Below are 71,433 nucleotides of genomic sequence, written 5' to 3' on the forward strand. Positions count from 1 at the left end.
TCGTGGTGTGCGCACGTTGGTTGTTTTCGCTCGCATAATATTTGTTGCGTGCTGTTCGATCGCGGTTCACCGAGCTACAATTTTGCGCTTTGCGCGTCCCGCTGTGACCGCTGTTTACCGGAAGTTAGTATTTCCGGGGTTTTTCTTGTTTATCGCGTGTGAGGCTGCGTTTTCACTTGACGCTTGACGCTGGATGACGCTAGCGTCAACAGACGCTAGCGTCAAAACGGCTAAAGGAGCGTTAAACAGTGCACTGGAATTGCGCAGTTCAAAAATGTCATTCAATCAAAGATATTACGAATGGCAAAGGAAGTGTTTTAAAATAATAAGAAGAGAGAAGAATAAAAAACGTTTAATGGTTTGTGTGGCAATAATAAATGAGTTGGAAAAAATACAGAGAAGAAAATATACCAAAAAACGTTATTGGGTTGCACCATTATTTGAAAATAGAAAATTGCATGGTTTTTATCATGCAATATTTTCCAATATTATCTTGGAAGACAGCACGTTTAAAAATTATTTTCGAATGACTGCTACACAGTTCGAAGATTTGCTACAAATAGTAGGGCCTTCGTTGAGTAGACAGAACACTTCCTTTCGTGAGTCAATATCTGCTCCTGAACGACTGTGTTTGACATTAAGGTTTGTTTTTATTCTTTGTACTATTACTATATATATTACAACACATTGAATGTGTTAATCTGTTTAATATTACTTGCCTTTTAAACATATTACACTTTATAGATATTTAGCTGCTGGTGATTCTATGAGATCAATTTCATATCAGTATCTAATTGGAGTAACAACAGTTTGTAACATCATTACCGATACATGTAACGCTATTTGGTCTTGCATTCATGAGGAAGTCCTTCCAAGTACCTTGAATGAAGGAGATTGGTCGCGCATAGCGGAAGAATTTTATGAGAAATGGAATTTTCCGCATTGCGTAGGTGCTATTGACGGAAAGCACATACGAATACAAGTAAAATCAGTAAACACCTTACTTTTTAACATTTTTAATTGATGACATAATAATTATTTACGATGGTTCTTTCAGTGTCCTAATAATGCAGGTTCTTCATATTACAATTACAAGAATTCTCACAGCATAGTATTTCTGGCAATATGTGATGCAAATTACAAATTTACTTTTGTGGACATTGGAGCATATGGTCGACGTAGTGATGGTGGCATTTTTCGATCTTCTCTAATGGGACAAAAGTTTCATAATAAGGAAATGAATTTACCAGAACCACAACCTATCACAGCTGATGGAGTATCTCTACCATACGTGCTTGTAGGTGACGAAGCTTTTCCACTAACAGAATATTTACTTCGACCGTATCCTGGAAGAGGAGGTTTAAGTAACGAACGAATTATATACAACTATCGGCTGAGTAGAGCAAGAAGAATGATTGAAAGTTGCTTTGGAATTTTATGTAGCCAATGGCGGATATTAAGGCGTCCCATTGATACTACAGTTGACACGTGTATGAAAATTGTTCAAGCCATTATCTGTTTACACAATTGGCTTCGAGTTGCAGATATTGGCCATGATGAATATATACCATCCAATCTAGTTGATACAGATAATTCACACGATTTCATACCTGGCACTTGGCTGGAGATCAGATGTAACTGATGAAGGTGCTTTGCGGGATATAAGTCAATGTGGTTCTAACTTAGGTTCACGTAAATCCATGATGATACGAGATCAATTTTGCCACTATTTTAATAGCGAAGGAGCAGTTCCCTGGCAATTTGAGCACTGTTAACGGTAGATATCCTTCACAGTGAGTAAAATTTCTTCAAATATATTAAAATTATGACGTCGGTTTATTACTACAAGCATGTACGCTAAAAATTTTATATTGGTTTAATGAGATTTTATATTCTTTGATAAATTGATATTCTTCAACAGATTTGGCAGTGCGGTGGTACGCAAGGTGGTACGCTATATTATAATAAAGAAGGAAACGGGTAAAGATTGCTATTCAAGAATTAGTTGATGCCCAATAGAAATCTTTAACAAAATAATTTTGTTAATTGATAAGATTTGTTGGAATGTAAATAAGAATAACTTGAAATTACATTTTGTCGGGATAATATTTGCATAAATGATATCATAATTTTGTTGTAGAATTGTTCGTATATGCATTTCTATGTTATGTTTCTATGTTAAGTAACTGAGCACTATTTTACATTTGTATTGTACAGCAGTCTTTCTCTATTTATTATAACTTAATATATTTAAGGTAGCCGAAGCATTGTATCGCCGAATATTTTTATATATTGCGAGAGTATTTTTTTACACGACGAATGTAGTTATAATTAGCATTACTATGTATTTATAGCGTAATTTTAACGCATTTATTATAAACCGCCTGATAGGGAATGGACTAACGCGAACATACAGCATTTGTGAAATTTCGAAACAATCGTTCTTAAGAAAAGTATCGTGCGCGATTACTTTTTTTCCAACAACTTATCAAATTCGGACATTCGATATCTTAAAAACTAAGTCTTAAATTGAAATTTTGTACAGGTACAAAAACGAAAGTAAAATACACTTTACATTAAACGAGTAATATTCCATAATTTTTTTGCGTATCTAAAACTTAACTTACTACGGGGCAGGAAGCCCTTGTTAACAAAAATTATCTCGAAATTTCACAAGGATTAAAGCTATGCCAAGCTTTTGCCAATCCCAGAAAACAATCAAATAAAATTAATTTTTCAAAATAAATCACACAATATCCGAATAATGCACGTTGAAATCATGTCACTATAAAAACAATTTGATGGTTTACGAGTGAATAAGAGACATTATTACTACAAGCAGTGCGGTGGTACGCTAGAAATCATTCCTTGACCTACCAGAACCACAACCTATCACAGCTGATGGAGTATCTCTACCATACGTGCTTAATAAAAAATATATATTATTAATATGTTTAAAATGCAAGTACTACCAAACAAATTAACACGTTGAATGCCGAGTGGCTCACGTAAATCCATGATGACACGAGATCAATTTTGCCACTATTTTAATAGCGAAGGAGCAGTTTCCTGGCAATTTGAGCACTGTTAAGAAACAAGCCAACATATAACTTGGTATTTGCTAGGATTATTTTTTGTAATATTACTAGAGCCACCCGGCATTCGACGTGTTAATTTGTTACGTGTTAGTAGTACTTGCATTATATATATATATATATATATATATATATATATATATATATTTTTTTTTTTTTTTTTGAAATTGAACGATGCTGTTTGCGCGACCAGCGAATAATTTCGGACGAGCTTTAAACTAACTAAAAACCGATACGTTAAATGAGAGAAATATATGAATATATAAATAAACATTGAAAGAAGAAAATATAATTAGCATGAAATTTGCTTGCAAATGCAACGTATGATTCCTATGTCCAGTGTTTTATATATTTTCTTTCAGCATATCATACGATAGTTGCAAAAGTTTTTGAAATGCTTCTTGCTTTTGCGCTTCGGATAAACGACGAATTCGGGATCCCAGCAAATTTAAAAACAAGTCGACGTCGTCAGGCTGAGGTGGCGGCGGTAAAACAATGTCATCATTGTTGGAAGCATCGCAGAAAGCATTAGCAATTCTTTCAATGGCACTTTTTTCGTTGAGATTGCCTGATTTTTTGCTGAAATATAATAAAGAATAATAATTATAACATATCTATATGTAAGAAAAATGTATATAATGTTATATATAATGTAATTAATGTTATATACCTGATCGAATATTCGCAGTTACTTCTAATGACTGGTCCGATTCTTCTAATGTATCTGCACTTCTGGAAATATTTGATGCTGTGCTGAAATGTAATTATAAATAATTATAAACATATGTGTAACCTATAATAAAAAAACATCTGTAAACCCTGTTTTTAATTTCATGATTCTTTAATTATCTAACATTTAAAACATTTAACATTTATCAAACTTACGTTTTGACCAAGCACGAGTCACGTAAAAATTCCATATTGTTATAATGGTGCCACAATCGAGTGGTACGTGCCCTTGCAGATCCACTCGCCTTTTGTTCGGATTGAATAATTTTCCTGTAGGTATCGTGCAAAGATTTAAATTTGCTCTTGGCCGTTTCTGGACTAATTATACCTTTAAAAAATGTCATTATAAAAAAATAATGTTGCTGGAAGAAAGGAGCAACAGTTTCTTAAAAAAATTCTTATTTTTACCATCCAATGCATCGGAAACTTCCTGCCACAGTTTTCTAGTCGCTTTCGCACTTCTTTGCCTGACATCTGATTGGAAATTCCATAGTGGTTCCCGTTTTTGCACTTCCAGAATCAAAAGTTCCTCTTCGTCGAATGACATACATGTTTTCAATTTTTTTTTCTTGTAGAATATTCGATCTTGTTGGGAGGTTCCTTTTTAAATGTTGATTCTCTGCAAAAAATAATTATATATTTATTACATCATATTATGTAACGAATGTATTTGCATTCTTAAGCGGGGAACACAGACTTTTGCATAACGCATAATACGTAAGCACAAGAAAACTAATTGGTCTATTTCTTTATGCACATGTGTATAGACCAATCAATTTTCTTATGCTTATGCATTATGCGTTGTGCAGAAATGTGTGCTCCCCGCTTTAGGTGGGACGCGATTGACCACGTTGCGATTCACCACAGCCAAAACTCACAGAGCTGATTCAGTGGAAAAACTCTAGACACCGAGGGCTGTGAGTGGCTGTGGTAAATTGCAACGTGGTCAAACAAGACATTCTCTGTATTTTTTTTACCAGCCAAATTTTCCTTATTAATGGGATTCAGTGTTAACTCGTTGTTTCCAGTCATGTTTTTCGTAATGATATTTTGCTCGTCATCTGTAATAAAGTATTATACATAGGCATTATATACAGTTTGTATAATTCTTAGGCATTTTATAAAATGTCTGTTTAGTGTTTTCACTCTTGTCATGCTACCTTACGTCTGGAATATAATTATCAGAGTTATACTGTGTGTTGTACATACCTGTCATTGGATAAAAATATAATGTGGCATCATCAACATAATATTTGGTATAGCCTTTCAAACAGGCATGATTGACTATGTCTATCTCATTCCTGGAAATTATCATTTCACAGAGTCCACATGTCTGGACCATATCTAATTCCTATAAAATATTAAAATAACGTATATATGTTATTTTATACACTTTTATTATATAAATCACAATATACATGTTGTGTGCACGTGTATGTGCACGTGTATGTATGTGCACGTGATGTGCACGTGTATGTGCACGTGTATGTGCACGTGTATGTATGTATGTATGTGCACGTGTATATGCACGTTGCGTAATGTGAACAATTAAATTAATAAATTAATTTTTCTACATAATTTACACGACTAGATTAAGTCAAACATCTTCACAAAAATATCTGTGGCTTAAATTAAACCATTATAAATAATTATTATTATTTAATTTTTATGATTCACATAAAAGTACTTCACATCAGAGACAATTACATATTTCTTACATGAAAAACAGTAAAAAATAAGGATGCATTTTCCGTTGCTGTTTACTCATTTTCGTTAACATGGTTATGTCGAGAAGCCACAGATACTTTCATGCAAGTTTAATTATTATTATTAAAGTACAACTGTGTAATTATTATAATAACAATATATTACTTACTTCCCTGTCTTCTTCAAACATTTTTTCCTTTCCAATGTTTCAATATGTCGCTCGATTTCTTCGCGCCCACGGATGACGACAACGAACTCTTGACGCGCCTTGAAGCAGTTGAAGCTGAACAAATCCAGCTTTCTTTTCTTGACGCTAGCGTCGAAAAAGAGGTCACGTGACTGACTAGACGCTAGCGTCAGATTAGTAGTGAAATTGCAGCCTGAGGCATCTTTTCTCGCGAGTAAGCCGGTTAACCTTATTCTAAGCCGACATGTCGACGGGGGACGATCTCCCTCCCCTTTCTCCCAACTCGCCTCGTTATGAAGAAATAGGAGACGATCTCAAATTATTTCTCTCTCAAACAAAGGGAAATACTCAGGCTAAGGAAGCGGCCCCTCCCTTCGTCTACTGAAGATGAGGAGATCGACGGCTCTACCCCTGCTAATAAACATTGCAATAAAAAAAGACAACCCTCCACTTCTACGTCTGCCTCGTCCCCGAAGAAAGCCGGAAGCCATGCTCAGGCCACCTCGGTACAACCAAAAACTAAGGCAAGTAACAAAGGAGAAGCTAACCTGCAAAACAGCAATCAAAGCGAGAAGCCTGTTAAAAAAGAGAGAGATTCCGACTATATATGGTACCTACACGAAAGCTCCTTATATCGTGCTTTTTTGCATACCTACGGCAAAAAACCAGCCTAGGAGACGGATCCCTGTTCTCACGGTGGCAAAAAAAACTTAAATCGGCAAATGTAAAGTTCGTGAATGTTACAACATTTTTTTTAACACGTGGAAAGTTACATTCCCGTCAAAGTCTGCTGCCAACGCAGTGTTTACAAATAAATATGTCAAAAAAGCCGGTTTTACAATTTTCATTTCCAGATACTTAAGTTAACTCGTCACTTCGTGATAAGAGACATTCCGCTTGATATCTCTTTAGTTGAATTAAAAAGTATAATTAAAGATGAGAATCAGGACATTATGATTGCGAATCTCTTTAGATTGCAGAGGAGAGATCGCAAAACCGGTACATGGTCGGATTCGCAAGCTGTCTGTATTCAAAAGATGGGAAAGGATTTACCGAAACAGGTTAACATTCTCAACTCAGCAAACGAAAAAAGATTGAAAATAATTAAAACGGGATTGTCAGGAATTCAATTAAGGACTTTCCGAATTCCATTCTGTCCAAAAAAGGGATTGAAATAGTTTCAATATCATGGAATTTCTTATTTTGGAAAGAATTTGTCTTTTTTGAATCCCATCCAATTCCGACACAAAAATATTATATCACTGAATACCAGGTTAGGGATTGGAAAGTTTCGTGATGAATTCCATTGAATACCATTGATTCCGTTAACGAAATGAATACCATTGAATGCCAAACTAGAAATTAAAAATTTCCGTATTGAATTCCATTAAATTTCGTCTATTCCGACAATAAAATGAATACCATTGAATGCCAGGATAGGGATTGAAAAGTGTCCGTGTTGAACTCCATTGAATTCCGACTATTCCGACAATGAAATAAATACCATTGAATCCCAAATTTGGAAATCAATATGTATATATCGAATTCCATTGAATTCCTGCGATATTTACAACAGAACAAATTCCATTTTATTCCAAATTAAGATTGAAAAACAAGTACAATACGTTAAATTCCTAGTTTTATCCCATCGTTATTTGAGTCTATAATATATATTGAATATGTCATTCCCTATCACTTACAAAATTGAAAGTCATTCTTATGAATTAATTGTAATTTTAAAAGTTCCGTATTAGTTTAATTTTTGGTAACTTTGGGATAAACAGACTAATGTAAAACATTAAATTAAAACATTAAACATTTTTTAAATATGCAACAGTCGGTATTGTTACATTAAAATAAAACGTTTTATTTACAAAAATCATATTAGACAATTTTTATTGCAAATATATATACAATTAAGTTGACAATAAAAAAAATTATATTATTTTTCGTTTTTTAGCGTACAGCGTGAGCTCAATGAGGAGAATTGTATTCTTATCTACCCTCTCCAGATAGTACAAAGATTCGAAAAAGAATTATTTTTTATGTATATGTTACTGATTTTGAAATCTTTTTTAGATGCAAAAAGAATTCTTTTTCTAAGAATTCTTTTTGCATCTAAAAAAGAATTCAGAATTGGTGACATATATATATACAAAAGAATTCTTTTTCGATTCTCTGTGCTATCTGGATACTCCGAGTAACAAGCACACTGAGAGAAAAAATGTTTTAAACAAAGTAAATACATTTACTTAAAATTATTGTTTTTGATTGAAGCAAATATTCATTTTATTTAAATAAAAATATCTAATTCCAAGTAAATATGTGTATTGTATTAAATAAATTATTTTAAGTCATTATACATTTTCTACATTTAAGTAAAGATTTCATGAAATACAGAATATTATTTATTAAACAAAGTAAACTGTTATTTCAAGATAAGAAATATAACTTTCTTCACTTTAAAAATTACATCTTAGAAAATGTTTTCTAGAATTAAAATGACAATTTTTTTAGTTGAAATTTATTTGCTCTTTGACACTTAATATCTTGTTATAAGTAAACATTTATTCTTAAACAAGAAAATAATTTTTTTCTATGTAATAACATTTTTTTAAGAAAGAGTGTAATATTTAAAATCTATACGCCAAAAAAATTAATATTTATATCCAATAAAATAATTTCTTGAGCCATGTAATAAATCATTTTCTTAAATAAAGTATGACTTTTGTGGGTTATAACGTTTCCTCATCTTAATGACAAAATTTTACTTTTTTGAAGAAAATTACTTTTTAGGCGGCTCCTACCAAGGGAATATTTTTTTAAACCAAATAAATATGTTTTTAAATTATGTTTTTCATTTAAGTAAATATTTATTTAATTTAAATAAAAATGTACGATATCAGAATCAAAATAACAATTTTTTTAGTTGACATTTATATGCTCTTTGACACTTAATATCTTGTTATAAGTAAACATTTATTCTTTAACAAGAAAATAATTTTTTTCTATGTAGTAACATTTTTTTAAAAAAGAGTGTAATATTTAAAATCTATACGCCAAGAAAATAAATATTTAAATCCAATGAAATAATTTCTTAAGAGCCACGTAATAAATCATTTTCTTGAATAAAATATGACTTTTGTGGGTTATAACGTTTCCTTTTCTTAATGATAAAATACTTTCTTGAAGAAAATTACTTCTTAGATGGATTCTATCAAGGAAATATTCTTTTAAACCAATGTGGCGGTACGCGCCACCAGTGATACACGCCCGCGCAGAAAATGGGTAGTTTGCATCAACGCCGCTTGGCGTCGCATCGCTCGCACAATCTCTCGAGTTCAAAATTCCGCACCGACCGGTATATAGGGAAACTCCCTACGGGATCGAATAAGATATTTTTGGATATTTTCAGGCGCTAGTCGCCTAGGGCAAGAGTTCCGAGCTCTAAGCCCACACGGCGCCAGTCGTCCGACCACAAAAATAAACGTTTATCTAAAAGCATTGAAATTTATTATCTTTTCCTATTTTCATAAAATTGTGTGTGTGTGGTCATTACGGGAAGAGTTTAAAACAATTTCCTAAATCATCTAATGCCATGCAATTCCTTTACGGATTCCATAGGATTGGATGGAATTGAAATTTCTTTTTTGGATTCCATGGGATTGGACCATCTCATTTCGAATCCCATCTAATTTCATCTAATTCCGCCAAAAAAGGGTTTCAAAGGTATTATTAATATCTTTTAATCCTTTTTCGTTTGCTTGGAAGACAATAATTCACACGGCACCGTTTCAGAGATCTGTACGATTGTGCTTCAACTGCGGACTTTTGGGCCCGTTATCAAAATACTGCGAGAAGAGTCCTAGATGTCTATGTTACGAGGTTTACTGTTTTGAAGGTCTGGAAAATGGAATAAAGCTTGTCTTTTATATTGCACACACGAACGTTACTTTATTGCTAAACGGCGATATACCGACATCTTGTCTTGCCGGGACTCGTGGGACTAATGTGTAGAGTCCCTTTATAAGAGTCTGGACAAACTTTGGGAGTGCAACAACATGGCGTGAATGTCACGTATATAGGGACTCTATTCTAGACGCCCTAGATGGAAGAAAAACACTATGGCGTCGATGACTACACGTAATCGTTGTATTGTTGTGATATCGTGAGATAATTCTACAGAGGCTGTGAGAAAGTGTGAGTTTGTCTATATTTTTATTTTGACTTGATAGAGATAAGATAACCAAAACTTTAAAATACCTGAAAAGAATATTTTAATAAAATAAATTATAATATTATAGTATACAACAATTTATTGATAGAGAAAATTACGAGATGTATATATAGATAAATGCATGACATTGTCATTTTCATTTTTTATTAATTTTGTAATTCTTTATTTTAAATTCTAAGACACTTATTTTGTAAATGTTAACGACATCATTTCGTGCTTTGCGCAGGTATGTAACACTACAGTGCTACAGCAAAGCACGTAACAATATCGTTAATGTGTACTGGCACGTATTATGCACGTAACTTTGCGGAATGGATTCCTGTCAAAATTATACTGTTTTCTTTAAAAATACAATAGAAATGTAGGAAATAACAATTCCGATCGGAATCCATTTCGAAAAGTTCCATAATACGCACCCTGAGAGAGGCTCCTAAGGCTCGTTATTTTACCGCTCGTGATTGGTTCCGCCATGGTGTTGCACGTCCAATGAAAATAAGGACCAGCCTGTCCAGACTCTTATAAAGGGACTCTAGACTAATGTGTGTTACAGCGCCCTCTAATAGGGGAAAGTGTACATAAGTGTATAATGTGCAAGTGCTCTTCAACTCAACTTAACTAACTAGAAAAGTGTACATAAGTGTATTTCAACTCAACTTAACTAATTAGAATATAAGAGCGCGAGATATATAAAACTAATAAACGAAATAATATAGAAAAATTAAAAATAAAACTTATATTCGTAACAGTCTACAATGCGCAAGTGAGGATCATCATTGTTCAAAGGAGGCTCCCTGCACTAATCCAAAAAAAACATGCATAAATTGCGGGGAAGATCATGCTATCAACGACAGAAAATACCCTAAATACTTGTAAAATCTCGAGATATCCAAGGTGATGGCCGTTGATAATTTGCCCTTCTTTGAAGCTAGGGCTTTGGTGCAAAAGAGGGAAAAAAACAGCTCCTCATCCAAAGATCGGGTCGCACCGGCTCTCTCCTTGAAGAATTTTCCACAATTTCCATCGAAGATGGGCGTCTCAATGGCAAACATTCCGGCTATTTTGCAATCTCATCCGAAAGGAAGATCGTTTGCCGCATACCTCAGGGATTGTGCTCCGGAATTCTCATCCAAGCTGCTGGAAATTCTGGAAAAGGTGACCTTCATGAAAGATCTGGATGTACTGCTGATGAGACTTGAAAACACCATGAAGCTTCACGAAGGAACTACCAAAAGAAATAGTGCTAAGTTTTTTTTTAATTTTTTTCTTGCGTTTTGAGTTCTATTTCTTGTTAATTTACAAGTATTTTTTTTCTCTTTTATTTATTTTCTTTTATTTGGTAGTTAATTCCGAGCGTATCTCAATATTTTATAGCGTTCTTCTACGTACATTCTTGGTATAATTTATCTATACTTCTTTTTTTAAGGGTTTAATCCCCCTATCTATTATAATTAAATTATTAATTATGCATAACAAACCGATAGACAAATTTAGACTCGTGCACTGGAATGCACATTCTATTTTACAGCGCTTTCAAGATTTGGAAAAACAGAGCACACATTTCGACTGTGCCGCGATCTCAGAGACGTGTCTTAAACCGCAATTTAAATTTCTTATCAAGGGTTTTGATACGGTGAGACGGGATAGGATTAACGGCAGAGGCGGAGGAGTAGCTATCTTAGTTAGCCATTCTCTTAATTATAGGGAGGTCTCTGTTGTGCGGAGGACTGTGCGGGTAAAATTGAAGCCTGTGCGATTGAAGTTTTCTTTTCGGGTGAGAATCTCCTTTATTATTTCTTGCTATAGGCCCCCGCAAGGCGGCCAAATTTCAGAAATCGAATGGCTCAGATTTTTTACTCAATTTGATGATCTTAACGGTAATAGCAATAATACTAATAAATGCATATTTGTAGGTGATTTTAACTCTCATAGTCCTGCATGGGGATCCTCTTTCCTCTGCCAATCGGGTAGATCATTGTCGTCCACAATTGAGGATACAGAGCTTGTTCTTATAATTGACGGTGCTCCGTCCTATCTGGGCAATGCTTTGTGCGGCCCATCGGTCATAGATCTGGCGTTTTGCCATACTTCCATTGCTACTAGATTTAGAAGTCAAACCTTGAATGATACCTGGGGTTCGGATCTTTTCCCGATTTTGATTGCGTTTTCAGTGATTAGAGGTTCCTTTCTTTCTCCTCGGAGGCGGATTAGATTATATAACAAGTACACGCGGATTGGAAATTGTTTAGTTCGGTTATGGACAGGGATCTGAGATTATTAATCCCATCCTGGCTACCCTGTTCCTACAGAATTATATTTGACTTTTCTAGCGATCGTCGAAAAGGCTTTGGTGGAGGCTTCCCCGGGGAATCCACGGAACCATCCTCCCTCTCCTCTTCATCCTCCTTGTATTTGGTGGTCTCAGGAGTGTGATGCTCTTATATCTGCAAGAAGAGAAACTACAAACCTTCTTAAGAACAGGAGAGGCTTCGGACTATGAATCTTATAGTCGCCAGTGTAGTGTGACAAGAAGGGAACTTAAGAGGATAAAACTTGAAAAATTTAAAAAATTTGCGGAATCTCTTAAAAGAGATACAAGTCCCAAAATAGTTTGGGACACAATGAAGAGGTTCGATTCTAGGTGGAACCGAACTGAAACGGGTAGAGCTATTCCAATGGAAAAAATTGAGAGCGTTCGCAATCAAATTGATGACCTCTTCCCTCCTTGGGCTCCCCCGCCCATTCCTTCCTCTTTTCTTTCTTCCCTGGGTACCGATCCCTTCCTTGACTTACCTTTTCTTCCTGAGGAGCTTGAGTGGGCTCTGGATTCAGTAAATATCGGTTCCAGCCCTGGGTTGGATGGCATTGATTACAGGGTTATTAAGAAGTTCTCCCCTCTGGGTAGATCTTTCCTTCTTAAAATTTACAACCTCTTATTTGAGGAAAGTATTTATCCTGATGAATGGAGAGATTACCTGGTCTTTTTTATTCCAAAACAAGGTTCTTATAATAAATTTAGACCCATATCACTTTCCTCGTGCCTTTGTAAGGTCATAGAGAGGCTGATTACTAATAGGCTTCTTTGGTGGCTTGAGATTAATAGGCTTGTCTCGGATTTGCAATACGGGTTCAGAAAACAAAGAAATTGTCTTGATAACTTGACAATTTTATATATAGATATTTTTATTGGATTTGAAGAGAGGCGCTCTACTCCTGCTGCATTTCTGGACGTAAAATCGGCGTATGACTCCGTTCTTTCGGATGTCCTCGTTGATAAATTGGCTTCTCTTTGCCTCCTTTCCCTTATTAAAACATTTATATTTAACTTTATTTCTTTTAGAAAGGTTTCATGTAGTTACCATGGGGTGGATGAGAAGAGATTCGCTTACCGGGGTCTCCCGCAGGGTAGTGTTATGAGCCTTATATTGTATAATATATACGTGAGTCATATAGATAATCTTGTTCAGAATGATGTGCATATCCTTCAATATGCGGACGATATTTGTCTTTATTCATCCTCCCCGTCGGAGGCAGAGGGTATCAGGAGTCTTGAGCGCTCCATCCTGCGGATTGACCATGGATTAAAGAAAATTGGGTTAGTATTATCTCCATTAAAAACTCAGTTTTGTATTTTCAATAAGATTAAAATAAAAAACAAAACTACCCTGGTAGTTTCTGGTATAACAATTCACCCCTTTGACGTGATCTCTTTTTTAGGAATCACGTTTCATAAGAATTTAAATTGGAAATTTCATATGCTTAAGTTAGAAAAAGGTGGTTCTAACTCAATTAAGACTCTCAAATGTCTTGGTAGGAAATGGTGGGGATCTAACCCTTATGTGTTAAGAAGAGTATACAGGGCTTTGGTCAGCTCTAGGCTGGAATACGCGGGATTTCTTGTGGACTCTGTTTCTAGGGATTTGTCCGCAAAGTTGGATAAGATACAGATAAGGGCGATCAGACTTGTTATGGGTTACAGGAGCTCCACTCCCCTTAATGTTATGCTTGTGGAGCTTCGGAAACCTTCACTCTTTTGTAGGTTTAAATATTTGGCTCTGGGCTTCCTTTTTAGAGCTTGGTCCAATACATCGCACCCTCTTATCAACAAACTAATACACCTTAACTCTATCCATCCCATCCTTCAGGGGAAACGCATGATTAATCCCTTTTTTGAAGCATTTACCACCTTTCAAGAATATATTGCTTTTGTTCCTTAAAGGGAGTATCCGATTTGCTTTCCTAGTAATTATGAAGCTCTTTTCTCTCATGTGGAGGTGGACGTGTGTTCTGATCATGTAATTAAGAGAGACCCTTCTCCTCCTAACAAATTTAACGAGATTTTTGCCCATGCCTTGCTTTTGAGCAGGGCTATTTTCACAGATGGGTCAATTAAAAGGGAGGGCGTGACCTCCGCGGGTTTCTCCGTGGTTCTAGAATCCGGAGATATACTTTTTAGTTCGTCTACTTTTGGTTTCTTATCTTCTTTTACTGTGGAGTCAATGGCTATCTTGAAAGCTCTTCGGATCTGCGAGGAGCAGGAATGGACCGAAGCCTTTATTTTCTCTGACTCCTTGTCCAATATGCTTGCGATTTCCTCTAATTTCAATCCCTCCCGTGACTCTTTCTTAGTTTTAAAAATGAGAAATTTGAATTTAGGAGAAAGGGTTGGAATATAAATTTAGTTTGGATTCCTTTGCACCGAGGTATTCATGGAAATGAGTTTGCGGACAGGGCTGCTAAGTCAGCCTGTGATCACCTCCGTGTCGGCTTCAGCGAAGTCCCTCATAGGGAATTGAAGCGGTTATAGAAGGACATCTCTTTTAGGGACTCAGTCGAATAGGGATATGATGAAAGGATCTTCAGAGGTTCTACATTTTTTCTTTTTTTTATGATTAGGATAATTTTGATCTTAGGAGATTATGGTTCGATGGACTGATTATGAGTAGAAGAGCATTTTCAACGATTAATCGTTTGAGAAGTGGTCATTCATCCCTTAGGGATAGTTTGTTCAGGTTCCTCATTGTGGACTCCCCGGAGTGTCCATATTGTGGGGAACTGGAGACTCCAGAACATGTTTTTTGGTCTTGTTTTCGATACGACGAGCAGTGTTTGACATTGATCAAAACGCTGACCAAGCTGTTTGGATGCGGCCCTTTCTATTTGGAATTTTTACTCTAAATCCCCTCTCCAGAAGTGGCTTTCATTCTCGAAAAGTTTGTATGCTCTATACCGACTTTCATTTGACTCGGGTCCTCGCTCCCGGTCTCCTGCTAATTAACTTATTTATTTATTTTTGTCTAGCTAATAATTTTATTGGTATGATATAATGGTGTGTGCTCTGCTTTAGTGGAGTTATTATATACTTACTCTTTTTTATATTTTAGTTTTAAGATGTGGAGCGTTTTGTATTCCTAACTCTAAGTTATTTCAGTTCTTTTGTCGTTGTTAGAATTAATTTATTTTTTAGTTTTATATAGAGACATTGCTTCACATGCTAGGGTATAATGTAATCTAACTTTCAGTTACTAGTCGCGGGTTGCGATAGTCTATAATGGTCTAGTTTACACCGTTAAATCGGTTGGTACGCGCATCAAGTTGGTGCGGACTAAATATTTGATACCTTGTTTACACCGTTCCATCTCACAACAGGTTAGGTTGTAACCGGATGGTACTTGGGGAGACACGAATCAACGCGGGGTGTCCTTGAATTCAACGGTCGCCACTCGGTTTGACCTTTGGTATACCGAGAAGGTAAGTATCTTTCGAATTTTCAATCAGACTAATTATTCTTCTTTTCAGGTTCCTGCCACGTGAGGATCATCGCCATCGCCGTCCAGGATCGCCGCTGCCACCGTCTTCCAGGATCAACGAGGGACTTCGAGTGATCGACGCCAGTAAATCAGGTATGGTACAGAAGGTAAGTCTAATCGAATAATTTTCAAGAATTTTTTGACAAAAGATTGTATAATTTATTTAATTTGACTGATTTTCATTCACAGTTGTTCATAAATATCGAAGTTACACAATCTGTCGGACGATCGTACGTTCGGGCTGACACGCCCCTTTTCGTTACGACGCACAATATTTTTCGGCACTAATTCGCCGTTCGCTTATGTAAAAACGATACTTAACGCGTTCCGCGGGCGTTCCCGGTTGTTATGGAAGTTACAAGATTACGATTTGCACACTCGGATTACGATCGCGGGACTTAGCGCGACAACGAGAGTATATGCGAAATTACGTGTTGCTCCGTGAACTATCCCCGAGAGACTGCCTCGGATGGCCCGTCTCGCTCAGCCTCCCTACCATCGGCTATTCAGCCCCCACTCCGGCGCTCCCTACGACTTTCTCCTTCGAGAAGCTTCGCAACTGCGCATGTTTTTCTCGGTAATTTTCTATTCCGATGTTTACGCGGGTCTACATGAAAATTTCCATGGGCGTTGCGCTCGCGATGCCCGGCCGTCCTGACGCCAGGGTAGTTTTCCACTGTTTCGAACATGCGTCCGCCGTTAACGCCGACCTGTGCGCCTATGCTTAATTCGCACGCCTTTTACGATTCCGGGCGACTTCCTCGGGGAAGACGTCCGGGTGACGAGCACCACGTCTGCCGACGTCGCCGACCTATCCTGACGCTTCATTGGGACCTGGTACCCCGATTTCCGAGGTCTTTTCTCGGAGATGATGTCCGCGTCGCGATCTACCGGACAGTACTCTATCTCGCGACCTGGTCTTCGGAACTTGACGGCGCGCGGTATGGAGCCTAATCTGGTCCTCCCTTCTTGACAAGGCTACTTAGTTCTCGGAGATGACGTACCTGGTGCATCCTCCCGGACGGTACCCTAACTCGTAATCCGTTCGTCGGATTTCGACGGCAATTGGCTCTGTCTCGTCCCTGGGACATCCCCTTTCGTCAGGGGCGGTTTGTCCCCGTAGATGACGCACCTAGTGGAACCTCGCGGACGGTTCCCTAACTCGCGTATCCGTTGTCGGACCGCATCGATTATCGGCTATGTTCTTTTCTCGTGCCTCGGAGTTTCGTCAGGCACCGCGCGATATCACACCTTGTTCGTTTTCTCGAAGATTACGGACGATCCGCCATTTTCTATTCTCGCGGTCAAAATGCGATCTTTTCTAGATACTGTTACGCTCGTCGAGTAAGCTCGCCGCCGTAACACTATCGCGCACTCCACACTCGCGCACGTATTTTGCGAAACTCGCAAAAGGAAAGAGAACTCAAAAAAACTTAAGAAATGCGTTTATTCCAAGCTCGTAAAACAGAACGCGTGCGGATTCCAAAAATCCGCCAGACAGAAAATCAATAAATCCATAAACAAACTCCCGTTGTCAAGGAGCGCGCTTCACAGCTTTCCCCGACTTCTCTACTCAGTGTCCAGCACGGGCGTAACATTGTTCCCCTCTTCTTAAGTGTCGTCCCGACAACTAGAGGAAAGTTACAAGCAGTTTCTTTCTCTTAGATTTCCGGAAACTTGAAACGCTTCCTGCTCTACCACGAGCTAAGCTGCAAGTTAACGAGCTTCGTTTCTTCCCTCAATCCAAAAACGCTTTTTTCCACGTGTGAACCTCTTCAACGTCGTCCCGACAACTAGAGGAAAGTTACAAGCAGTTTCTTTCTCTTAGATTTCCGGGAACTTGAAACGCTTCCTGCTCTACCTCGAGCTAAGCTGCGAGTTAACGAGCTTCGTTTCTTCCCTCAATCCAAAAACGCTTCTTTCCACGTGTGAACCTCTTCAACGTCGGCTTTCCTTCTGCTACCAGCGCTATCTTCTTGAGAATCTTCGGACTGGAGGGGGAAGCTTTCGTGGACCCTGCGTCTCGCAAGACTCCCCAGTCCCCGCCTTGGCATTTGCCCTAAGTCCCACGGAAAAACCACGATCAAAAACCGTGGGCAAGGCGGTCTTCTTTCAGCTAATATCTTCGCCTGATGTTGTTCGGCACCATCTTTTTCTTAAAAAAACCTAAAAACTAATTAAATGAATTGAAATTTTTCGGGCTCCGCGCTCCGGATAAAAATCGTGATTCGAAAAAAATTACCTCTCATAAAAAGTAGCTAATCTATCTAAATAAACGACTTTGTTCTTATGCCGTTTAGACCTACGAATGCAATAAACTACATCATTTATTCTTTTAACGACTTCAAAAGGACCTTCCCAATTACTTTGTAACTTAGGAGTTGTGGTGTTTTCAGGATAAGACACAAGTCAATCATAGAACAACGTTTATTGCTACTCGTATCTATATACATACGTCGTGCTTAGGAGCGTGCGGTGTACGCTTTGCTAGCCAGGCGTGAACTGGCCTCGCCTTCGCTCGGCGCTGTTCCGCTCGCTCCGTCGCCGCGTGCCAGTGTTATTGTTCGCTACCGTGCACGGTCGCGCTCCGTGATACATCACAGGAGTTATTCCTATTTTTCTTCGAGGATTAAATAACCAGACTTTTTGCCCAGGCTCATAGCATAATTGTCTATCCTTCCGATCATAAAGCGCCTTGGCTTTTTGAGACTTAATTTCCATACGTTGACATACAATGTTATGAATGAGATCCATTTTTCTTTTCAAGTGACGGAAATATTCTCTTTTCGAAGGAATAGTCTCAGAACCAGGAGGATGTCCGCGAAGTAGATCCAAGGATAATCTTAACTCCCGACCTAAATGCAATTCAGAAGGAGTAAAACCAGTAGTTTAATGTTTAGAAGACCTATACGCCAACAACCCTAATGGAATCCAACGATCCCAATCTCGTTGATTTTCAGCAACAAACTTTGCCAGATAATTCAACAACGTCTGATGTTGACGTTCCACCTGACCATTGGATTGAGGGTGAAATGGAGTAGTTCTTGTTTTTTTAATTCCCAATAACTGAGTTAGTTCCAAGAATAATCAAGATTCAAAATTTCTTCCTTGCTCAGTGTTCGAGATCCGTCGAACTTTCCTACGCGAAACATCGGCTCGAAAACATTATTATATTTAACATCGAGAAATACCGATGTTTATGTGATTCGAGTTCTTTCAAACTTGTGCGAAACATACGTTCCCCGCGCCCTCGAAGCCCATCGATCGCGATCACGCGTTACAAGAGTGCTCCCTTGTTTGTCGAAGCACGGAAACGGCTATTGTGACGCGTGATATGACCATACGGACGAATAGCGATTTAGCTCTCATCGCGCGTTCGTTCCTGAAAAACAACCCTCTTGAGTAAACGGCGAAATCGCTCGCCGGACAGTCAGTCGTTGCTGAGGATTCCTAGCCTCAAGTCGTGGGCCAGAACTTATAGCCGTAAGTCGTCGCGTATCAATCCTCGTCCTAAGACAGCACGGCTCTCTCCCTCTTAAATCGCTGCTTGAATCGCTACTCGCTCGTTTCGTCTCAAAGTGCGGATCTAAGTTACTTATATTTCTTCATTAAGTGTACTTTTTAGCGAGGGGTCCGAAAACTTCCGGTCGTGCTCCGCTCGCAATCGTTCTTCTGCCGCGCGCTCAAGATTTTCGTTCGACGCGTACAAGATCTCCGCTCCGCGAGAGGCTTCGATGCGAGAAGCCGAGACAAGATTTCCGTTCGCGATACCTGGCAGACAAGTACGAACGACTCAGAAGATTTCCGAATCCGCGGCGCACGATCCGTTGTTCCCTCTCGCGTCTTTTCCGTTCTTGAAATAAAGACTATATGTTTCTTTGTGCAATCTGTGTTCCGAGTGCTTTAATCCTCAGTCCTCCCGCGAATTTACGACTCGCGTTACACACGCTTTTCGCTCAACTCTGAGCGGAATCCAGATTCAGGGCAACCGTCGAAAAGCGACGCCCGAACAGTCAGTATGTAATTCCGAAGGAATGCCGTTTGGAAACCACTTGACTCAAGAAAACTTCCGCAATCGTTTTAGCCCTAATATTTCCAAGCGGAAAAGCTTCCACCCATTTTGTGAAACAGTCCGTAACCAACAACAGATATTTATTTCTTGAAGAAGAAGTTGGAAGAGGACCAAGAACATCCATTTGAATTCTTTCAAAAGACGCCCTGACATTGTAAATTTGCATAGAAGACTTTCCTTTATCAGATGGCCCTCTCTTTGAAACGCAAACTTTACAAGTCCTACACCAATGTTCGACATCCTGCTTACAGAAAGCCCAATAAAAATGTTTTCGGATCTTCTCTAAGGTCTTATTGACACCAAAATGTTCACCTGTGGAAGAATCATGAGCTTCTTCTAAAATTCGCGAAATCATTCCTCGAGGAACTATAGTTTAAAAAACAACGAAACATAAATTTGGAGACTCCTATTTCCTTCACAAAATCCCGTCTTTAATCACCAGGGAATCCCATTGGAGCCAATAGTCCTTAGCAGTTGAATCTCTCTGAGCTATTTCTTGACGAAGAGGTCGCCTATTCTCCTCTTTTCCACGATAAATTTCTACAATTGAAGGGTCCTCCAATTGCATTCTTTTCCAGCCCGCAGATTCAATTTCTTTGAAGATTATTTTTTTAACATGTCCCCTTACAATACTTTCTTCCCCCATCTCCACTTTATCACAATATCTGCAGTTTCCTTCCGCACATGGACGCCTAGACAACGCGTCAGCGTTTGCATGCACCTTTTCTGCTCGGTGCTTGACTACGAAATTAAATTGTTATAAGCGTTCCATCCAACGTGCTAACTGCTCTTCTAGATTTTTAAAACGCATCAATCAGCGTAACGAAATATGATCCGTTCTAACCGAGAATTCACGTCCATATAAATAGTGATGGTCTTCAAAGCCTCCACCAAAGCTAACAGCTCCCGACGAGTTACGTAATAGTTTCTTTCAGACTTGCTCAAAACCCGACTATAATAAGCTAAGACCCTTTCCCTACCATCCTGAATCTGAGAAAGTACCGCGCCCAAGCCGTGATTTGAAGCATCAATATCAAGAATAAATTCCCTTTTTTCTATTGGGAAAGCTAAAATAGGAGGAGAAATTAAGTTTTGTTTAAGCTTCTCAAAAGCTTCCTGACAACGCCCATCCCACACAAATTTTTTAAGATTCTCAGTTAAAGAAAATAATGGCTTAGCAATAAGAGAAAATCCCTTCACAAATTTCCTATAATAAGAGCAGAGTCCCAAGAAGCTTCGCACTTGCTTCTTATTTTGAGGAATAGGCCACTCTTGAACGGTCTTAATTTTCTCCGAATCAGTGGAGATTCCTTTTTCTGAAACGACATGGCCTAAGTATTTTACTTCTCTCCCGAAGAAAGTACATTTTTTTGGATTGAGTTTTAAATTTGCACCCCGTAAACGAAGAAATACTTCCCTTAAATTTGCCAGCATTCCCTCAAAAGTTTTACTATAGATAATGACATCATCCAAATAAACCATACAGATCTTATTCAATATCTCACGAAGAACCTGCTCCATCAATCGCTCAAAAGTAGCAGGAGCATTACATAATCCAAATGGCATTACAGTAAACTGCCATAAGCCATTTCCTATAGAGAAGGCCGTTTTCTCCCTATCCTGAGGACGAAGCTTCACCTGCCAATAGCCGCTTTTTAAATCTAAGGTGGTGAACCAGGAATTTCCGGATAAACGATCAAAAAGATCATTTATTCTGGGAATAGGATAAGAATCTTTTTCTGTAATGGCATTGAGCTTCCTGAAATTGATACAGAATCTAATCGTTCCATCTTTCTTTTTTACTAAAACAGCTGGAGAAACCCAGGCGCTATGAGATTCTTCGATGACACCACGTTGTTTCATTTCGTTTAAAATCTTTTCCACTTCTTCTCGCATATGCAGTGGAATTCGCCTAGGAGCCTGTTTAATCGGAGAAGAATTTTTTACCCTAATAACATGCTCAACGACGGAGCAATTTCCTGCAACCACATCTTCCGAAAAGACATCTTGAAACTCGATCACCAATTCAGCAAACTGCTCTTTTTGAGAAGCGTTGAGAGTTTCGGAATTTTTCTCAAAGAATTCCTTAAGAAAAAAAGAAATTCCCCTATCAAAACTACAAATTCGAGAACAAAAAAAGTTTTCTTGACTCTCTGACACCGTTTCCTCAAAAACCGAAGAGAAAACGCTTCCTATCCCTATTTTTGAAAAAAAGTCCGCTCCTAGAATACACTCGTCTTTTATGGCCGCTATGATTACCGGAAAATCCAAAGAAAATTTTTCTATTTTGATTCCAACCACTACTCTATGTTTTACAGGAACCGTTTCTCCCGTTGGATAGGTCAAGAAATATCTCTCTACAGGAGTGGGTGATTGCAAAGAACCTAACAAATCTTCCCTAAGTACCGACACATCGGAGCCCGTATCTATTCTAAAGACGCAAGTCCGGCCATTAACTTGGCCGCGAAAACAAAAATCACAACCCGCTACTTATCCTACTTAATTTCGCAGGGCCTTTGCACCCCTGAGCCGATCATGCCCCGCTGAGCTCGGCTATTCCGAGTTTCCCTTCTCTTCGGTAGTTAGAGAAGGGCACTCCGACCGAAAGTGCCCTTTGGCACCGCACTGCCAGCATTCCTTTTTCTTACGCCCGAATCTCGTCCTGAAACCCGAATTTTTCTTAAAATTTGCAGAACTCTTTCCATCTTTCTCATTCCTCGCCGATTTAATTTCGTTCCCAGCTCTGCCTTTTCCAAGATCTCTACTTTCAAATTTCCGCGAAAAACTATTCGCTTGGATGACTTTTATTGCCATGGCCCTCTCTATGGCGGCTCTCAAGGAAGTTAATCCCTCTAACTGAAGAGTTCGTTTTACGAAACCGTCAGATAGCGCCGCAACAAACTGGACGTACGCAATCTTATCCCGCACCTCGGCCGAGCATTCAGAATAGGTTAAACGCGCTAAACGTTCTAAATCCGCTCCCAAAACGGGCAGATCTTCTCCGGGTTTTTGTCTCCGATTAGTGAACTGGGTGTAAAACGTTTGAGACATATGCGCTTTGCCAAAACGCATCTCTAACCTAGCCTCTAATTCAGAATAGCGAAGGCTCTCGAATTCGGTTACTCCATCCAATACGGCACGCGCTTTTCCTCTTAAGCTCGAGGCTAAAGCCACGGTTCTCAAAGATTCCACCTAGCCATTCGTTTGCGCAATTAAATTGAACTGTGCTAAATATTCGCGCAGAGGAACAGTCCCATCGAACGTGTCGGGCTTTAATTTATAACCGAGCGCCGTCTTAGTCGAACCTCCACACGCGGCGCGCCCCGCACACGCGCCCTCATCCGCGCTTATTTCACGCGTCGCCTCATTCGAAATTCCGCCGCGAAAAACATTATTGGAGGGACTTAGCTGATGTACGGCGAGTTGCTCCTGAAGACGTGCCACCGCAGCATCGCATTCCTTCAGGCGAGCCTCCAACTCGCTGCGGAAAAGCTGTTGCTCCTGCTGCTCCAGCCGCCGCTCCTGGCGCAGATTTTGAAGCTCAAAGTAGACAGCTTCGAAAGCACCCGCCTCTGCCTCCGTCGCCCCGCATCCTGCGGATGGGTCGCGCCCGCCTCCGTTGTTGCCGACGCCGCGGCCTGCGAACGAGTCCTCGGCGGGGTGTGCGTGGTCGTCATCCTGTTCGGGATACTGCGTTCGTCGCCTCGTATCCCGGACGAGCCCCCAAAATGTTACGCTCGTCGAGTAAGCTCACCGCCGTAACACTATCGCGCACTCCACACTCGCGCACGTATTTTGCGAAACTCGCAAAAGGAAAGAGAACTCAAAAGAACTTAAGAAATGCGTTTATTCCAAGCTCGTAAAACAGAACGCGTGCGGATTCCAAAAATCCGCCAGATAAATAATCAATAAATCCATAAACAAACTCCCGTTGTCAAGGAGCGCGCTTCACAGCTTTCCCCGACTTCTTTACTCAGTGTCCAGCACGGGCGTAACAATACGTTTGCTTCCCGGGCTCCCCGCTTCGATCAGGGGCCGTTCACTAACGCGAGAATCTCTAATTAAACGAAATCGCGGATAGTCCGCCATCTTGGCTCCCCGGAGTCAGTTTCCGGCGCCGCTGCGCCCTGATTACTTCCGATGGTCTGGCGGTGTGCCGTGGTCCTGCATTGCCGGTTGTGGCTCCGCGATCGCATCGGGCGGGTCTATCTCCACCGCCCATTTCTCGGCTGTCCGACTGGCCGGCTCGCCGCTATGATCGGCCCGTGGTGCGAATTATCCACGGTCGTATACACAGGTCGCGATAGAGGCCTAGATAATCAGAGAAGCGACAACTCTACCCCCACCTAGAGTCCTATACTCCCACCATGGTTCCCATCGGGCCCGCAGCTGATCGCTTGTGAAAAAACTAACCTCTGAAGCGTCGTCTACAATACACGGAGTAAGAATTAGGCGTAAGAAGTGAGAAGTAAGTGGAAAATAAAACTAAAATAAAGGCGTAAGCAAAATAAATTATTTTTATTTCTTAGTCCACTTCAGCTCTTACGCTTACAAGCGTACTGAAGTAAGAGTAAGAAATAAAAATGATTTATTTCGCTGACGCCTACTCTAGTACTTTTACTTATATCTTATTGAAATGATAAAGTAAGTAATGTTATTATCATAATGTGACATTTGTTTTGTTCAATGTCTAGGAACCAGTTCATTAAATAAAAATGGAAAAACAGTGTAACGAAACTGATACTCCTTCTGTTCAAGTATCAAATGAATATTCTGCAAAGGTCAGTATTAATATAAATCGACCCCAAGCTATCGATCAAGCCTACTTAGAACTTGATCCGTTGTTTCCTGAACGTACTCAATGTCATGTGCTTACAATTGTATAAAATGTTAATCAAAATTTTTATTTGTGTTATAACGTATGTTATAGATTCGTGCTATTGAAGAGAGACATTCAATCCCTTTTCTACTAGTTTCCAAAACAAAATGTTATACAATTGAGGAACTGAAATTGCAGTGTAGCAAAGCATCACAAGTTATTCAAGAATTGAGAGTTGAACGTGACTTAGGCTTGCAGCAATTATGTAAGATGTTCAGTGAGATTGCCAAAATGGAGAAGGCATTGCGCAAGTTACACTCTGCTGCTACTAAATGTAGTTCCAAGAAGTGTAAAACAAGGAAATAGACCTAAACACTTGTGTTTATTGTATCACATTATTTGTAATATTTTTCTGATTACGAGTTTTATAATCATGTTTACAAAATAGGCAATAATAATTATATATAAATCATGCGAATAAGACAAGAATCTAAAAATTCGATGACGTCCACATTTTGCAAAAAAATGCCAGTATCTTTGTTATATATCATGTGAATGTTATGCCACATGTGCAAAAACAAGCATTGTGCGAATAAATAACTCAGTTAAGTATTTTGTAAGATTCTTTATTGGAATAAATTTATATTTTGCACGACTAAAGCAACAGAGAGTTCTTTTTGACAAAAAACTGTTATATTTGTTATACCTCATACCATCTTTAAAATAAATGGCTATCATACATAATGTGTTTACTTTTTTATTCGAGCCTTGTCATAACACAAATACATAACATATATATTCGTACAAAATTATAGTAATACTGAACTTCGAACTTATAAGAAAAAATAAAATTGTACCATATAAATACAGTTACATATGACTAGTAAATGTAAAAAAAAAGTATTTTTCTCATCATGTGTGTGAGAAGTAGAGAGCCTAAACTAACTTATAATTATATCAGTCAAGCGCCTTATGAATATATTGCATTGAATATCTTCAACATTTAAATAAATTTTATGAAAACTATAAAGTGAAATTAACAAAAAATGTTAATACCTAAACCTAAAGATCTTAAAACTAAAGATCAAAACAATTGCACATATTAACATATTTGCAACATAAAACATTCTTTAGAAATCAATGCTGTTACTGTTCAATAAAAAGATTTCTAATGTTGCAAAAAAAATTACTTTCTCAACTTAAATTATGTTGATTGGAGATCGACTATGTTCTTGTAAATCTCACTATTGTGTCAGGGGCTTTCTTTCATTAAACTATAGCATGCATAGCCATAGTCCTGCTATTGTATATGCTTTTTTTTTCTTGGGAATGCTGCTCTTTTTGTTTCAAACAATACATTCTAAATCTCATTGTAAAAAATCTAGTCAAGATTTTGTGACCGATGTTATGGCAAGATGGAATATATGTTCCATCCCACACGTATTGCAGTTTCTCAACCATAAAATTTATGATGTTTATATAAGTTACTGTTTTTAGAGTGTCTCTAAGTTGTCGAAACGTTATTTCTGCTTTCATAATAGCTTTGAAACAATCGTCAGACACTTTATATAATTTACCATTCTTATAATCATGTAAATCAATAACAAATCTATATGGATGATTATTAGGACCTTGCCATAATACAGCATTAAAACATACATCACAAGTATTGCACACTTTCTTAATGCTACGTATCACAGCTCCAGCAATATCATATATGATTGGCCATTCCCACTTATCTAACAAGTTTAAATGAACATCTGTCAATTCTGGCACATGAATAGCTGAAGTTTCCATGAATGTTTCAACCTCCTTATCTTGACATTTTTCAGTTGCTAATTGTTTTGACACGTCTAAGAAATTTATATTAATACTTTCGAGCTCATCCACTGAAACGTCAGTGTCATAACTGGTTACTTTGGAGCAAGAGGAAATTTGTGTTATAGTAATGAGTTTCAAATTTTGCTTCACTTGCAAAGCATTTGGGGTAGGCAATTTAAAACGGAGCAGCGAAAATAAATTTTCTAAACAATCCTGTGTGAAACGGCCGGTCAAAACAAATTTGTAACCCCGTTTGTTAAGAAGAAAATCTTGTAATTGCAGAATGCTCTCAGTGGCCATAATGACACCAGTCTGCACTGGTTTCCATTATCCTTTTACCCCAATACTCATGTTTTGAAAAATAGTACAAGTCTTTTTAAGATGATATATTGCTTTGTTATAATTTTCAATATTATGTTTACTAAGACCTAAAGATCTCTTTCTGTTTGTCATGAGAGCAAACCATTGGCTAACGAGATTAATAAAAAATGCTGTAGTTTCAATAGCAGAATCATTAGTTTTTTTGGCTAACATTTTTAATCCGGCTTCAGTTCTTTTATTAAAAACTGATCGTGCAGTTGAAACTTTCATTTTTTTTAAACTGATCTTGACAGTGCAAGTAAGTTTCAATAAGTCTAAAAGCAATCTTTAATTCAAAATTGTTCTCAAGGTTTAGAAGTCTATCCAAATGTTGCAAGTGAACCTGTAGATAGCTAAGATTTTCAGATTGACAAATGTCATGGGGCAAAGTAATAACTTTATTGCTATTTAGCATACAAGCAATATTTTTAAAAACGTGAACAGGATCTGGAATAAAAAACAGTTTATCTTCTGCCCTAATTGGATGTTGAACAGAAACATTGACATGATGTCTTGAGCAACCGACTTCAAAAGCATTCCACATAGCTCTATTATCCGTACCCATATCATTGATTATTGCATGAACTTGTAAACCAATGTTTTCTGATTTTTCAATAATGTTTAAAACAATATTCTTCAATGCTGAACCAGTTGCATTTACTTTGCTTTCTTTATATTTTAAGTCAGTGGATTTAGTAAAGTAATAGGCCACGGTGTATTTCCAACGAGTTGTTAAGCCTGCCAGTAGAAATACTAAAACTTTATTGGCTATCCCGGAATGCGTAGGAAAAGTACAAGACCCAATAAACTGTTTACTACTTGGATCAAACACTTCCTCATCATTGATGGCCATCTCATCCATTACTATTACACAGTCTTTTTCGTGAGGTTGTAATTTTGTCATTTCACATTGCAGCATATGAAATATCTCCTCTAGAATATTACTATCAAATTGTATATGCTGCAACTTTCTCTGCAAAGTTCGTGCAGTATGATAAATTGGAACACGTTTCACAAAAGCCTCATAACCATGAATTCCCCATTTAAACTTAAATTCCAAAGCATCTGTTATAGTTGCAAGACTCCATTTCACACCATTAGTGGACTTTCTACTTAAAGCTCTAATCTGATCTGGTCGTAATGTTGCGGACATACCTGCATGGCTTTTAAAATGATACTCTTGTAGTCTCTTCAAACGTTTCTTTTCATCGAAGTAATTTTTTTTAGTCACTTTATACAGTTTTGTAATATTTTTCAAACTGAAATTCGTTGCAGCAATTTGTTTTTTTAGACTTTCTATTATATTATTCTTTTCTTCAAGTTCTTTTAATAATGCTTCTTTTGTTTGCAATGTTTCTTGGTTTTCGCTGTCCAGTATACCAGCAGTTGTTGCATCCAACTAAAAAAGAATGCATAAACAAATATATACAAAACATCGACCACAATGTCAAATAAACCTAGAAAAGAAAAGAAAAATCCTTTACCTGAATATTGCAATCATTGTCGGAATCTTTTTGTGCCACTGATACCGTCATGTCCTCTTGCAATAAAGATGATGCAGTTAATTCTTTTAACAATGCTTCTTCTGTTTGCAAAGTTTCTTGGTCCTCGCTGTTCAGTACATCAGCAGTGGTTGCATCCAACTAAAAAAGAATGCATAATCAAATATATACAAAAGATCGACCACAATGTCAAATAAACCTAGAAAAGAAAAGAAAAGTCCTTTACCTGAATATTGCAATCATTGTCGGAATTTTTTTGTGCCAGTGATACCGTCATGTCCTTTTGCAATAAAGCTGATGATGCAGTTAGTCCACTCGTCAACAATGGATGTTTGGCTGGTAGCGTTGAACAAGATGTATATTTATTATCGATGGTTTTCATTGCATGTGTGACATCACTATGATCATCTTTCAAACATCTTATATTCAGCTGTAATTCTTCCCTTTTATGAGTATTTCCTACTTCTAAAGAGTCCTGTACCTGCTGGAAGGATGTATTGATCAGAAAAAAATTTATTTTTACAAACACTATGCCTGCCTTCCAATGTTCTCACTGCCAGTACTGAAAATCTATAGTATACCTAACGAAAACTATAGATTTTCAGTACTGGCAGTGAATATTGGAACGCATATATGATATTTTGGCACAAAAATAATAAAATCAAGAGAATACTTACTTCATCACAAGTTAATACTTTTAAGCAGTATGCATGCTCATTCTCTTTTTTTTTATCACTTATAATAGGGATATTTGTTACATCTTTCAAGCATTGTGCGGTTTGTCGAAATCTTCGTATAGTTTTCGTATTACAATGATTTTCACTATCTTCAATTTCCTCTACTTGCAATGAGGGAAGAGCAGATGTTTTCAGCCTTCGAAGAATTCCATTTCCTCTTGTGTCCTTCACATAGTCCTCAGGAACAAAGTGCAACTGCAACGAAATAGACAGTACATGATAAACATACATACATACATCTGAGGGCATGTTTCAATATTTTATGAATCCTATAAAATACCTCACAAACTCTGCTATTACATTTCAGACTCCACCCGGGACGATTACGAGTAATCCAAGCTACCCACGCATTTCGATGTTCCACATTCTTCTTAGGAAATTTATGCATACATAATCCTTCTTTTTCCGTTGTTGTACAACCCAATACCTCACACACTTTTACCATCTTTATTCATAAACTTTTGATTTCTGTAAAAACGACAAATGTAATAAGTTTATAAAAATATTTAAAAATATGATTACATTCTCTCTCAATAACTACGTTTACATGGCCCGATTTACGCCGAAGTTATAACAATCGATTTTATAACTACTGACGTTAAATGCCGTGTAAACGCTCTTCTACGACGCAGTTATTACATCGATGTGGTAACTTTGTCGTAAAAGAACGTTTACACGGCATTTAACGTCAGTAGTTATAACATCGATTGTTATAATTTCGGCGTAAATCGGGCGTGAAACGTAGTCATTGTATGATATAACCCTCATCCACACAAAATGCATATATTTACGATGTCCCAACAACTTTACGAATGTCTACAATTCTTTTCTTAATAATATTAAAAATATATTAATCTTTTTCACTCACCTAACCTAATGTAACACGTTACTTTGCACACATACACACGGAATCAGCTGCGGGCCCGATAGCCTCGGTTTTGATTGGTGCCGCGGTCAGCCAATCAGCAAGCGTGCCCTCAATGTCGCTTCTCTGATTATCTAGGCCTCTAGGTCGCGAAACTCCCGTAGTGGGGGTATGCCTCTTAATGTAACGACCTGTGCTTCACAGATCGTCCGCTAGCCGCGGAGCGCTGCGATCGTATGGTAAATGTGAAAACAATAGGTATATATATATATATATATATATATATATATATAGCTTCAAATTACTTGCTTATAAAGTTTTGTTTCTTACAAAGTTTTAAATGACAAGAAGACGTTTTATTATTTACACAAATTGTATAAATAATGTAAAAATTACGGAAATTATTTGTATAATTTAAATTTTATTTAATAACACCAAGCATTAATAACACTAAAAGCATTAATTATTCTTGAAGGATTGAAAGTTTCGTAATGGTTGAAAAAAATGTAATTATACTTAAAACATTATGCATGCAATATATGTGAAACAATTATGTAGATAATTTCTTAGTATTTTTTGAAGGATTTGAAATAACAATATATATCTGTATGAAATATTATAAATATATTCATATATGTATATATAATAGGTACATTTACATTTATATAGATATACACATTATTGTTGCAAATGAACGTGTTAATAAAAAACTATTGAGAGCAAAGTAACTATTGGATAACTATATTAGATTTGAATAGTACGTATACTATTCAAATTTTGAAAGTTCAATAGTTAATTCGCTGTCAAGTTTTTTTTCATAATATTAATAAAGAATATAAATATTAAACGTTGTTAAGTTTCGACATTTTTCTTTGAATAATACATTTTTTTTTACTTTTTGATTTTCTTGGTAAGTGAATTGGCGCATTCTTAGTCGAATATAATAAAAAATTGCATAAGACAAGATGTCTGAACCGTGATCTTTACAAGGAAATGTAAATTCATAATTATCTAATACTTCATCTACCGTTAAATTAAAGACATTTGAATTAGTCGCGTGTTTAGAGAAACATTCTTCAACATATTTGATTAAATTAAAAAAATGTAAATTTGCATGAATTAAGCCTCCTCTTGTTTTCATGTTAACCAATTGCGAAACTGATGTATATATGTCGAACCTTGTTAAACCTTTTTGACAAAATTTACAAGTTCTGTAAATTTCATTTTTTACTATTTGCTTACATAGATAGCCTGTAAAAGCAGTATATAATCATGTAATTTACAAATATTTATTTAAAATTCGAAGCTATGATTTTTACTAAAAGTAAACTTACATTTCAATGGTTGATAAAAGAAAAATTTTTTATATAAAAAATATATAAGTATATATGTATAATTGTAAATAAAATATGTTTATACATGTTTTCCTTCTCTTATATAATTTCTATTCGCATATACAGGCAAAATAATAAAAAGATAAATCTAAAAATAATTAAAAAGATCATTTTCGCATTGTATTTAAAAAAAAAAGAGAAGTTTGAGGAAACGAGAAAAATTTGCCTATATATAGGCCTGTAAAATCATATATAAATGTAACTGTTGTTATATACATATAGGAAAATTTTCCTTATTTCCTCAAACTTAACTATCCCAGACAGCACACGATATTCTATGAATGTCCATTTTATGTCCGGAATGCCCATGGACGTTATATGGATATATATAGGATATTGGTGCTTTTGGGGTATTTATAAAAAATAAAATGCAAAAATATTTTTTTTAATTATTTTTGTTTCGTGCGCGACCGAGGTACTCTCGGGACACGAAGTATGCCGGGACCACCCTGTCCAGGGCGCGGGGCAAGAACCAAGAAGGTAGCGAAAGAGGGTTCAAAAAACGCTCGCCGGGTTATTCTGACAAACACACTTTATTGCACATAGAGTACTTCTCGCAGTCACGCACCCGAGCACCCGGAGCATTCGCGGGATGGCGGGACGGAAATCTTGAGTCGCTCCTTCTGTCTGCGTGGCTCGTGAAACGGAAATCTTGTAGAGCGGTAGATGACCGCCCTCGCGTCCGGAGATCTTGCTCGCGGTCAACGGATATCTTGGCGCGAAGCAGACGAGCGACCGCGGTCACGAGGCGCGAGATGCTCAGGCTTTCTGGTTGTCTCGGGTACGCGATAGTGAGTTCGCTTTTTACACAATCACTATACGCTTTACATTCACGATGATGGTCCGTGTTCACGAACGGCGCGGCACGACAAAATGGCCGCGAGAGAGGGGTCGAGATCGGGATCGAGCTCCCTGCGCTGAGTTATTGAGAAGTACTCGCTTGCACTTACGCTCGGTTTTCACAACACTTGTTGCAATCACGATACCTGGGCTGACTGCAGGTGACGGTCTCGTTCGCCGTCTGTACGGTCTTTCAGATGAGGATCACGGTACCGCACACGGTGATCACGTGATCTGTTTGTGCTCGTTGCCCACTCGATTGCGGGCGACAACTCGTCAATCTCGTCTGACGAGAGATGTTGCGCGACGACTAATGCCGCTCGCGACGACACTTGTACGCTCGAAACTACCCTCGCACAGGGCGTCTCGCATTCCCCAATACCGAACTCCTCGCAGTCGGAAAACGGCTCACTCTTCGCGGCACGAGCGAAAGAGCGATTCGAGATGTTTCACGCGGCGATCTCACGGATGCGGCTTGCAATGAAACGTGATTACGGACTTCACGCACTGGCGGTCGAGACCACTCCCGATAGGCACAATGTCGCGAACGCCCGGCTCGATGTTTCTCTTTTCGCGGCAGAGAACAGAAGAGAGCGCGGATCGATATCGATTATCCTTCGTCCCGATAGGAGACCCTCGGCGGGGGTATGGGCCTCACGAAGGGCGAATCACATTGATCCGCGATGTAACGCGTTGCGCGGTATACATATTTAGGAATACGCGTGCGCGTTTTGCAATCGCGCTGTCGAAACGGTAGCGCGATACTCGGGTGATCTCGGATAAAGTCGAGTCAAGCCCGAGGGTTGTTTGTGCTTGCGCCAGGGGCCATTACTTTCGCGACAGCGCCCTGCCACCTGATTTTACCTTAATCCTAAACATACCGCCCGCCTCGAAGCTTTAGTTTCGAAATTTTCTGACTTCGAATGTGATGAAGTTCGAGGAGGTCGATATGTGAACGCACGAAATCTTATGAGCTAATCGAACGCAACTTACATACTGTCGCAGAACTTTATTTACAAGACTTAAGCAATAAGGGTAACAAGAATATAGCACGAACCGCCCGCCGTGGCAGACAGATTAGCGACGCGAAGGCTGAAGAGAAGTCGAATCGCTACTAGAAGTCCCGTCAGAACGCGTCTCACAGTCAATCGGCAGCAAACACAGTTTTACTATCGGCCGGGTATACTCGGACGTCGCGGTTTTGACATTCACAACACGAATCAATCCATCGGAACCGGCGTGGCACTGGGTAATTCGACCAAGCTCCCATTTACAAGGAGGCAGTGTGGCATTCCGCAATAAAACAAGCTGCCCAACTTTCACGGGCGTTTGCAATTTTCGCCATTTAACACGCTGCTGCAACGTGTTAACGTAATCTGTTTGCCACAATTTCCAAAAGCGCTCGGTCAAATGTCGAACTCGTTGCCACCTCGACAACCGATTTTCATGCAAATCTAATAGCGATGGCTCCGGATTGACCGTGATCGCCGATCCAATTAAAAAATGTCCGGGCGTTAAGACCTCGTAATCATTGAGCGTATCTTTCAACGGAGCGAGAGGACGCGAATTAAGACACGCTTCGATTCGGCACAACAAAGTCGTAAGCTCTTCGAACGTGAGCGTGTGATTCTGGAGTACCCGACGGAGATGATGTTTCACGCTCCGGACTCCGGCTTCCCATAAACCACCGAAATGTGGTGCAGACGGGGGAATAAAATGCCATTGGACATTATCGGAAGCGGTGGCGTTGAGAAAATTCAGATCATTAACGGCTGCGCGATATGCTTGGGATAACTCTTTATTGGCTCCGACAAACGTTGTCCCGTTATCGGAGTACATTGACTCCGGCAATCCTCGACGAGCGCAAAATCGAGAAAAGGCGTCTAGGAACGCGGGTGTGGAATAATTTCCTACTAATTCTAAATGGATCGCGCGGGTTGCAAGACACACAAACAACGCGATATACGCCTTTCGTGAACTAATTCCGCGGCCCCCGGAAGCGCGAACTTGTACGGGTCCCGCGTAATAGAGACCGCAATGTGAGAAACTGCGCGATGGCGGAGACACTCGCAGGGTAGGAAGATCTCCCATGAGCTGCTGGGGCACGACCGCTTTTTCACGCGTGCACACCACGCACTTATGAATTATCGATCGGACCGCGCTTCGAGCTCGTAAGATCCAGAAGTCCTGTCGCAGTGTTGCGAGCGTGAGCTGCATGCCTGCATGAAGCGTTCGCGAATGAGCTTGCCGAATGAGTAGAGTCACTAACGGATGTGACGCGAGTAAAATTGGATGCTTAGAATTAAACGAGATCGGAGCGTTTTTCAAGCGTCCTCCGACTCTAAGCAATCCCTCGTGATCCACAAATGGATTTAACGATAAGAGCGGACTTTTAGCATTTAATGGTTTGTTGTTGGTCAACACAAATCGATGTTGCCGCCACGGGTGAATGACAACTGGCAAATCGGGTTGAAGTTTAGGACCCGAGAGAAGATGATCATTCAATGATGATCCGTTAGAAGAGGGACATGACGCGTTGAAAACGACACGCAGATGCGTAGTTTTACTGTCTTCCCGGATAACGGGATGATGCGGAATAAAAACGCATTGCGTATCATTGGAGTCGGAAGCGGGCACTTCCCTCATGTGCCCGAGAGCTTCATATTTGCGAAGAAATTTGGAGTACTCGTCCCGTTGCGCAGGATGAGCATCGAATCTCCGAATTAACCCGTTAAGATATTTTTCGGCGATAGCGCGAGAATGTCCGATTTCGATCGGAGGGCCTTCCTTAAATGGAAGACGTACAATATAGCGTCCGTCAGGACAGCGCGAATGAGTGAGGCGAAAATGCTCTTCGCATTTTTCGTCCTCGGGAGTGAGTGTCATCTTTCGCGGAATCTCTTCGACCTCCCAAAACTGTCGGAGTTCCTGATCGAGCGACGAGGAATTGAGACTGTGATGAGCATTCACAGTATACGAAGGTCGATCGTGTGACGAGTCAACCGAGATGGCATGTGAGGCCACCTGACTAGAAGTGATAGGTCCCGATATTACCCATCCCAATATCGAATTTTGAGCGATAGGCTGTCCCACCGCCCCTTTTTGAATTCCGTCTTTAATGAGAGCGCTATACAATTCCGCGCCTACTATAATGCTAATGGGATCTGCGCTCATGGGGTCGTGGTCAGCCCATGGGAGATTTTCGAGATGAGCCAACGTCGCCTTGAGCGGCAAACGTTTTGGCGCGTATGCCGTTAGCGATTTCAAAATTAATGCGGTCGTCGAGAATGCCGGAGACTGTTTACTTTTCGGCAAGATTGTTATTCGCGCGGCATATCGATACGTCCCGGCATTTACACACCCAACGGCCGAAACCGAAGTTGGCATTCGAATTCTCTTCAGCCGTAAACACTGCGCGAGTCTCTCGGTTATAAAGGTCATTTCGGAGCCTTGATCAAGCAAGGCTCTTACAATCACAGAACGGCCCGAAGACGCGCTAACGGTAAGCCAAGCTGTCGCGAGCAAAACATGCGAACGAGTGGTGTGCGAAGACGCAAACAATGAGCTTACTTCGCTACTGGGCGTTTCACTTTGTTTCAGCGTGTCGGTTGACGCCGTGACCTCTGCGGGTTTCGAGGAAGAGTCGGAATCTACATGGAGCAACGTGTGATGTTTTCTCTGACAAAGACGGCATGAATATTTACTGGAGCACGTTTTTGCCCCATGATTTGAACTTAAACAGTTGAAACACCGTTTCTCTTTCTGCACAAGTTCTCGCCTCTGATTCGGACTCTTCTCGGTAAATTTCGGACAAACGTAGAAAGCATGCTTCGCTTTACACAACGAACACGGCGGAAACGATTTTGCGCACACGTTAGCACTAATCTTTTGCGCATTCGAATTTTTCGCTTTATCGGAGGAAGAAAGGGGGAGCTTCCAATTTTCGAGAGCTCGGATTCGGTTATCCAAGAATTTTTTAAAGTCATCGTATGACGGAGGATGTCGAGCTTCACCAAACTTTAAATTCCATGCCTTTTGCGTAACTGCATCGAGTTTTTGTGACCCGAGACTGATGAGAATATCGCTCCATAACTCTTCAGGCATGCGATTCAATTTGTCGAGAGCTGCAACGGCGGAATTTATTTTATCGCGCAATGATTGCAACTCAAGAGCGGATTCTTTCGCGACCGCTGGCAAATTCAGCAGCGTCGACATGTGAATATTGATCAAACGACGTTTGTCGCGCGTTTAACGTACTCCACGCAATGTCGAAATTCTCCGCGGTAACACTGATATCGTTCACACACTCAAGAGCGCGACCCTGAAGGCATGAAATGAGATAATGCATACGCGAGAAATTTGAGACGTCTTTATTATTAATTATAAGAGACGCAAACCGATCACGAAAGCTCTCCCATTCCTCGTACTTCCCGTCAAACGGAGGAAGGTTTATCGGCGGAAGATGAGACAAAGAAAACGCGGACGACGGACTTGTGGGGAAATGCGGCCCGAAACTGACAGACTGGTTCGGACTTACATACGGATCCAATTCCTCCAGACACTCGTGCATGTAGTCCAAGGCGGTCCTGTACTTCTCCTCGTAGACCTCATAATGTTGATCCTTGAAGTACTCGTGATTTACTCGTTCCGCAGCAGGAATAGTGGCCCGAAGGGCGAAGTGTCCATCCTGGATTGCTGCCCAGACGTCCTTCAAATCAGTGATGCGACTACGAATCTTGGCTATCGTCAAGTTCTTCTTGCCAATCTTCTTGAAGTTTTCGAGCGCGCGATTGACGGTTCGCAATCGCTGAGACTGCTGGTCGAGCAGCTGCTCACTCATGGTGCCGGTCAATGTGCTTGATTAAACCTTTTCGCTACGAGAATTGCCTCGATCCGGCTCGAAGGACCAGATGTTTCGTGCGCGACCGAGGTACCCTCGGGACACGAAGTATGCCGAGACCACCCTGTCCAGGGCGCGGGGCAAGAACCAAGAAGGTAGCGAAAGAGGGTTCAAAAAACGCTCGCCGGGTTATTCTGACAAACACACTTTATTGCACATAGAGTACTTCTCGCAGTCACGCACCCGAGCACCCGGAGCATTCGCGGGATGGCGGGACGGAAATCTTGAGTCGCTCCTTCTGTCTGCGTGGCTCGCGAAACGGAAATCTTGTAGAGCGGTAGATGACCGCCCTCGCGTCCGGAGATCTTGCTCGCGGTCAACGGATATCTTGGCGCGAAGCAGACGAGCGACCGCGGTCACGAGGCGCGAGATGCTCAGGCTTTCTGGTTGTCTCGGGTACGCGATAGTGAGTTCGCTTTTTACACAATCACTATACGCTTTACATTCACGATGATGGTCCGTGTTCACGAACGGCGCGGCACGACAAAATGGCCGCGAGAGAGGGGTCGAGATCGGGATCGAGCTCCCTGCGCTGAGTTATTGAGAAGTGCTCGTTTGCACTTACGCTCGGTTTTCACAACACTTGTTGCAATCACGATACCCGGGCTGACTGCAGGTGACGGTCTCGTTCGCCGTCTGTACGGTCTTTCAGATGAGGATCACGGTACCGCACGCGGTGATCACGTGATCTGTTTGTGCTCGTTGCCCACTCGATTGCGGGCGACAACTCGTCAATCTCGTCTGACGAGAGATGTTGCGCGACGACTAATGCCGCTCGCGACGACACTTGTACGCTCGAAACTACCCTCGCACAGGGCGTCTCGCGTTCCCCAATACCGAACTCCTCGCAGTCGGAAAACGGCTCACTCTTCGCGGCACGAGCGAAAGAGCGATTCGAGATGTTTCACGCGGCGATCTCATGGATGCGGCTCGCGATGAAACGTGATTACGGACTTCACGCACTGGCGGTCGAGACCACTCCCGATAGGCACAATGTCGCGAACGCCCGGCTCGATGTTTCTCTTTTCGCGGCAGAGAACAGAAGAGAGCGCGGATCGATATCGATTATCCTTCGTCCCGATAGGAGACCCTCGGCGGGGGTATGGGCCTCACGAAGGGCGAATCACATTGATCCGCGATGTAACGCGTTGCGCGGTATACATATTTAGGAATACGCGTGCGCGTTTTGCAATCGCGCTGTCGAAACGGTAGCGCGATACTCGAGTGATCTCGGATAAAGTCGAGTCAAGCCCGAGGGTTGTTTGTGCTTGCGCCAGGGGCCATTACTTTCGCGACAGCGCCCTGCCACCTGATTTTACCTTAATCCTAAACAATTTTATATTCTTTTTTTTATTTTTCCTGTATATACGAACAGAGATTGTACAAGAGAAAGAAAACATGTATGGGCCTATTTTATTTATAATTATATATATATATTTATGTATGTTTTTGTATGAAAAATTTTTTTGCCGAGAAGTTGTATGTAATGCTACATCTCAATATACAAATGAACGTATAGGTGGAATAACATTACACTTAACTTGTTATTGTATCCATACTTTCGAATTTATTCTTCTCGATATCAATAAACAGTTTATAAACTTAATACTGATTATACAATGTTACTTACGTTAATGTAGCCACAGACAGAAACGATGTTCACTAATTCACTTCGTCGAAACTTTCAACTCGAAAGCCGAAAGCTGCCGAGAGCCGATTCTTACTCACTGTCACTGTCACAGTGTCAACTGTGTTTTACCATACGATCGCAGCGCTCCGCGGCTAGCGGACGATCTGTGAAGCACAGGTCGTTACATTAAGGCTGCGTTCGGGAAGCGCGCTATTAGCGCTATTGCATCATTCTATCTTTATCGCTCATCAGGTGTGAAACAAGGATAAAATAAGCAAATAGCACTAATAGCGTCTTCCCGAACGCACCCCATCGGGAAGCGCGCTATTAGCGCTATTGCATCATTCTATCTTTATCGCTCATCAGGTGTGAAACAAGGATAAAATAAGCAAATAGCACTAATAGCGTCTTCCCGAACGCACCCTAAGAGGCATACCCCCATCACGGGAGTTTCGCGACCTGTGTATACGACCGTGGAATTGTCGCATCGCGTCCTCCGATAGACGGCGCAATACGACCCGCGACACTTTCTCTACCGCTGCGCGCGCTGCGACAGCCTGAGGTCGCAAGGTTAGGTCTTTAATCCAGATAAAGTCCAATGTTTTCGGTAATAGAGGGATGAGTAATTACTGTGTAAAGTGTCAGTCAATTTATAGTAAAAGTAACGAAAAGTAATGGAGAAAAACGCAGAACAATTTATAGCGTCATTTACAGTGTTACTCGAAATTTTAAATATGCAGCAAAAAGCCAGGAAAAAACGGCTGAGGAATATGATGAAACGAATGAGGATGAGATTGAGAAAATTATGCCTTCAACAGAGGAATGAATTATTTGTACAATGGAGTCAAATTACCGATCCGATATCACCGACCCTTACTTTAGATGGTATTCAATACCGAAAAAGAATGTGGACTAAAAAGAGGAGTAATGATTTTTGGCAAAGAATCGTAGGAGAGCATTTTACTCTGTCAGAATGGCTGGCCACTTTTCGAATGTCGAAAGAAACTTTCACAATGGGTGCGTTCAGCCGATACTCCGCTAGCCTAGCAATCGTGAGCAGTCGCTCGTTTTTGCTCGTTTCCTCTCCTTTGACCCAATGGATTAAAAAGAGAGAAAACGAGGGAAAACGAGCGACTGCTCACGATTGCTAGACTAGCGGAGTATTGGCTGAACGCACCCACTGCTTTGCTACATTATTCGAACTGTACTAGAACCCTGTACTTTTCCTGGTATCCAGACAGCCTTTATCTGTCGAAAAGCAGGTCGCAATAGCTCTGTATACAGTTCGAAAGTGCTTATTTAGAGTGACCATGGTCATCAACAATTTCATGGTACAAGAAAACATATTTATGCCTTCTGAAGATGAAGCCCAGTTCATATCTCTCCAATTTAAAAAAAGAAGCTTTATTCCACAATTGATTGGATGTATTGACTATTGACGGAACACACATCCCAACTTGCATCCCAATTATCGCACCACATGAAGGTTATCGAGACTTTGTGAATAGGAAAGGATGGACATCATATAATTTAATGGCTGTTGTCGACCACAATGGAAGGTAAGCGTGAAAAACTGAGCTTGGAAAATACCGAAATCTAAAATTATTAAATTATCTGTTATATTAGGTTCAGAAATGTTGTAATAAAACATCCTGGGAGTGTGCACGATGCTGCCGTATTCAAGGATAGTAGCATATACAAGAATGCACAGACCATTATTCCTCAGGTAAATGTTAAATTATTTTGTTTGATGTAAGTTTGATTGTATTTTTATATGTAATACTAATATAATATATGAATTGTAGACATCTAAAAACATCGATGGTGTGGATATACCGTACATGATTGTAGGTGACCCAGCTTATCCTATGTTATCGTGGCTCATCAAAGGCTATTCAGGCACGTTATCAGCAGAAGAAGAGTCTTTTAATGTGTATTTGAACTCTGCACGAGTTTCAGTGGAAATGGCATTCGGTCGGTTAAAAGCTAGATAGAGAATTTTATGCAAAAAAATGGATTGTGCCTATACGTTTTGTCCACAAATCATTCTTGCTTGTTGCACGTTGCACAATTTTGTAGAAAGTCACAAGGAACGGTTTTTTCCTGAATGGTTAGACGAAGTGTCCAACAGTGATCAGTTGTTTTCTCAACCAATAGCTGTACAAAATCGTAATAAAGATTGCGTACCTGGTATAGCAGTGAGAAACCACTTAAAACAGTATTTGGCAGCTAGTTATCCTCTGCGGAAAGCTCTCATCCGATAGTGGGTAGCAGTGGATATCAATATTATTTTCATGTGTATATTCGAATTAAATAATATAGTTTTGACATCTTTTAATACCTTTTATTTCTTTAATTTGTACATCTTTTTGTATGCAACATTATTACAGCTTTTATATGTGTAGTACAGTACACCACACATTTTATAATAAAATATTCGAAGTTTGTCTCATAAACTACACGCATGTATAATTCACAGTTATAGTAATTATCATAATTAATATCGCATTTTGAGATCAATGGAAAAATATTTATATATTTCCCGCATACACAACAAACTATTTATTTAATTAATGATTTATATTATATCTATAAATAAAAACAACTTTTTAAGAACTTGTAAAGAACAAATAAACCTTTTTGGAAACTATATCACAAGTTATTTGCTCGGGAGGGTATTAATCGATCCCCGGATTCGCGATTGGCCTGTATTAGGGTGGTTCGAAGGACCAGAGGGGCAATCCCCTCACGAATGCAAGCGAAATTAAATGCAAGTAAAGCGGGATAAATCAAGCGAAGCGACTCACCGTATCGCAGCCCGGCGCCCTCCTGGGATGGTCTCTCGGCCGATCTCGTCTGTCTTCTCAGGTGGCGAAGTCTCCTTGATAGCAAGCGGGAGGCGAGCAGGCAGACAAGGTAGCGGGCAAGCAAGCAAGCGAGCAGTAAGCAACACAAGACGGGCAAGCAGGCAAACGCCGTTCTAACGACTTCGTCGAGCACTCGACTGTGGCTGATGCTCTGTCTTATTCTGTCGGCGATTCTTACGAGAGTGTCGAGTGCTCCGGCACTCTCTCGGCTCGCGCTTCTGGAAGTACGGCGCGAACGAGTACTATTGTCCCAATAATTGGGCCTGCCACCCGTGGGCGGGCAGCACGAGTCGGGTGAGTCGCGCGAGTATTGACACCTGTCGCGGTCCGCCAACGTTTTGCCCGAGTTTCAAACCGACGGTAATTTTACGATTATGAGCTTACTGACTAATATACGAGTATCAAACGCAAATCAACCATATCAATATTAATATACATGCGTGTATTTTTGCCAACAAATACACTTAATGAGACTTTCGAGAGGCCTTCGATACATTCGCGTATCAATTTAAAGTGCCTTTTTTAGAAAAAATATTTTATTTTAAATGAATACACACATACTAAATAGTAAATACTTAAATAGTAATTTATTTTAATTATAAGTTATTTATTTACTAATATATAATTAATAACTATTTAATAATATAATAAATAAAATATTTGTAATCAAAAAATAAATCACTGTTTCACTTTTTCAGACCAACAAAATCAAATGTTTTATTAAATTTATAAATATATCTATATAATATGTATAAATATATGTGTAGATAATCAAATAAAAAGGAGCATCATGCCGCAAGAAGGTGGAAGTGTTGTAACATTCTATATTAAGGTACAGATTGACAAACGTTTCAGCCCCTTATGGGACCATCTTCAGTGTCAAATAACAATTAATTTAAGAAAAGTTAACATACGTTACATAATCTTACACTAATTTGTTGCGTTAATTTTAGTGTAAGAGTATGTAACGTATGTTAACTTTTCTTAAATTAATTGTTATTTAACACTGAAGATGGTCCTATAAGGGGCCGAAACGTTTGTCAATCTGTACCTTAACATAGAATTTTACAACACTTCCACCTTGTTGCGGTTTGATGCTCCTTTTTATTTGATTATTTTTAATCATGTGAGCCTTTTGATATATATGTAGATAAATCTTATTGCATGCACTAGTTTTAATGTTGTGACACGATTAATTATTAAAAAAATTAATAAATGGATTTATCGGAATAAGTTTCAGCGGCTTCAAGGTGCTTTGTGTGGAACGAGCAGAGGTTTGAGATCTGATACCCTGCATACTGTTAGTAAATGCAGCCAGAATCAAGCTTGTTTGTTGACTTTGAAACTTTCGCTGTTTTTCTAACTCCTCTTCTTCCCACTTTCTCTGCTCCATCATCTCGTCATAGACCATTTGTTTTTGGAGTTCCATCTGCTTGTTTGTAATGCTGTTGAGTTTCTTTTTGGTTTTCCAACCACTTGTCAGTATGACTCTGCAGCATTACTTCATAACTTTTTCTTCTTAAATATAAAATTTCTGTACTATAATACGTATATACATATGTAAATTAAAAATTATATATCTTCTAGCCCTATATCATTGGTTGTACTCTTATAAATCTTCAAATATGGACTAATAGCGTAGAGCGTAGTTGCAAATTGTGATGTCATCTCTCAAATAGAAATACTTAATAAGGCTATAATAATAAACATTTTATTTATACCAGAAGTTTTTGTTCGTTTCTGTTTTTTGGCTGGTGGGACTTCATTTTCCTTATCTAACATTTCATCAGTCTTTTCAGCAGTTGTACAATTTATTGAATCATTCTCGTTATTAACTAAAATCAAATAAATAATAATATTAAGTCGAATAATTGATGGTACCAATTTGTATTTTCATACTTAACTATATATAATTGCATTAAATAAATGTATATCACCTTCTTCCTCATTTATTTCAGCGGTGTCTATTCCTACTTGATCATCGCTGCTGCTAGCTAGGGCACTTGGCCTGCCTCCATATAATATATCTAACTCGTTGTAAAATGGACACGTTGAGGGAGCAGCACCACTGACATTATTATTTCTTTTACATTTGAAATATGCTGCTTTCAAATTTTTTAATTTTAATTTTATTTGCTCGGCTGTTTTTTCATAACCTTTTGCTTGCATTTCGGGTACCAGCATTCGGAAAATCTCTACATGCCGATGTTTCTTTCCATCAATTATACTTAAAATACTTTTTTCCGTGACCAGTTCGAGAAACGTTCGTGTTTCACCATCTGTCCAATTTGCACCCTTTTTACATGACATTTTCACTGTTGATATAAAAACTTCTATTCTAACATTCTAACTAAAAATTCTAACTTTAACCTCAATCTAACAACAGTCAGCAGCGGCGGTATATACTTGATCCAATTCGAATCGAATCAAGCGTTTACAGCGCGCTGACATCTTTTGATACGCGTATCAACTTGGTCTGATACTCGCGATTGAGGAGTATCAGACCCTCGGTAGGGCTACTGCATTATAAAGAATATGGAAAAGGATGTTTTTCACAAAGATGCTAAATAAAATGGGGTTCAATACCGAACCCTGAGGAATGCCCCGTTGCAGACATCTTTTGGCATAAAAGGTACCAGATTCGAAAAAACTGACATATTTTGATGAAAGAAGGTTGCGAAAAAATTTCTTGTAACCATCAGGCATTCTAAGGCTATTAATAATACTAAACAAAATGTGGGGTTAACGTTATCGTAAGCGGCCCTAATGTCCAGAAAAAGAGCTCCAGTCATGGTCTGTTTCGAAAAGGCCCTATATATTTCCAAATTGATAAAGGCCAGACAATCATCACAGGACTTGCCTCTCCTGAAACCGAACTGGCAATTTGGCAGGATATTTTCCAGTTCTACAAACTTATCAAATCTATCTTTTATCATTTTTTGAAAACATTTGAGGCCAAGGAGATAGGCCTGAAACTCTTATTATTTGGCTTTGGAATGAGAACTATATCAAAAAACCTCCAGCTTGACGGAAAGGAACCATCAGTTAAAATTAAATTAAATATCTTAACCAATATGGATAATGCAGAATCCAGTAGTAAACTTAAGATTAAATTAGAGATAAGGTGAGGAGCGGGAGAACTTTTGACATCAGAAGAGATTATTAGACACTTAAGATCGTTAAAGCTAAGTTCATCATTAAATATAGAAACGTGCGGTGTATGAGAGATGCCCTCGAAAGAATTAGGAACCCAAGGGTCGCTAATGAAATTATGGATATTAGAGATACGGCTCACCGATGGAGAAATGTAATCCGAAAAAAAGGCAGAATTCTTAAAAGCGTTGATTGAGTTCCAAAAGGTCTTAGGGTCGAAATCTTTCCCAAGCTCATCAATGAATGAAGTGAAATTTTCTCTTTTTCTTTTACGGATAATCCGTTTACAGTCATCAGAACATTTTCTATAATGAGCCAAGCTATCCCTGGAGGGATTTCTTCTAAGGGACTCGAAAGCACCTCTCCTACGTGTCTTGGCCTCTTCACATTCACGATCCCACCAAGGTTTATTAATAATTCTTCTCCCACACTTAGGACGATAGGACTTACGTGAATCGGTACCAGGATCAAAAGAGATAACTGTTATATATGTACCTCGGATATCAGACTCTACGGTTTTGTACTTTTGGAATAGAAAACTGGGGTTAATGTTTCAGTTTCGTTATGTGAATATCTTTATTTTGAGCTTGAATACAACAAATGTTTTCACATAAGTCCGAGACAAGAGAGAGTCTCAAAACGGCCATAACAAGAGAGTATATATAGAGCTGACACGTTGAGTAGCGCCACCTTTGGGTGCGTCCGCATGTAATGTTAAATGCTTAAAGTGCTTAAACTATTCTTATGAAATATATAACATTTTCCTTCTTTCTCAAAGTTTATAACTATAGTCTTACAAATTTAATCTAGACGGTGGTTTTACAATTCTGCCCGAACGGGTTGTCGCTACGTTATCAGCGCTGTCTTTCTTAGGCGTGTCCACTGACTTCTTCTTACATGGTTGAACGGGTGATTCTATTTTCGAGTTCCCCTCATCCACCACGCTATCTGTCTCAGTAATTGCAGTACGATTTGATTTGTTATTAACAATAGTTTCAACTACTGGTCTAATTGACTCTTTAGTGTTACCCACTGGAGTAGTAGCTAGATGTGGAGAACTCATATTGCTCGCATTATTTGTATCATATAATTTGTTCGGATAACTTGTAGCCGTACTTAGTGTAGCATTATTTGGACGTATATTGTTAGCATGTACAAATTTGATTCCTTCCTCTACTTGGACCAAATAAGTACAATAACTAAGAACTTGTAACAATAACTAAGAACTGTGCCTCGTTGCCACAGTTTTGACCGAATATTCTTAACAAATACTGTTTGATTTAAGGTATATAATTGTGTTTTATTTTTATTTAACTGACTCTGATTTTTGGACTGTTGTCTGTAGCAGGATGAAAGAAACCCTAAGCCCCGCATTTTAAAGAAACCCTGAGCAGGCAATATCCCTGTTGTACTAGATAGTGTGACTTTATATGTAAATAGAAAACTCAATAATTTAGACAGTAATTCTTCTTTACTCAACATCTTCCCCCGCTCAAGTGATATAATTTTTTCCAAACCTTTTTTTACTGTTTAAACCCCGCGTTTCGCAATTCCATTACTTTGCGGATAGTATGGAGGTGATTTGATCGGTGTGATACCTTTGGCCTGACAAAATGAAATAAATTCCATAGAATTAAAAGGTGGGCCATTGTCTGAAACCAATTCCACTGGCAATCCAAAAATAGAAGACTTTTTTTTTTATTTTAATATTGTCTTTTTTGCATTTGTACGTTCAGACATTATTTTAACTTTTAACCATTTAGACCGACTATCAACCAAAATCAAAAACGTATAACCATACTTGTGAAAAAAATCAATATGAACTCTGTGAAAATTAGTAGGTGCTGTAGGCCAAGAAACAAGAGTACTAAAGTTAGAAAAATTTTGTCTTTGCTGGCAGATCTCACATGCAATGATAAACTTCTCAATTGCCTCATCTATTTCTGGCCACCAGCAATACGTCCGCATGAGCATTTTAGTTCGCACTATTCCCACATGTTGTTTATGAAATAAACTCAAGACTTTACTTCTTAACATTATTGGAATTACCACTTTTGTATCTATTAATAAACAATTACCTTCTACAAAAAGTTCATGATGTTTTTGGAAATATGGTTTTAATTCTTGCTCAATAGCACCATTTGGCCATCCTATCAATGTTGATTTAATTACTTTTGCCAATATTGTATCTTTCGTAGTTGCTTTTGCAATTTCGTCTGCTTCCGGGGATAACTCGTTAGTTAAATTAAATAAGTATAAAAATCCTGCTATTTCCGTTTCCGTCGACAGTGGTAGTCTAGATAGGCCATCTGCATTTGCTACCATTTTACTTGGTTTATATTCAATCTCATAATCGTACGCTGATAGTGCTAAAGCCCAACGAGTAATACGCGCAGCAGCTGTCACTGGAATACCTTTATTTCTACCAAAAATAAATTGTAACGGACGATGATCTGTTTGTAATATAAATTTCCGTCCGTAAATATATTTATGGAATTTTTTTAATGCTACAATGAGTGCTAATGCCTCTCTTTCTAAATTTGAATATCTCTGCTCTGTTGTGGATAATGTACTTAATGTAAATAATACAGGACAAAGGTCATTACCAACTTTGTGACTCAAGACCGCCCCCACCCCATAACTGCTAGCGTCGCATGTTATATATACAGGTAGAATTGAAATGTACAAAAACTGAGTCAGACGTAAGTAACTTTTTACTGAATTGGAAGATTTGTTCGTGTTTATCCGACCATTGAAATTCTACTCCCGATTTACAAAAATCGTATAATAATCTAAGTTTGGCTGAAAGCTAGAAATGAACTTTCCGTAATAGTTCAATAACCCTGGATATGATTTTAATTGAGTAATGTTTTGGGGTGACGGAGCCTTGTGAATACTTTCCACTTTATCATCTAATGGATGAACTCCTTTTGAGTCAATCCGATGTCCTAAAAATTCAACGTTTTCTTTATAAAATTTACATTTAGCCTTATTAACTTTAACATTGTACTGTTGTAAACGTTCTAATACAGCCAAAACATTTTTATGGCAATCCAGTAAAGATGACCCATAGATTAGAATGTCATCCAAATAACATTTGACCTTCGGAATGCCAGCGAAAATTGTTTCCATACAAGTTTGGAAAATGCCAGGCGCTGAGCTTACACCATACGTAAGACGGTTATACCGGAATAGACTCATGTGTGTATTAATTGTAAATAACTCTCGTGACTGTTCTCCTATCTGCATTTGTTGATATGCCCCTTGTAAATCTATTACGCAAAAAATTTTATTTCCTCCTATACAAGCAAAAATATCTTCAGGCAATGGTAACACACAATGATCACTGTCAATTACTCCGTTCAATGTTTTCTTAAAATCTACACAGATCCGAATGCCCGCATTATTTTTTGTTGGAATTACCACTATGGGGCTTGCCCACTTACTATGCGCAATTTTTGTTACGATTCCCGATTGCACCATCTTTGCTACTTCATCTTCTACTTTTAATTTTAACGCATATGGCATACTATATGCTCGATAAAATATAGGTTTAGCATCGTCTTTAAGTTTAATTTTCGCCTTAAAATGTTTAATGACCGCCTCTGGTTCTTCTTCGAAAACCTTCCGAAATCTATTTTTAAGTTCAATCATCATTATTTTTACAGTCTCTGATTCATGTGTAAAGACTTTATTTAACTTAGTATGTTCAACTAACATGTCAGTATCTAAAATCTGTCTCCATTGTGGGTTGAGAATATCCAGCCAGTTTCTACCAAGTAATGGTATAAATTTAGTTTTACTGTCTATAACAACTAGCGGTAAGGTAAATATTTTTTTTTGATACTCTACAGAAACAGTTATTTGACCTATGATATTAACTGTTTCATCTGTGACTACTCTCAACTTAAAAGTAACTGATTCTACTCTTATACTAGGAAATAACTTCTTATAATCATTTATATGCATTACAGACTTACATGCACCCGAATCGACTTCCATTACAATAGTTTTACCTTTCACTGGTATTTGAGTATATAATGTTTCATTTCTTTTAGACTGTCTTAAAGTGTTTAAAAAGTATGTATCCTCAGACTCCTTTAACCATCCTACCGTCGAGGAATCATTTCCAGCCGCGTTTGGTTCTTCTTGACTGGTTTCCTCCGATGTTACTTCATTGATTCTATTCTTGCACCATGTTGATTTTGCTGTATGTCCAGTTTGATTACATGAGTAACATTTCCAGTTAATAGCTGGACACTTATTGTTATCCCAGTGAATTTTGAGACACCTTCCACATTTTGATTTGCCTGTACTGTTCGTAGATTGACCGGCTTTACTGGTTTGACTGACATCTTGACTGGACGTAGCTTTATTTTGCCACGCTGGTCGACTGAACTTCCTGCCTTTGTTGGCGGTGCTTACTTTATTGACAGCTGCCGCCTCGGTACCCATGGCTTCAATTTGTCCTTCTGCCATCTCCACACTTGTGGCAATTTGGAACGCTCGTTCAAAAGTTAGGTTATCTTCCGTCAATAGTTTTCGCTGCACAATCTCGGAACGAATACCGCATACTAATTTGTCTCGTAAAGCTTCGTTTAGAAATGTACCAAAAGCGCAGTGCTTAGCTAGATTCTTTAAACGAGCTACATAAACTTTAACATCCTTGTTAGTTTTTTGCATAGCTGAGTAAAATTTATAACGTTCTGCCATAACTAACCTTTTAGGACTATAATGGCTCTCTAGTTCTGAGCGAAGACGTTTGAACGTTAATGTACTCGGTAAAGTTGGCGCCAATAAATCATTTAGTACTCCATACGCCTCTCCTCCTATTAATGTTAGTAATAAAGACACCTTTTTATTGCCTGTTACTTCATTGCAAGCGAATAACATTTCAATTCGTTCCATATAAGAGGTGATATCTGTCTCCCTCGGATTGAAGGCCTCTATGGATCCAATGAGCGCCATTTCGAAAATGGTAATTTCTATGTATTTCTCGATGTAGGTTCACAGACTTGTCGCCAATTTATGTTATATATGTACCTCGGATATCAGACTTTACGGTTTTGTACTTTTGGAATAGAAAACTGGGGTTAATGTTTCAGTTTCGTTATGTGAATATCTTTATTTTGAGCCTCGATACAACAAACGTTTTCACATAAGTCCGAGACAAGAGAGAGTCTCAACGGCCATGACAAAAGAGTATATATAGAGCTGACACGTTGAGTAGCGCCACCTTTGGGTGCGTCCGCATGTAATGTTAAATGCTTAAAGTGCTTAAACTATTTTTATGAAATATATAACAATAACCGATCCCAAAGAATCGATAATTCTTGCACCAGTACAAAATGCACAATCTATTATGATAGCATTCTGTTCGGGCGTCGCTTTCCGACGGTCGCCCTGAATCTGGATTCCGCTCAGAGTTGAGCGAGAAGCGTGGATAACGCGAGTCGTAAATTCGCGGGAGGAATGAGGATTAAAGCACTCGGAACACAGATTGCACAAAGAAATATTTAGTCTTTATTTCAAGAACGGAAAAGACGCGAGGGGGAACAACGGATCGTGCGTCGCGGATTCGGAAATCTTCTGAGTCGTTCGTACTTTTCTGCCAGGTATCGCGAACGGAAATCTTGTCTCAGCTTTTCGCATCGAAGCCTCTCGCGGAGCGGAGATCTTGTACGCGTCGAACGGAAATCTTGAGCGCGCGGCAGAAGAACGATCGCGAGCGGGGCACGACCGGAAGTTTTCGGACCCCTCGCTAAGTAGTACACTTAATGAAAAAATATAAGTAACTTAGATCCGCACTTTAAGACGAAACGAGCGAGTAGCGATTCAAGCAGCGATTTAAAAGGGAGAGAGCCGTGCTGTCTTTAGACGAGGATTGATACGCGACGACTTTCGGCTATGAGTTCTGGCCCACGACTTGAGGCTAGGAATCCTCAGCAACGACTGACTGTCCGGCGAGCGAATTCGCCGTTTACTCAAGAGGGTTGTTTTTCAGGTACGAACGCGCGATGAGAGCTGAATCGCTATTCGTCCGTATGGTCACATTACGCGTCACAACAGCCGTTTCCGTGCTTCGACAAATAAGGAAGCACTCTCGTAACGCGTGATCGCGATCGATGGGCTTCGAGGGCGCGGGGATCGCGGGGAACGTATGTTTCGAACAAGTTCGACAGAGCTCGAACCACATAAACATCGGTATTTCTCGATGTTAAATATAATAATGTTTTCGAGCCGATGTTTCGCGTAGGAAAGTTTGACGGATCTTGAACACATTCCAATTTTCATAAACAGAGGCACCAGGCAAATTATCCGTCGAGAAATCGGACATCCGTTCATTGACCATGATAGCAAAGCGATTCCTGTTCATATTCGAGACCCGCAACCTAGTTCTCCCAGAAGCCCTCGGAGAATCAGGGTTAAACTTAACCTGAATGTCAATAGGGAAGTGATCACTTCCATAAGGTTCATCGAAAGTGGCCCAAGAACAGACGCAGCTCATACCCTGTGAGGCCAGGGTAATATCGGGAGCACTATAATAAAAAACTCTGAGTTAACGGAGATTCTCGTAGGAGTACCATCATTAAGAAGAACAAACTCGGAATCAGTAACCGCCTCGGACAAAGCTATGCCATCACGATTTGATCGCGTAGATCCCCACAACTCATGCTGAGTGTTAAAATCGCCGCTTATCAAGATATTATTAGAACCAAAGGCGGAAGACACAGACTCCAGCAAATTGGTCCAGCATTCTACACCCACACGAATGTGAGGTGGTTTATAAAAAGAAATTATAAACAGTCTCTCGGGTGAAAACCTCTTGCAAAGTAATGAAATGCAAGTCAGTTCCACACCGAGATTATTAGCAAAATTGAACCCAAGCTCAACAGGGTCTAAATCCTCTCGACAAAGGATGGCAGTGCCACTTCCACAAATATCGTCAGATCTGCCATTCCTGAAAGCAATGAATTTCTTGAAAGAGAAATAAGAGTGAGGACCCAACCAGGTCTCCTGCAAACAGATCACATCAAATCCCAGAATCAAATTGGAGAACTCAAGGAGTTTCGTTTCCCAGAGATACCCCTGCAATTCCACTGTAAAATCCTTAAGGCCATTAGTTAAGTTTACGAAATATTAACTCCAGATAATGCATCAAAGCCAAAGCTTTATGCTTTTCCGATTTACCCAAGTTGTAAAGAAATCTCAAGTCATGTAAAATAATATCAGGGGTGAGGAAAGTACATGCAAGGGAATCAAGGTTAGATTCAATTAAATTAGGTTCCTTACTGGGAAGAGTCTCGGTCGACTCCTCCACAGAGGGGGGACGGATAGTGTCATCCAACACGGAATGCGAACCAGCAGAGTTAACACTACGTACTCTTTCTCTACTTGGAAGATTCCCAGCACTAGAAAACCGAATCTCATCCAGTTCAAACTTGTTCCATATCATATACGCATGACTCCTGAAGAAGTTAATTGCTTGCTGACAGGAATCAATGCCTCTAACTTTAATGGTTCTTTTAGCCTGAGCATAGAAGGCATTTGTGTATGCCATAACCGTATTGATTATTTTGTGATTGATAAAAACCGGACAAGAGGTATCGGAGGAGAGATGGTCCCCCCCGCAATTTATACATTTGGGCTCCGAATCACAATCCTTCGTAGTATGCTGTAGGCTACATCTCTCGCATGCTTTAAAGCTTCTACAATTCAGAGAGGAGTGTCCCCATCTAAAACAGTTGGTGCATTTCCGCACTCTATTAATAAAAGGGAGTATCCTGCATCTGACCCTCCAGATATATATATATGTAGAGGTAGGAGGTTAGCAGCAAAAATCACCTTGACAGAAGCCGAATCCACCAGTTCATTGCTGGAACTGTCGCGGAACTTAAGTCTTTCAAGAGAGTGGATTCTTACAGGATCACTCGGCCAGGAGATACCCGCAAGAATATCATCCACAGACAAAGAAGGATTTACATCTCTGATTACACCGGTCCGAAAAACTTTATAGTTCGGGACATAGGCTAACAAGCCGTTAGGTAAGATACTTTTATTAGTAATTAAGTCATTCGCTTCCTCAATCAAGGAAAAAGTTACGCAAATTAAACTCTTTCCCAATCTGCGAATTGCAGAGACACAATTATATTTGGAACATAACATTTTACCAATGCTGATAGGGTGCAAATTACCGATATTCGAAGACGGGGAAACAGATTCGATATGAACTGGGTATGGCGCAATTATATCTTCTGAGTATCTGTTATTACTCTGTGAGAGTATAAATTTGACTCTACCCGAAATCTGGTTTTCTCCAGATTCATTCGCAAACGGTACAATATACTACCATCCGACTCTGTGTCATTGCGGCGACGTTTGCTAGAATTAGTCTCCTTCTCCTTGGGAGACCTGCGGTTAGTATTTTTCGGCATAATAAACTAAAGTACATGAACGATTATAAAACAGAGAAAAGGAAAAACGCAAAAATAATAACGCAGCTCGACTTAACGTAGAATAAGTAGAAATATGCGGGAAAAAATTAATCAAAGATCAATTATACTTCAGCGGTAAATTATCTAAATTAGCGAATATATAAGAACGTGATTATCTTCGTATATCGGGTGAACATGCACACAAAAGAGGCTCAAGAATAACCGATGAAATGTCGCATATATAGGGTAAGCATCAACACGCAGACAGGTGATCACGTACGCAAAACGTGAGCGCAAATGATAGGTCGCAGACTCACTAGTTGGTAAAAACATAAACTTTACGCTAAATAATACAAGCAGAGTATCGGCTGGTGTGAACACGCACTACACAAACATCATGCAAGTAATCACGTGCGGAAAACCTGATGAGAGTACATATCCAGACTCGAGGTTTTCCGCAAAAATAAATAATTCGGCTATCAAAGTTAAAGAACGAAACAGGGACACTCATAAAACAATTATTTTCAAATTGACTAATTGACACTATACAAAGCATATGGACTAATAAAACTATAATAAGTATAGAACACGCATAATAAAATTAACCGTAAAGCGGGGAGCACACTTCTGGGCCGCAGGGGGAATTGATCCGCGCAATTCCTTGGGACCAACGCACCCACGGCATACCGAGTTCAATACACCGCGGACATACACACACAGTTACACATACGCACAGTCATATACATAATCAAAAGAGAGTCTTTGGCCAATCCTCCTCTCTTGATTGACTCAAAAGTGTCTTCCAGTGTGTGAGATGAAAAGGGATTTTGCATAAAGGATTATAGTCCAAGGAGAAAAGATTGTACGACGAAAAAAAATATTATATAAATGTGCGAGATGAAAAGGGAATTTATAAGGTGGAAGAAGGCATAGGGGATCGTCGTAGTCCAAAGAGAAAAGATTGTACGAGAAAAAAAAGGATTATACAAAGTAGAAGAAAACCACGGATCAAGACCAAATTACGCTATATTAGCCCAGTCGATAGAGCCCGAAAAAGCCGCTGAAATGGAATTAATTCCGGGAAGCGATTTTATTTTTTTGACTGTTTCGGAGGGTCATGGGTATTCTAAAACCGGATTTTCGGGATTCTAACCCCGGAGCGTTAGCCGCCATTTTGATTGGAAGGGTGATTTTGTAAATATCTCGCTTATTTTCAATTTTAGAGTGAAAGTGGTAATAACCAAACTTGTAGAAAATTTAATACTCTACAATTTTGGTCCTTATTATTTTTCACCTAGGATTGACATTTTGGGTCTTTGGAGGGATGATTTTTTTCATTTTTTTTTTTTGAATAAACTCTACCCCCATGGTGGTGTGGAAAAGATGTTTTTTATTATACCAAGTAAATTTAAAAAAAAATACCCCTTACTTTCGAGTCTAAGACCCAAAATATTGATCCTAGATAAAAAATGATAAGGACCAAAATTGTAGAGTATTAAATTTTCTACAAATTTGGTTATTACCACTTTCATTCCAAAGTTGAAAATAAGCGAGATATTTACAAAATCACCCTTCTAATCAAAATGGCGGTTAACGCTCCAGGGTTAGAATCCCGAAAATCCGGTTTTAGACTACCCATGACCCTCCAAAACAGTCAAAAAAATAAAATCGCTTCCCGGAATTAATTCCATAATGTCTCTATCGACTGGGCTATATAGCCCAAAGGCGGGGCTGAAGGCGTTAATAACCCCAACTGCGCGCGCACGCGCGCGGGGGGAGGGGGTTAACAACTACAAAAAAAAGCACACACTTCTGCACAACGCATAATGCGTAAGCATAAGAGTAGCTAAAGAATATATGCTTCTGGCTTCAGGCCCTCGGGTTGCGGTTAGCGGGTCGGGGGGGGCTTCGCTGCCGCTGGGGGAGCGCCGTAAGCGGTGGGCGAGGGGGTCGAGGGACGGTGTAAAGGGTCACCGGAGGGGGGGCTATGCGGGGGGAAGTGAAAACTGGGCGAGAGGGGGAGCGCGACGCGGGGGGGACACTTTACGTAAAGTTAGGTGTGGCAGGGCTGCCAACGGTGGTGATTTTTCGATGTACCACGTTAGCGATTGGCTACTTACTTTTTCCCTATATCTTTTTTCCCCATTTTTACGGCGAAAATCGCGAGTCGTCCTCCCGCGAGGGGGAGCGTCGATCGCGCGCTTCTTCGTCCCAACGGGACGGACGCGGTTTTCCGATGTACAACGTTAGCGATTGGCTACACGGACGCGGTTTTCCGATGTACAACGTTGGCGATTGGCTACGTACTTTTTTTCCACTTTTATCGCTGACGTATAAAAGTGGCGGTTTTCCGATGTACGACGTTAGCGATTGGCTGCTTATTATTTTTGTTTTTTTTCCGATGTATCGAGAGAGAGACCGAGAGAGAGAGACGATACCGCTCTCTTCGTTCACCCACCCCCGAACCGTACGTTTTGCTAATAATATTTTTTTATCGCGCGTCCGAACTCGCGTTCAAGGTCGCTGTCGACGTCGCATCTTCCTTTTGTTTTTTTTCTTTTCTCGATCGACGCTGCGAGCGGTCGTCGTGTCCTCCCGCGAGGGGAAGCGTCGATCGCGCGCTTCTTCGTCCTGACGGGGGCCGGACGCGGTTTTCCGACGTATCGAAAGAGACCGAGAGAAAGAGAGAGACGATACCGCTCTCTTCGTTCACCCCGAACGGTACGTTTCGCGAATAATATTTTTTTATCGCGCGTCCGAACTCGCGTTCAAGGTCGCTGTCGACGTCGCATCCTCCTTTTGTTTTTCTCGAGCGACACGGCGAGCGGTCGTCGTGTCTTCCCGCGAGGGGGAGCGTCGATCGTAGAACTTTGCAAAAACCGGTGTTTAATTATAAAAATTAGAAAACCGATTGTAAAAATAAGCGAACCGCTCGTGAGGAATCGTTGCAGATCGGATTCGTGGAGAGTCGACGTAACGAGATATCTGATCCGTCGCGAAATCGGAATCGCCGATCGCCAATCGAACTGGAGGTTTTTCTATTGCCAAATATATTTGAAAAGAATAGAGGACGGTATTTATACGTCTAATTGATTTAGACCCGACAGCGGTGATAATGTAGCAATAGCAATGTGCGTACTCGCGAATGAACGATCACCGTTATTACTCGTCCCGAGGAATCAGACGGCGAATCGCGCTGTTACGAGCCCATGCCCGCGTTCTCGTCGGATTCGGACGAAGAATCGGTGAGACTCGAAACATCGTTATCGTCAAACGCATGTGCGTTGGTGGTGTTGAAGGAGGACGCGCAATGGAATCTGACTGACGACTCATCATTTGCGGAGAGAGATCGGAGCGCGAACTCTGTGCGCGAGCGCGCGTGGATAGAGACGACGATGGTAAATTCCGCTAGGGCGCACGATTATACGCGTAAATTGTCGCTCAAATATCATCATTATTATTATCAGACGGTGTTCGGAGGAGAGAAACTACGTAGGATTTACACCTGCGGGTCTCGTCGTCTTTTCGATCGAGTGAAATTCTGTGTTCCCGAGGGTGAAAGGCCCTTCTGGATAACATGCAGAAAGAGTGCGACGAATTGCTCGCCGCGGACGGATATCGCGCGTGTTTTTTTTTCTTATAAATTGGATAAATAAACATATAGATACGCGCATGTGTATCTCGAGACAAATATATATCTTATTTCATACTTTTTTTCTTTATTCGTGGACGATTCCTCAAAGACGCGTAGAATATCGGGGAGGAGGAAGTCGCGGTAAAAATATAAAATTGTAATATGTAAAAAAAAAAGATATACGCTTCTGTCACCGATATCGTGTTTCCATTTATCGCTCCCTATCCCACCCAATCTCACGCGCGTTCGCTCACTCGCGCTGGGAAAAAAAGCGTCGACGATTCCGGCGTATGAGTCGGTTTGATAAAACGCATATTTTCCTCTATGCAAAATGCTATTTTTAGTATATTTTGTTTACCGCAATATCCTCCTTTTGTTGCACTGCCTCGATATATAAAGAACTCCCGACTAGACTTGGGTGTAGTCAATCCACAGTCTTTTGAGACAGCGACGCGAAGTCTTTTTTAAAAAAAGTACATTTGAACAGTGACAGTGCCAAGATGCGTTTGCAAATAACGTATCCGTGTGACGGTGTAAGTGTTTTGTGTTGCGCAATAATAAAAAAATTCTGCGTAATAATTTTGTGTAATATATTTTTATTTTTAGTACATAAAAGTTGACAAATTGAAGATTGCAGAGGTGCCTCTGCAAATGGGGATGAACGTTACGTTCACTCCATACGAGGAATCTTTGCAAATGAGATACCTATTTGACGATATAACATTTGAGGTGCCTGTGCACATGAAGGTGAGTACATATTATATAAGGTATACGATTTAGTATATCCAATATATTATTAAATAATTTGTTATAGCCTGACGACGTTCGCGAGCCTATTCCGGCGACGTATATAAATTTCATTCCAGAGGTACGTTATATTTGTGTGTGTGTTTTTTTTAATAATATATTTCGTTTAATTTTTTACAGCATGATGTACATGAGAAGACGTTATTTGAAAGGACGTTTGACGAATATAAAAATTTTACTAGATTTGAGGTACGTGATTTGTGCGCGTGTGATGTTTTAAATATTTATATATAATTGTTTTTATAGGAGGAAGGTGCCAATGAGTCCAGCTGAAATACACGTGCATTTCGGCACGTCGACGGTGAGTCGTTTAAGTAATATTTTTTCTAAAATATATAAGTAGGGAAAAAAGAAATTTGTAATTATCGTATACATGAATGACTCATGTTTAATATACAATTAGAAAAAAAATTATTTAATTATCTGTTAGTAACTCACACTTAACATGTTTTTTTTATAGATATTCCGATATGACGAAACAATAGATGCCACGCTCCTACCAAAGGTGTGTGATAAAAAATGTTTATGAAATTATTTTTAATAAATTATTTTTTATAAAATATTTTTAGTGGGTAATAGACGTTCCGAAAACGGGGATGTTACACATTTATGATACGATACAGCGGGAGATGCAGTTACATAGGAAGACATCTCTGGTCTTTTGCCCGCCGGAGGTTAGTATGTTCATTATTAATAGCATACATAATTTTTAAAAGTATATATACAGTATTCAATAATGTGTGTTTTCAGCATGTTATTTCAACTCAAATCAGTGTAAAGGGCTACGTTAATAAAGACCTACAAGCGTGGACACAAGCGGAGAAGCGGTGGCGACAAAAAGACGTCGATTATTTGTGGTACGATACGTCGTACCGCCGAGACATCGCGGCCATTTACCACGTGGCGGATGTTTTTGACCTGACGCGTCTCTTCGGGCTCCAGCTCTATGAGGAGGAGCCTGAAGAACGAAAAGACGTCGATTATTTGTGGTAAGATACGTCGTACCGCCGAGACATCGCGGCCATTTACCACGTGGCGGATGTTTTTGACCTGACGCGTCTCTTCGGGCTCCAGCTCTATGAGGAGGAGCCTGAAGAACGAAAAGACGTCGATTATTTGTGGTAAGATACGTCGTACCGCCGAGACATCGCGGCCATTTACCACGTGGCGGATGTTTTTGACCTGACGCGTCTCTTCGGGCTCCAGCTCTATGAGGAGGAGCCTGAAGATTGGAATCAAAATAAACCTTACTATTTATAATACTTTTTATAATACTTTTTATAATACTAATTATAATACTTTTTATAATACTTTTTATAATACTATTTATAATACTTTTTTATAATATTTTTTATATTTTCATAAAAAGTTATCTTAAAAATATATACAAAATATATTATAGAAAATGAGCGTCGATGTCAATTTTTTTCCTATTTCCATGTGCTCTATCCCACCTACGTTTTTCTCTCTCGATCTTACTCGCGTCTTCTCATACGCATGTTCTCTCAATCCCATTTATCGTAAAATGGTTTTATCGTATAGTAAAAAAATCAATTCCGATGAATGTGTACAATTTTTTATTAAGGTAGTTCGATGATGAAACAACTTTTTGCCAAAAAAATGATATGTTTTATATCGAAAGAATGAACTTTCATGAATCGCTTAAGCCCAAAAAAAAAAGATAATTCACTTTCAAATTATGTGATTTTAATGTTTTTAACATTGGTCTAATAGGAAAAAAAAGAGGTATTTTTTCTATAAATAACACAAGTCTGCGAAAAAAATCTTTTGCCAAGAATGTTCAAACGATATATATCGATGAAGAGAGGACACAATGAGAAAGCCTATAGTTGAAGGTGAACACGATCCACCGTACAGTTTTTTAATTAATGTTGAAAACTAGTCAAGCGACGCGTTAACACACTTTATTTTAATCTGTTTTAGGTAAAATATTATTTTTACAACCTAAAAAAATTACTTACTAATGATCTTTTTTTACGTTGTTATAAAGCTTTGCGATGCGTTATTCTATTCTTTTATAATCATATAAATAAAAAATTGTAAACATTGTTTTGACCTCAGCCTTTCATCATCGAACTATCTTAATAAAGTACACGTTGTGTGTCTAAATATTTTTTTGTTATAATACAGATGCCTTATCTATCCACGAATTTTGCGAACTGTCCATTCCCAACCATTTCACGTACACCTGATTGCCGCGCTTACGCAGGACCTTTTCCACGAGATAGACGTCGGGATTGGAGACGCGCAACAACTTGTGTTCGTAGAACTCTCCGGCTATCGTTTTCCCGCGAATGTCTTTCAACAGATACGTAACGGGATTGGTCCTTTGCACTCTGGCTATGCGAAAGATCTCGGTGGTCCAATTGGGTGTGTAGCCCTTCTCAAAGATCGTTTTGAATTTGCTCACGCGCACCGGGTCGTCGACTCGAAACCTCGCCGGCGCGGCGATCTTCGCGCGACTGTACACCGTGCGCAGCAGCCTTTCGGCGACGGTGGGCGTCACGTCCGCCGGACGCATTCCGATCGTTCTGTGTCTGCGACGATTGTAATTCGACAGGAGGCTTGGCAGCGAGTCGATCCATCTGTACGATCCCTGAAGCGTGAAGAGCTTCCACATGTCCACAAGAGCTTCAACGTGCGATTGAATCTCTCCACCACCGACGCTTTCATCACCGAATACGTGGAGTAGTGATTCACCTTGCGCGCGTCGAGGATCTCGCGCACGTCGGCGTTGTAGAATTCCTTTCCCTTGTCCGTCTGCAGATTCTCAGGGCACCGCGCGTCCTCGCGAAAGATCTTTCGCAGAGCCGTCGCGACCTACTTTCCGCTCTTGGTCTTGAGCGGGATCGCCCAGGCGTACTTGCTCAGCACGTCGATGACCGTCAGAATGTAATTGTTACCCGCGTTTTGGCGCGAATAAGGACGCATCTCGACCACGTCGGCCTGCCACAGATCGTCGTAACCGCGCACCACGACGCGGCGACGGGGGAAAGTTCTTCCTCGCCGGCGCGTGCAGTTCCTCCACGAGTCTTCGTTTCTCCACGAGTCTTCGTTTCTCTACGCTCATTTTTGTTTGATAATCCGTAAAACGGTTTTGATCGCGATGAGTTCGACCTCGAGCTTATCTGTCACAGCAACGAACTCTTTTTTTAATTCTTTTATTACATCACTCAAAGTCTTTCCGAGCTCCGTGATCGCTCTCTCGACGAAGCTCCTGTTGGCCGCGTCGGCGCCGACCTCCGGCGCGGCTACGCGTTGTATCTTGCGTCCCGACGCGTCGTAGGAATCCTGAGCGTTCAAACGGAGCGCGACGCTTTCCAGCGCCGCGATTTCGTTCCCCAATTCTCGGATCGCGTTGTTATTTTTAATCTCTTCGATCAAAAGGCTTTTCAGTTGCCCAATCGCGCCTTCTACGTAGCTCCTGTTCGTCGCGTCGGTGCCGACCTCCGGCGCGGCTAAGCGCCGTATCTTGCGCTCTCTCGCGTCGTAGGATTCCTCGTCCAAACGGAGCGCGTCGTTCTTCAGCGTCGCGTTTTTCTTCTCGATCTCACCGGTCACGACTTTCCTGAGCTGTTCGATCGCGTCCTCGACGTAACTCCTGTTCGTCGCGTCGTCGCTGTCTTCCGGCGCGGCTACCCGCCGTATCTTGCGCTCCCTCGCGTCGTAGGAATCCTCGCTCACGAAGAGCGCGTTGTTGCGCGTGTAATTGCGCAGAGACTCGATCGAGGAGCGCAATCTCACCGTGGACGCACCGTCACCGTTGCTCCGATTCGTCAGAGACATGCCGAATTTGTTCACGGACATCGCGCGCGAGGAGGCGCCGGGAGCGCGCCGCGATTCGTACTGCCGTCGCGATCCGCGCTACCGACATATTTGTATTTTTTTTCTCTACGTGAAAAAAAAAACAACGAACGATGTCGTTCCTCTTCACACGCGCCTATTCCACAAAACAACGAACGATGTCGTTCCTCTTCACGCGCGCCTATTCCACAATTTCCACAGTGTACATTTCGATCTACCGAGAGCGCAAAAATGGTCGGTCGCGAGAACGCGATAAACATTGCGTACCGCCGAATGCGTAAGAATGGTCGGTCGCGGTACCTCTTAATTGAACAAACAGAGAAACGGCGAACGATTGACGAGAGAGCGAGACGGGGAAGGAGCGATAACGCGGAGACGCTTCAGCGCGAATGACCCGACGAGCCGCTGCGGCGCGAGTGAGCGATAACGCGAGGTGCGGTTACGAGCGATAACGCGAGTTCTTCCAATAATGTTTTTATTCTTTTTTCTATTTTTTCTTACGTATTGTATAAATATAAAAAAATAACACTTTTATAAATAATGAAAATTTTTTATGAAGCATACGAATATTATAACATAAATTTATACGACTACATGTAACATAAATTTATACGACTACATGTAACATAAATTTATACGACTACATGTAACATAAAATTATTTTACTGTAAACACCCACTTTTTTATAATTTTTTTCTCTACGTGAAAAAAAACTACGAACGATGTCGTTCCTCTTCACGCGCGCCTATTCCACAATTTCCACAGTGTACATTTCGATCTACCGAGAGCGCAAAAATGGTCGGTCGCGAGAACGCGATAAACATTGCGTACCGCCGAATGCGTAAGAATGGTCGGTCGCGGTACCTCTTAATTGAACAAACAGAGAAACGGCGAACGATTGACGAGAGAGCGAGACGGGGAAGGAGCGATAACGCGGAGACGCTTCAGCGCGAATGACCCGACGAGCCGCTGCGGCGCGAGGTGCGGTTACGAGCGATAACGCGAGTTGTTCTAATAATGTTTTTTTTCTTTTTTTCCATTTTTTCTATTTTTTTCTTACGTATTGTATAGATATAAATAACACTTTTATAAATAATGAAAATTTTTTATGCAGCATACGGATATTATAACATAAATTTATACAACTACATGCAACATAAATTATTTTGTCGCGAGAACGCGATAAACATTGCGTACCGCCGAATGCCTAAGAATGGCCGGTCGCGGTACCTCTTAATTGAACAAACAGAGAAACGGCGAACGATTGACGAGAGAGCGAGACGGGGAAGGAGCGATAACGCGGAGACGCTTCAGCGCGAATGACCCGACGAGCCGCTGCGGCGCGAGTGAGCGATAACGCGAGGTGCGGTTACGAGCGATGACACGAGTTGTTCTAATAATGTTTTTTTCTTTTTTCTATTTTTTTCTTTTTCTATTTTTTTCTTACGTATTGTATAAATATAAATAACACTTTTATAAATAATGAAAAATTTTTTTATGCAGCATACGGATATTATAACATAAATTTATACGACTACATGCAACATAAATTATTTTACTGTAAACACCCACTTTTTTTATAATTACTAGACACTACAGACGCGCGCGCTATTTAGCTTTAACGTTATGCTATTACTATTACACTACAGACGCGCGCTCTATTTAGCTTTAACGTTATGCTATTACACTATTAACCCACCTTGATACACACACACACACGCACGCACGCACACACACACACACACACACACAACTGACAAAATATACAATGACAGCTGCAAATGAAGTAAGCGCAGCAAGAGAACCAATCGGCATCGTGGAAAAAAGTGACAACAATACCTACGACATGCCCTTTTTAGAAGAGGAGTCACTATATAATTACCTATCTCTGATCCGCTGATATTTCGCGTGGCACTTCGAGCCTTGCGTGACGCGACCAAAATTCAGAATTAAACGATTTTATATTTATAATAATGATGAGAGATCGCATTAATAATATTAACCTCGCGACACAACGCGAGCCGACGCATGACAGTCCCTCACGGGATGAAGCAAGCTCGCGGCGCGGCAATCAATCGAGATAGCCAATCAGCATCGCGTAAAAGAGGCTTCAATTTTACGATACAAACGAAATTCACTCAGGTAACACGCCTTTTTTTTAAGCGGATGTAAACATATCCTTCTAACTTCACTTTTTCAAAAAATTATGGCGTATTACAAACTCGTTGAATTGTGAGTGCCGCAACGCTCATCAAAGCTGGCTGTGATATGAGCATCATTACATCAGCATATTACAACCACTTTGTGAGCAACGCGAGCACGCTTTCCTCCTTGCAGTCGAGAATACAATCTCCAGAACGTCTCTCATGTTACATCCTTTCGCGTTTCCGCACGGTGTAAACGGAGAGGGCGATGCGTAAAACGGCAATCGCAATCGTCAAAAATTGCTGTGATATGAAATTCAGAGGAGCAACACGCCAAAATATATTTGGCAAAAGAAAAACCTCCAATTCGATTGGCGATCGGCGATTCCGATTTTCGCGACGGATCAGATATCTCGTTACGTCGACTCTCCACAAATCCGATCTGCAACAATTCCTCACGAGCGGTCCGTATGCCGCGCCGTCGCGAGCAAAACTCATTTTATACGCGTTCGTTATCTCAACGTTGTCTTTCCCCGCGGAAAAAACGACGACCGCTCGCCGCGTCGTTCGAGAAAAACAAAAGGAGGATGTGACGACAGCGACCTTGAACGAGTTCGGTATTATTCGCGAAACGTACGGTTCGGGTGAACGAAGAGAGCGATATCGTCTCTCTCAGTCTCTCTCGATACAACGAGGCTGGTCGGAAAAACCGCGTCCGGCTCGTTGAGACGAAGAAGCGCGCGATCGACGCTTCCCCTCGCGGGAGGACGACTCGCGAGCGCGCGAGCGCGCGATCGACGCTCCCCCTCGCGGGAGGACGACTCTTTCCCCAAAATAGCGAGAATCGCGAGTCGTCCTCCCGCGAGGGGGAGCGTCGATCGCGCGCTCGCGCGCTCGCGAGTCGTCCTCCCGCGAGGGGAAGCGTCGATCGCGCGCTTCTTCGTCTCAACGAGCCGGACGCGGTTTTTCCGACCAGCCTCGTTGTATCGAGAGAGACTGAGAGAGACGATATCGCTCTCTTCGTTCACCCGAACCGTACGTTTCGCGAATAATACCGAACTCGTTCAAGGTCGCTGTCGTCACATCCTCCTTTTGTTTTTCTCGAACGACGCGGCGAGCGGTCGTCGTTTTTTCCGCGGGGAAAGACAACGTTGAGATAACGAACGCGTATAAAATGAGTTTTGCTCGCGACGGCGCGGCATACGGACCGCTCGTGAGGAATTGTTGCAGATCGGATTTGTGGAGAGTCGACGTAACGAGATATCTGATCCGTCGCGAAAATCGGAATCGCCGATCGCCAATCGAATTGGAGGTTTTTCTATTGCCAAATATATTTTGGCGTGTTGCTCCTCTGAATTTCATATCACAGCCATTTTTGACGATTTCGATTGCCGTTTTACGCATCGCCCTCTCCGTTTACACCGTGCGGAAACGCGAAAGGATGTAACATGAGAGACGTTCTGGAGATTGTATTCTCGACTGCAAGGAGGAAAGCGTGCTCGCGTTGCTCACAAAGTGGTTGTAATATGCTGATGTAATGATGCTCATATCACAGCCAGCTTTGATGAGCGTTGCGGCACTCACAATTCAACGAGTTTGGAATACGCCATAATTTTTGAAAAAATGAAGTTAGAAGGATATGTTTACATCCGCTTAAAAAAAAGGCGTGTTACCTGAGTGAATTTCGTTTGTATCGTAAAATTGAAGCCTCTTTTACGCGATGCTGATTGGCTATCTCGATTGATTGCCGCGCCGCGAGCTTGCTTCATCCCGTGAGGGACTGTCATGCGTCGGCTCGCGTTGTGTCGCGAGGTTAATATTATTAATGCGATCTCTCATCATTATTATAAATATAAAATCGTTTAATTCTGAATTTTGGTCGCGTCACGCAAGGCTCGAAGTGCCACGCGAAATATCAGCGGATCGGAGATAGGTAATTATATAGTGACTCCTCTTCTAAAAAGGGCATGTCGTAGGTATTGTTGTCACTTTTTTCCACGATGCCGATTGGTTCTCTTGCTGCGCTTACTTCATTTGCAGCTGTCATTGTATATTTTGTCAGTTGTGTGTGTGTGTGTGTGTGTGTGTGTGTGTGTGTATCAAGGTGGGTTAATAGTGTAATAGCATAACGTTAAAGCTAAATAGAGCGCGCGTCTGTAGTGTAATAGTAATAGCATAACGTTAAAGCTAAATAGCGCGCGCGTCTGTAGTGTCTAGTAATTATAAAAAAAGTGGGTGTTTACAGTAAAATAATTTATGTTGCATGTAGTCGTATAAATTTATGTTATAATATCCGTATGCTGCATAAAAAAATTTTTCATTATTTATAAAAGTGTTATTTATATTTATACAATACGTAAGAAAAAAATAGAAAAAGAAAAAAATAGAAAAAAAAAACATTATTAGAACAACTCGTGTCATCGCTCGTAACCGCACCTCGCGTTATCGCTCACTCGCGCCGCAGCGGCTCGTCGGGTCATTCGCGCTGAAGCGTCTCCGCGTTATCGCTCCTTCCCCGTCTCGCTCTCTCGTCAATCGTTCGCCGTTTCTCTGTTTGTTCAATTAAGAGGTACCGCGACCGGCCATTCTTAGGCATTCGGCGGTACGCAATGTTTATCGCGTTCTCGCGACAAAATAATTTATGTTGCATGTAGTTGTATAAATTTATGTTATAATATCCGTATGCTGCATAAAAAATTTTCATTATTTATAAAAATGTTATTTATATCTATACAATACGTAAGAAAAAAATAGAAAAAAATAGAAAAAAAAGAAAAAAAACATTATTAGAACAACTCGCGTTATCGCTCGTAACCGCACCTCGCGCCGCAGCGGCTCGTCGGGTCATTCGCGCTGAAGCGTCTCCGCGTTATCGCTCCTTCCCCGTCTTGCTCTCTCGTCAATCGTTCGCCGTTTCTCTGTTTGTTCAATTAAGAGGTACCGCGATCGACCATTCTTACGCATTCGGCGGTACGCAATGTTTATCGCGTTCTCGCGACCGACCATTTTTGCGCTCTCGGTAGATCGAAATGTACACTGTGGAAATTGTGGAATAGGCGCGCGTGAAGAGGAACGACATCGTTCGTTGTTTTTTTTTTTCACCTAGAGAAAAAAATTATAAAAAAGTGGGTGTTTACAGTAAAATAATTTTATGTTACATGTAGTCGTATAAATTTATGTTATAATATTCGTATGCTTCATAAAAAAATTTTCATTATTTATAAAAGTGTTATTTTTTTATATTTATACAATACGTAAGAAAAAATAGAAAAAAGAATAAAAACATTATTGGAAGAACTCGCGTTATCGCTCGTAACCGCACCTCGCGTTATCGCTCACTCGCGCCGCAGCGGCTCGTCGGGTCATTCGCGCTGAAGCGTCTCCGCGTTATCGCTCCTTCCCCGTCTCGCTCTCTCGTCAATCGTTCGCCGTTCTCTTTGTTCAATTAAGAAGAACCGCGACCGACCATTCTTGCGCATTCGGCAGTACGCAATGTTTATCGCTCGTAACCGCCGCGTCTCGGAAACGACGACTCCATCTCCCGCGAAACGTCCGTTAGAGAGTCTCTCAGCACGGTGGAAGGTCGCGACTTTCTGCACAGCCAACTAGGACCGTTAGGCCGGGAATACGTGGGCGCTCTTCTGAGCGGTGAGAGAAAAAAGGACATCGACACGTCACGGAGTGTATCTCGGCGAGAATGGCACGATGTTGGGGCCACAAGCGATTTCGACGTTGCCGCGGACGATTCCGTGATCGTCGACGGTGTGCGGTACAAGGGCAACGCGCGCCTGTACGAGTTGATCTTCATGCGAGCTCCCGACGTTTAAGCCTATACGGACAGAGACAACCGAAACGTACATGAGTATACTTTTCGCTACCAGCGCTCACAAAACGCGATCGCGGCGCCGGCAAGAACGTTTATGGCATGGGCAACAAGGGAACACAAATACAAAAATATAATAGCGCCGCTAATACTTCCGTCTCGCAAAGTCGGGACTACAAAGGGCGCCGGCTTACCGTCGGCCATGCGACTGACCGATAACGCGATCGATTACATTCACTGGACGACCCCAACGAGCTGGTCGATCGACTTCGGCTGCTGGACGCTTCTCGTCGGGCCGGCAACGACGCTCACGACACGAAATTCTGTCGATAATCGAGGAACTCCGCGAGGCTGGTCTCGTCATAATTGATCGGTCGCGCGGATCGCGACGGCAGTACGAATCGCGGCGCGCTCCCGGCGCCTCCTCGCGCGCGATGTCCGTGAACAAATTCGGCATGTCTCTGACGAATCGGAGCAACGGTGACGGTGCGTCCACGGTGAGATTGCGCTCCTCGATCGAATCCCTGCGCAATTACACGCGCAACAACGCGCTCTTCGTGAGCGAGGATTCCTACGACGCGTTGGAGCGCAGCAAGATACGGCGGGTAGCCGCGCCGGAGGACAGCGACGACGCGACGAACAAGACCTACGTCGATGTCTGGATCGCGTATGCCAAGTTCGATGTGATGAATGATGTCAAAGGTGAAATAGCAACGCTGAGGAACAACGCGCTCAGTTTGAACGAGGATTCCTACGACGCGAAGGAGCGCAAAATACAGCGGGTAATCGATCCGCAGATCGAGACCGACGCGACGAACAAAAGATACGTCGATTTTGTGATCTATCAGCTGCAGAACAGCGCGCTCCGTTTGAATCAGGATTCCTACGACGCGAGGGGGCGCAAGATACGACGCGTGGCCGCGCCGGAGAACGGCACCGACGCGGCAAACAGGAGCTACGTAGAAGACGCGATCGAACGACTGAGGGGCGTGGTGAACGAAGAAATCAAGAAGAACTCCGCCGATCAGAATTTCACAGGCGTCATTGTGACGAACGCGACCCAAGGTCTGAGAGACGACATCGTGACGTTGCGCGTTGCGAAACGACGCGCTCCGCCTGCGCGAGGATTCCTACGACGCGTTGGAGCGCAGGATACGGCGAGTGGCCGCGCCGGAGGACGACGGGGACGCGACGAACAGGAACTTCGTCGAGGGAGCGATCGCCGAAGCCAAAAAGAACTCGAGAAACCTGATAAGAGAATTTAGAAACCAGTTCCTCGATGTAAAAAAAGACTGTGGAAAAGCACGACGAGAAGATCGCCAAAATTCAGGATATTTTGAACCTTCTTCAACAATGAGCGCGGAGAAACGAAGACTCGTGGAGGAACTGCACGCGCCGGCGAGGAAGAACTTTCCCCGTCGCCGCGTCGTGGTGCGCGGTTACGACGATCTGTGGCAGGCCGACGTGGTCGAGATGCGTCCCTATTCGCGCCAAAACGCGGGTAACAATTACATTCTGACAGTCATTGACGTGCTGAGCAAGTACGCCTGGGCGATCCCGCTCAAGACCAAGAGCAGGTCGCGACGGCTTTGCGAAAGATCTTTCGCGAGGACGCGCGATGCCCTGAGAATCTGCAGACGGACAAAGGAAAGGAATTCTACAACGCCGACGTGCGCGAGATTCTCGACGCGCGCAAAGTGAATCACTACTCCACGTATTCGGTGATGAAAGCGTCGGTGGTGGAGAGATTCAATCGCACCTTGAAGAACGACATGTGGAAGCTCTTCACGCTTCAGGGATCGTACAGATGGATCGACTCGCTGCCGAGCCTCCTGTCGAATTACAATCGTCGCAGACACAGAACGATCGGAATGCGTCCGGCGGACGTGACGCCCACCGTCGCCGAAAAGCTGCTGCGCACGGTGTACAGTCGCGCGAAGATCGCCGCGCCGGCGAGGTTTCGAGTCGACGACCCGGTGCGCGTGAGCAAATTCAAAACGATCTTCGAGAAGGGCTACACACCCAATTGGACCACCGAGATCTTTCGCATAGCCAGAGTGCAAAGAACCAATCCCGTCACGTATCTACTGAGGGACATTCGCGGGGAGGCGATAGCCGGAGGATTCTACGAGCACGAGTTGCTGCGCGTCTCCGATCCCGACGTATATCTCGTGGAAAAGGTCCTGCGTAAGCGCGGCAATCGAGTGTACGTGAAATGGTTGGGAATGGACAGTTCGCACAATTCGTGGATAGATAAGGCATCTGTATTGTAACAAAAAAAAATAATTACACACACAACGTGTACTTTATTAAGGTAGTTCGATAATGAAAGGCTGAGGTCAAAACAATGTTTACAATTTTTTTATTTATGATTATAAAAGAATAGAATAACGCATCGCAAAGCTTTATAACAACGTATTTTGCCTAAAACAGATTAAAATAAAGTATGTTAACGCGTCGCTTGACTAGTTTTCAACATTAATTAAAAACTGTACGGTGGATCGTGTTCATCTTCAACTATAGATTTTTCTCATTGCGTCCTCTCTTCATCGATATATATCGTTTGAACATTCTTGGCAAAAGATTTTTTCGCAGACTTGTATTATTCATAAGAAAATACCTCTTTTTTCCTATTAGACCAATGTTAAAATTATTAAAATCACTTAATTTGAAAGTGAATTATCTTTTTTTCTGGGTTTAAGCGATTCATGAAAGTTCTTTCGATATAAAACATATTATTATTTGGCAAAAAAAGTTGTTTCATCATCGAACTACCTTAATAAAAAATTGTACACATTCATCGGAATTGATTTTTACTATACAATAAATGGGATTTGAGAGAACATGCGTATGAGAAAACGCGAGTAAGATCGAGAGAAAAAACGTAGGTGGGATAGAACACATAGAAATAGGAAAAAAATTGACATCAACGCTCATTTTTTCTATAATATATATTTTGTATATATTTATTTTATAAGATACGAATAAAGAAAATAAGTATAAAATAACATATATTTTGTCTCGAGATACACATGCGCGTATCTATATGTTTATTTATCCAATTTATAAAAAAAACTTGTGAGCGATATTTTTTTTTCAAGCACGGTGTCCTTCGCGTCTTCGAGAAATCGCGCGGATTCGATGTACGTCGAGTTCGTCACAGCGCCGATCGGTACGCGGCGTCGGAACGCCGTATCGATCTCGAACCACGAAAATCCTTCCACCCACGGCGCGTTCGAATCGTCGACGCAGATCCTCCCTCGAACCTTCCAATCGCGCTATTAGAGCCGCCGCTCTGATAACGGCTCCCGTATTTCCTCGCCTCCCGGAGCGTTTGACTCGACACTTCTCCCGCAGGAGTCGGAGACACTCGTCGCATCGCCGTGTCCACGCGCGGTACTCGTCCGCGTCGAGCAACTCGTCGCACTCGTTCCACATCGCATCCAGAAGGGTTCGCCCTCGGGAACGTTGAATCTCACTCGAGCGAAGAGACGACGAGACCTATAGGTTTGAATCCTACGTATCACCTCTCCTCCGTACAACGTCTTGCAATAAAGATAATACTCGACGGGTAGGCGGCGCATATAATCGTTCGCCCTAGCGGAGTTTGCCATCGTCGTCTCTATCCACTCTCGCTCGCGAATACTTCGCGCTCCAATTTCCCTTCGCAGATGATGGGTAGCCAGATTCCATCGCGCGTCTTCTCTCACCACCGAAGCGCGCGCGTTTGACGACGCGTCGACCCTCGCCGATTCGTCGTCCGATTCGGACGAAAACTTTGGCATGGGCTCGCGACAGAATAGGTCGACGTCCGATTCCGCGGACGAGTGATCGCGGCGATCGTTCATTTCTCAAATACGTGTCGCTGATGTTAAAATTTCACCATTAACATGTCGAAATCTAAATACACATCTCCATCTACAGTCCGCCAAAAAAATGTTTCAGCGTAATTATGAGGATCGAGAAAACTCCGCTGAGATCGGAGATCGGCGATTCCAATTTCACGACGAATCATATATCTCGTTAAGTCGACGCGTCGCGGA

General features: G+C 40.8%; 5 protein-coding genes and 1 pseudogene across 7 annotated transcripts; 3 read left to right on the top strand and 3 right to left on the bottom strand.

Moving 5' to 3' along the window:
- Positions 1–3,200: 3,200 nt before the first annotated feature.
- LOC143907648 (uncharacterized) lies at positions 3,201–6,237 on the bottom strand (annotated as a pseudogene). The gene is made up of 7 exons (XR_013259923.1): positions 5,701–6,237; positions 5,034–5,175; positions 4,802–4,885; positions 4,233–4,443; positions 3,981–4,152; positions 3,766–3,848; positions 3,201–3,674 (listed from the first exon to the last, which is right to left on the bottom strand). The product of XR_013259923.1 is annotated as an uncharacterized LOC143907648 (transcript).
- On the top strand, positions 6,103–9,656 carry LOC143907650 (uncharacterized). 2 transcript variants are annotated; one of them, XM_077424530.1, is made up of 4 exons: positions 6,106–6,242; positions 6,692–6,779; positions 9,343–9,447; positions 9,517–9,656. In XM_077424530.1, exons 1-3 carry the CDS (start codon positions 6,106–6,108, stop codon positions 9,421–9,423), a joined length of 306 nt encoding a protein of 101 aa, XP_077280656.1. In that variant the 3' UTR covers positions 9,424–9,447; positions 9,517–9,656. The 2 variants fall into 2 exon arrangements, 1 of the variants encoding a protein (XP_077280656.1); XR_013259924.1 differs by lacking the exons at positions 9,343–9,447; positions 9,517–9,656 and adding an exon at positions 7,679–8,037 and having other exon boundaries at positions 6,103–6,242.
- A 14,492-nt stretch (positions 9,657–24,148) lies between these two features.
- LOC143907649 (uncharacterized) lies at positions 24,149–25,313 on the top strand. Its single transcript, XM_077424529.1, has 3 exons — positions 24,149–24,302; positions 24,529–24,615; positions 24,765–25,313. The coding sequence occupies exons 2-3, from the start codon at positions 24,550–24,552 to the stop codon at positions 25,017–25,019; spliced, it is 321 nt and encodes a 106-aa protein (XP_077280655.1). The 5' UTR covers positions 24,149–24,302; positions 24,529–24,549; the 3' UTR covers positions 25,020–25,313.
- Positions 25,314–27,659: 2,346 nt separating this feature from the next.
- On the bottom strand, positions 27,660–30,094 carry LOC143907647 (uncharacterized). The gene is made up of 7 exons (XM_077424527.1): positions 29,942–30,094; positions 29,354–29,541; positions 29,014–29,268; positions 28,563–28,820; positions 28,319–28,477; positions 27,990–28,233; positions 27,660–27,807 (listed from the first exon to the last, which is right to left on the bottom strand). The coding sequence occupies exons 2-7, from the start codon at positions 29,516–29,518 to the stop codon at positions 27,782–27,784; spliced, it is 1,107 nt and encodes a 368-aa protein (XP_077280653.1). The 5' UTR covers positions 29,519–29,541; positions 29,942–30,094; the 3' UTR covers positions 27,660–27,781.
- Positions 30,095–51,621: 21,527 nt separating this feature from the next.
- LOC143907651 (uncharacterized) lies at positions 51,622–54,464 on the bottom strand. The gene is made up of 4 exons (XM_077424531.1): positions 54,452–54,464; positions 52,887–53,037; positions 51,914–52,512; positions 51,622–51,683 (listed from the first exon to the last, which is right to left on the bottom strand). The coding sequence occupies exons 1-4, from the start codon at positions 54,462–54,464 to the stop codon at positions 51,622–51,624; spliced, it is 825 nt and encodes a 274-aa protein (XP_077280657.1).
- A 1,108-nt stretch (positions 54,465–55,572) lies between these two features.
- On the top strand, positions 55,573–58,838 carry LOC143907697 (uncharacterized). The gene is made up of 8 exons (XM_077424580.1): positions 55,573–56,555; positions 56,625–57,324; positions 57,398–57,538; positions 57,606–57,787; positions 57,845–57,899; positions 58,059–58,103; positions 58,168–58,272; positions 58,349–58,838. Exons 2-8 carry the CDS (start codon positions 57,292–57,294, stop codon positions 58,589–58,591), a joined length of 804 nt encoding a protein of 267 aa, XP_077280706.1. The 5' UTR covers positions 55,573–56,555; positions 56,625–57,291; the 3' UTR covers positions 58,592–58,838.
- Positions 58,839–71,433: the final 12,595 nt, after the last annotated feature.

Source organism: Temnothorax americanus, unplaced genomic scaffold, assembly GCF_048541705.1.
Source record: "Temnothorax americanus isolate GAGA-0224 unplaced genomic scaffold, ASM4854170v1 Scaffold86, whole genome shotgun sequence".
NCBI lineage: Eukaryota > Metazoa > Arthropoda > Insecta > Hymenoptera > Formicidae > Temnothorax > Temnothorax americanus.

Excerpts from the sequence above, each read along its gene's own strand:
- LOC143907650 (XM_077424530.1), top strand. The coding sequence starts at position 6,106 with ATGAGGAGATCGACGGCTCTACCCCTGCTAATAAACATTGCAATAAAA. Across the intron at positions 6,243-6,691 it reads CGGTACAACCAAAAACTAAG|ATTGCAGAGGAGAGATCGCA; the intron begins GCAAGTAACAAA and ends GAATCTCTTTAG. Across the intron at positions 6,780-9,342 it reads GAAAGGATTTACCGAAACAG|GATTGGATGGAATTGAAATT; the intron begins GTTAACATTCTC and ends CGGATTCCATAG.
- LOC143907649 (XM_077424529.1), top strand. The coding sequence starts at position 24,550 with ATGGAAAAACAGTGTAACGAAACTGATACTCCTTCTGTTCAAGTATCA. Across the intron at positions 24,616-24,764 it reads CAAATGAATATTCTGCAAAG|ATTCGTGCTATTGAAGAGAG; the intron begins GTCAGTATTAAT and ends CGTATGTTATAG.
- LOC143907647 (XM_077424527.1), bottom strand. The coding sequence starts at position 29,518 with ATGGTAAAAGTGTGTGAGGTATTGGGTTGTACAACAACGGAAAAAGAA. Across the intron at positions 28,821-29,013 it reads AAGTATTAACTTGTGATGAA|CAGGTACAGGACTCTTTAGA; the intron begins GTAAGTATTCTC and ends ACATCCTTCCAG. Across the intron at positions 27,808-27,989 it reads TCATTTTAAAAGCCATGCAG|AGAAAGTTGCAGCATATACA; the intron begins GTATGTCCGCAA and ends CGAACTTTGCAG.
- LOC143907651 (XM_077424531.1), bottom strand. Across the intron at positions 52,513-52,886 it reads CCTATCAGCATTGGTAAAAT|ATGCAGGATACTCCCTTTTA; the intron begins GTTATGTTCCAA and ends CTGGAGGGTCAG. Across the intron at positions 51,684-51,913 it reads GAGATTTCTTTACAACTTGG|GAATGGCAGATCTGACGATA; the intron begins GTAAATCGGAAA and ends CATTGCTTTCAG.
- LOC143907697 (XM_077424580.1), top strand. The coding sequence starts at position 57,292 with ATGCGTTTGCAAATAACGTATCCGTGTGACGGT. Across the intron at positions 57,539-57,605 it reads AGGTGCCTGTGCACATGAAG|CCTGACGACGTTCGCGAGCC; the intron begins GTGAGTACATAT and ends AATTTGTTATAG. Across the intron at positions 58,273-58,348 it reads TGGTCTTTTGCCCGCCGGAG|CATGTTATTTCAACTCAAAT; the intron begins GTTAGTATGTTC and ends GTGTGTTTTCAG.